Consider the following 72,089-nt stretch of genomic DNA (forward strand, 5'->3'; position numbering starts at 1 on the left):
GCTCCACTGTCACAATCAGGACCCAGTGACTGTAGGTTTGGACTCCCTGTGGAAGGAGAGAGGCAGGCTGGGTTTGTCCTCACTGTTGATGTTACAGGCCTCAGACTTAGTCTGAGTCGGCCTGAAGTAATAAAGAGAAACGGACACAAAAGTTAGCGCCATAAAAATATGGTTTATATTTAGGTGCAGGAGCTCCACAATACTGTTGAGTTAATATTCTATAAAGAGGAACATGAGCTCAAACAGTAGACATTTGAGGTGACGGTACTCAGCTCTGGTGAGCTGCTGTCCAAGTCAAGCACTGATCTCATTTCAATAGATCAGGTAGGTATGCATTGACAACAGTAATTCATCCAAATTAAATTATTTAAATTAGGCTGCACAACATAATGCACTTAACCTACAGTAGACTTCACAAATTCACATAAATGCACAAAACCATATAGTACGAGGTTACGGTTTGCGAGTCTCTCTCTGATGCACCCGCACTGAAGTCCGTTGACGCAGACTGAGTGGGCGCAGCCATTTACCAGCTCATGAATTTTACACAAAACCAATAACATGCTAAACATTAACTCTAAAATCTCAAATAAATGTATTTGTTATTAAATTACCTTGAGGAAATGATGAACACCCATTCAGACAAACCCAAAGCTTCTAGCTGTGTGACTTTTAAAATAGTTGATCACAATCACTCGGTTTCACACAAAAATAAAACATCAAACCTTTACCAAGCGTGATAATACCTTAACGGATTTGTTACCTAGCATGGTATGACATGTTCTTTCGATTGTAGAAAGTTGAAAGCCTGCTATTACATTCCTGTAGTAATACAGCAACAGACTGCAAAGTTTCAGCGCTTTCTTTATACTGAAGAATGGTGCGTGCCTGCCTGGAACTTCCTGTTCCCCCACTACCACAGTGCATCCACAGGTAGAACAATGAGACAGATATTTCACCAGATGTATAAATGTGAAGCATCCACGCTTAGCGTTTCCACTCACTACCAAATATGGTTGTACAATGTGTTTCTCCTCACACAAATGATGTAGAATTTAATAGAATCCGTTTACAAAAGGCCACATTTTTCCAGGACTCCAGGCTACAATAAATGTACTCCATGTGTGCAACTTCTGCAAGCGGCTCCACACCACTGCTCTATGCCAGTACGCTAAAGCCATGATAATGCATGCAATGCTTTATTATAAAGGTATTTTATTTAATGTGTTCTGGTACCTCAGAGACCCCCAGGTCACCACCTCTTGGGTTCACTTCTGGTTCCAGCACCTCCCAATTTACAAATTAAGCACTGGAGAAGTGGGTAGCTGCCGCTGCCTCCTCCGGGACGCATCTCCTTTACATAGAATTCGTGAGGATATTGATTTTGGCCTGTGGAATGTTGTCCCTCTCATCTTCAAAGGCTGTGTGAAATTCCAGGATACAGGAGGGAACTGGAACAAGCTGTCGTATACGTCAATCCCAAATATGCTCAAAGGTTGACATGTCTGAGTATGCAGGTCATGGAAGAATTTTCAATTGTGTACAGATCCTTGTGATATGGGGCTGTGTGTTGTCATGCTGAAACATGAGGTGATGGCGGCGGATGAATGGCAGAACAATGGGCCTCAAGATCTTGTCATGGGATCTCTGTGCATTCAAATTGCCATCGTTAAATGCAATTGTGTTGGTATTCTGTAGCTTATGCCTGCCCATACCATAACCCTGATACCACCATGGGGAACTCTGTTCACAACATTGACATCAGCAAACCACACAACCAACGCCATACACGGTGCTCTGCAGATGAGGCTGGTTGGGCATACTGCCAAATTCTCTAAAACAATGTTGGAGGCGGTTTATGGTAGAGAAATTAACATTAAATTATCTGGCAACAGCTCTGGTGGAAATTCCTGCAGTCAGCTTGCCAATTGCATGCCCCCTCAAAACTTGAGACATCTGGGGCATTGTGTTGTGTGACAAAACAGCACATTTTAGAGTGGCATTTTTGTATTTATAAGGGATTCCCATTAGCTGCTGCCAAGGCAGCACCTACTCAGCTACTCTTGTCCTGCACCTGTGTAATGATGATCATGCTATTTAATCAGCTTATTGATATGCCACTTAATTCTTCTTAATTAGAAACCAAGTTAAGTTGCTAGCTAGCATTAAACTTATCTTATAAAAAACAATCAATCAATCAATCATAACCACCAGTTAACTACACATGGTTGATGATATTACTAGTTTATCTAGCGTGTCCTGCGCTGCATATAATCGATGCGGTGCGTATCGTTGCTCCGTTGTGTACCTAACCATAAACATCAATGCCTTTCTTAAAATCAATACACAGAAGTATATATTTTTAAACCTGCATATTTAGCTAAAAGAAGTCCAGGTTAGCAGGCAATATTAACCAGGTGAAATTGTGTCACTTCTCTTGCGTTCATTGCACGCAGAGTCAGTGTATATGCAACAGTTTGGGCTGCCTAATTTGCCATATTTGTACGTAATTATGACATAACATTGAAGGTTGTGCAATGTAACAGGAATATTTAGACTTATGGATGCCACCCATTAGATAAAATACGGAACGGTTCCGTATTTCACTGAAAGAATAAACGTCTTGTTTTCGAGATGATAGTTTCCGGATTCGACCATATTAATGACCTAAGACTCGTATTTCTGTGCGTTATTATGTTATAACTACGTCTATGATTTGATAGAGCAGTCTGACTGAGCGGTGGTAGGCAGCAGCAGGCTAGTAAGCATTCATTCAAACAGCACTTTCCTGCGTTTTGCAAGAAGCTCTTCGCTGTGCTTCAAGCCAATCAACTCCCGAGATTAGGCTGGTGTAACCGATGTGAAATGGTTATTCCCCTTGCTCTGCATGGGTAACGCTGCTTCGAGGGTGGCTGTTGTCGTTGTGTTCCTGGTTCGAGCCCAGGTAGGAGCGAGGAGAGGGATGGAAGCTATACTGTTACACTGGCAATACTAAAGAACATCCAATAGTCAAAGGTTAATGAAATACAAATGGTAGAGAGAGAAATAGTCCTATAATTCCTATAATAACTACAACCTAAAACTTCTTACATGGGAATATTGAAGACTCATGTTAAAAGGAACCACCAGCTTTCATATGTTCTCATGTTCTGAGCAAGGAACTTAAACGTTAGCTTTTTTACATGGCACATATTGCACTTTTACTTTCTTCTCCAACACGTTGCTTTTGCATTATTTAAACCAAATTGAACATGTTTCATTATTTATTTGAGGCTAAATTGATTTTATTGATGTATTATATTAAGTTAAAATAAGTGTTCATTCAGTATTGTTGTAATTGTCATTATTACAAAAAAAAAAAAAAAATAGGCCGACTAATCGGTATCGGCTTTTTTTGGCCCTCCAATAATCGGTATCGGTGTTGAAAAATCATAATCGGTCGACCTCTAATCTAGGCATCTCACTCCTACACACTGCTACAACAGGCCCATTAACCCGTAGACACTGTAGTATTTACGGAAACAAAAGCGCTCACGGGATAACTGACACTTCCTACCATGACCTTATCTGGCAGAGACTCTGCATCAAAACTCCACATGACAATGTTTTCTCTCACCTAAAGACGGGCATCACAGACACCTGGAATCTTCCATTTCAACTGCTCCTCCTTAACACTTAAACCTAATCCCATTATCACTCCTTTCAATGCCGCCCTGTTCCGGAGAGCAATTCCAGTCACAATTATTGTCCCCAATCGTGAAATCCGGAGCGCCCGCTCCCTCTGGATATATGAGAAATCATTATGAGTCCACTCCAAGTTACCTTCACCAACTCAACTTCCCTCTACCCTCAGCTCCTTCTCGGGGGTCATCACTGCACTGGCCATCGCAGTTAATTCATCGTCTTGTCAAGTTCACTTCCCTCCTGTTGCTCATCTAAAGGCTCTGTGTGATCCTCCATTCCATATTCACTCAAAACATATTCCACTTCTCTCCTTATTTTCTGGTCCACCATCTTCTTCATCAGATCTTCCAGAAGGCTTGTACGATCCCCCACTGCAATCCTCCATTCCACTTTTTTTCTTGTCCTCCATTTTACCACATGTCTCTGCTCATCCACACCACACTAGCTTCGGGTAGCTGCATACCAATGGAGTACCACAGTATGAATCATAATACCCATAAAACCTAGCAGTCAAACAGGGAAATGGTTCCAATCATTTTCCCACCATTCATTTTTCCCCATAGAGGATTTTAGAAACACTTAAAATAAGGGCTGTGTTTCATGTAGGCATACCCTGGCGTGACGTTTTGATAAGCGTGTAAATCTCTCTAGGACAGGATGACTTTTATCAATATATTCACCTGTACTTACCAACCACAAAAATGGCCGAGAGTAATGGAGTAATGGCAGAGAGAAGGCAGGAGACACTTTGTTTTGTTTAGCATCGCTTAGGTAAGACTGCTCCCTTTAATGGATCAGTCGTCCACCAGGCTACACTCTACGATTAGGGAGAGGTGGGAGAGGAAGAGTTGGGTGTCTCGGTTAGGGAGAACAGTAGAATGTGGTTCAGTGTTTTACTGTTAGGATAGATTTGTTTGTTTGTTCCAACAGATCTTTACATATTTTTCTCACTACAAAATATTTCTGCGTTCCTTCGGGTTACTAAACATATTTTAGATATGTTTTAATTACACTCTTATTTTTTATTATTTTTTAATTTTTATCCCATTTTCTCCCCAATTTTCGTGGTATCCAATCGCTAGTAATTACTACCTTGTCTCATCGCTACAACTCCCGTACGGGCTCGGGAGAGACGAAGGTCGAAAGCCATGCGTCCTCCGAAGCACAACCCAACCAGCCGTACTGCTTCTTTAACACAGCGCGCCTCCAACCCGGAAGCCAGCCGCACCAATGTGTCGGAGGAAACACCGTGTACCTGGCCCCCTTGGTTGGCTATCCCTAGGATATCCCTACCGGCCAAACCCTCCCTACCCCGGACGACGCTATGCCAATTGTGCGTCGCCCCACGGACCTCCCGGTCGCGGCCGGCTGCGACAGAGCCTGGGCGCGAACCCAGAGACTCTGGTGGCGCAGTTAGCACTGCGATGCAGTGCTCTAGACCACTGCGCCACCCGGGAGGCCCCTTAATTACACTCTTGATCCTCCTCTAGATCGCTCCTCTGGTTAGACACTTCCCACTCGCAGAATAGAAAGAAATTACAGCATTTCATTAAGGACTTAAATCTATGTGAACCTTGGAGGACTCAGAACCCAAGTAAAAGGCAGTATTCATGTTACTCGTCAACATTTAAATCATATTCTCCTATAGACTACTTTTTAGTTTCTTGCTCATTGCTTCCCAATGTAGCAGGAAGTGGATGTGACAGTATTGTTCTGAGTGACTGTTCCCCGGTGTCATTATTCTATAGGGATACAAAACTAGTAAAAGGATCCTCTAGATGGTGTTTGCGTCCCAGATGGTTACAGGACCCAGACTTCTTACATTACGTTGGAGTGTATATAAATGTTTATTTTACACTGAACACTGACCAAACGACAGCGAGTACCAGATGGGAGGCTTTCAAAGCAAATATTATGGGGCAAATTATACATTTTACAACTCTGAATCTCCTCAGAACGAATCAGTTCTTGATGTTCCCTCTATTTCAGAAGACACTAAATTGGATGGTGTTGAAATATCTGATGCTATTTTCAATATGAAGGGAGGTAAAGAGGCAGGTCCAGATGGGCTCCCAATAGATATTTAGAAGATATTTAAGGACAAACTTCTTGGTCCACTTCTGGATATGTACAGTGTATGATATCCTCTAGAGCTTAGATACAGACAATAAACACCCACCTAATGAGAACATATTTTGTACTCTTGTTAATTAAGCCCCACAAATTTGACCCCAATACCCCAGACCTGTGTGTTAAATGTGACACACATTTAGGCACCTTGTATCATTGCCTGGGGGAATGTGCTGAGATACAAACGTTTTGGAGCTCAGTACTGCGCTATATCTCTGAGATGACCTCTACCCCAATACCACTAATCCCTAAACTATGCCTCCTAAATCTTTACCCAGAGAATCTCTCTTTACATAGGAGAGAAAAGAAAATGGTTGACCTCTGTCTATTACAAGCTAGACGTTCAATTGCTCTCCACTGGAAGTATGTCAGTTGGCCCTCACTTGGTCATTGGTAAAAATAATTAACATCAAGTCTAACTATTGAAAATTGTACTTATATAGTGAAAAAGAAAGCCCAAGAGTTTCATAATATTTGGAATCTGTTTTGTGAGTTTTTGCAAACCAGTGATATTGTAGAGGCATTGGAACTGTAAATCCTCTATTTTTATTGCCTCTTTTTCTTAGAGGTATCTGCATTATCTGCGACTGCATATTACACTTTTTATTTGGACATGTTTTGGTTTCCTTCCCCAGATCTGTGCCTCGACATAATCATCATCGACATGGAGCTCTACAGACAATTCCTTCGACCAAATGGCTTGGTTTTTACTCTGACATGCACTGTCAAATGTGGGACCTTATATAGACATGTGTGTACCTTTCTAAATCATGTCCAATAAATGTAATTTCACTCCAGATAGCCCAGTGAATAAAACAAATGCTGGCAATACTGGTGTCAAACCATGCAAGTGTCAGTAGCATGAAATAACATCTACAGCTTAATTTTAACAGTTCATCATGAAACAGTTCTACTGCAACTTTTCATACACAGTGGGAAGTTGTAATGAACAACAAACTTAGTTAGACAGAACCTGTTCTTACCATGAGAAACAGATTTCCCAATCGTCTCCTCCTCTTCTTCATCTTTAATGTTGACATTCAGCTCCAGTGTTTGACTGCAGTCTTCCAGCTTCACTGATGCCATCTCTGGATCCTGCAGTGCAAACTGGGCTCCACTGTCACAATCAGGACCCAGTGACTGTAGGTTTCGACTCAGCGTGGAAGGAGAAAGGCAGGCTGGGTTTGTCCTCACTGTGGATGTTACCGGCCTCAGACTTAATCTGAGTCGGTCTGTAGTAATAAAGACAAACGGACACAAAAGTTAGTCTTGACAGTTCAGGCACTTTATTTATTCTCAAAAAATATTGTTTATATTTAGGTGCAGGAGCGCCACAATACTGTTGAGCTAATTTTCTATAAGAGGAACATGAGCTCAAACAGTAGACATTTGAGGTGCCGGTACTCAGCTCCGGTGAGCTCCTGTCCAAGTCAAGCACTGATCTCATTTCAATAGATCTGGTAGCTAAACATTGACAAAACATTAATTAATTCACATTAGACAAAGTATAGACTTTAAATTAGACTACACAATTTAAATGCACTTAATCTATAGTAGATTTCCTGAATTCGCATAAATGCACAAATGACTCAAAAAAACATTTAGTACAAGGTTGCAGTATGTTTTAGGCAGCACTATGTACTATTTTCCTGAATAACCTTGTCTTCACTGTATTATTTCACATCAAAACCAATAGTATGTCTGTTCACACCATAGTAACATTTATAGATAAAGATAGAAACAACTGAATGTGCCTGAATATTAGTACACATGTAGAAAACTGATAATCATTACATTCAGCTTCAAAACAGTAGTGCAACCGTGAAATAGTCTCTCTCTGTTGTACTCTCACTGCCTGGACTTTTTTTAAAATTTGTATTCACAGGAATGTCCCTGTATTGATGTGTAATATTGTTATTATTGTTGCAATAAAAAATTAAAAAAAGTCCGTTGACGCAAACCGAGTGGCGCCGCCATTTTACCAGCTCGTGAATTTTACACAAAACCAATAACTTGCCAAACGAATTCAGAAATCTCAAGTAAATATATTCTTTAGAAAGTTTAAACGTGCTATTACATAACTGTAGTAATAAATAGAAACAGACACGAAGGTTATCTTCTAGACTGCACCGTTCTGGCGCTTTCTTTATACTGAAGAATGGTGCGCGCCTGCCCGGAACTTCCTGTTCTTCCACTAACACCGTCCGTGCATTCTGGGATCCTTGGGAAGGCCCTACCCCATTACATGAGAAGGGGTCGTAGCCTCCTGCAGGACACATCTCATTTGCATAGAGTTGATCAAGATGTTGATTGTGTAATGCTATTTCTAGAATGTTTTCTGGTCTGTGGAGCAACCAGACACTGGACTTGACACATTTATGAAATTGATTATTCCAGTTACTAATAAGCACGCACCTATTAAGGAAATGACTGTAAAAGCTTTTAAATCTCCTTGGATTGATGAGGAATTGAAAAATTGTATGGGTTGAGAGGGATGAGGCAAAAGGTATGGCAAATAAGTCTGGCAGCCCAACTGATTGGCAAATGTACTGCAAATTAAGAAATCATGTGACTAAACTAAATAAAAATAAACTAAACTATGAAACAACGAGAAATTATATAAAGAATGATAATAAAAAGCTTTGGAGCACATTAAACAAAATTCGGAGAAAAAAAAAGCCAACTCGGCTCCTTCATACATTGAATCAGATGGCTCATTTATCACAAAACCCACTGGTATTGCCAAGATAAACAAACTTAGGGATGACATGCCAGCAACAAACGCTGACACTACACATATATCCAAGTATATCTGACCAAATTATGAAAGACAAGAAATGTACTTTTGAATTCCGTAGAGATGAAAAAAAGTATTGTTGTCTTTCAACAATGAGAAGCCACCGGGGTCTGACAATCTAGGGGCAGCAGGTAGCCTAGTGGTTAGAGCTTTGGGACAGTAACTGGAAGGTTGCTGGATCAAATCCCTGAGCTGATAAGGTAAAAAATCTGTTGTTCTGAACGGGGCAGTTAACCTACAATGACCCCAATAGGCTGTGATTGTAAATAAGAATTTGTTCTTAACTGACTTGCCTCATCAAATAAAGGTTTTAAAAAATTGAGATGGAAAATGACTGAGGATAATAGCAGATGATATTGCCACATCTTCAATTTAAGCCTACTAGAAAGGCCTGGAGGGAAGCTAAAGTCATTCTGCTACCAAAGAATAGTAAAGCCCCCTTTATTGGCTCAAATAGCCGACCAATCAGCCTGTCAACAAACTTCTGGAAAAAATTATGTTTGAGAAGTACACTCGACACTCAACACTTACACTTACAGAGAAATTTATGATAAAATGATTGTGGGGGCTGTCTTGTTAGACTTCAGTGCAGCTTTTGACATTATCGATCATAGTCTGCTGCTGGAAAAACGTATGTGGCTCAACTATGTCTCGATATGAATAATGTGGAAATTGAGCAAGTTGAGGTGACTAAACTGCTTGGAGTAACCCTGGGTTGTAAACTGTGATGGTCAAAACATATTGATACAACAGTAGCTAAGATGGGGAGAAGTCTGTCCATAATAAAGCGCTGCTCTGCCTTCTTAACAACACTATCAACAAGGCAGGTCCCTAGTTTTATCACACCTAGACTACTGTTCAGTAGTGTGGTCAGGTGACACAAAGAGGGACTTGGGAAAATTGCAGTTGGCTCAGAACAGGGCAGCACGGCTGGCCCTTAAAAGTACACGGAGAGCTAACATTAATGACATGCATGTCAATCTCTCACGGCTGAAAGTGGAAGAGAGATTGACTTCATTATTACTTGTTTTTTTAAGAGCTGTTGACAAGCTGAATGTACCGAGCTGTCTGTTTAAAATACAAGCACATAGCTCGGAAACCCATGCATACCCCACAAGACATGCCACCAGAGGTCTCTTCACAGTCCCCAAGTCCAGAACAGACTATGGCAGGTGCACAGTACTACATAGAGTCATGACTACATGGAACTCTATTCCACATCAGGTAACTGATGCCAGCAGTAGAATCAGATTTAAAAAGCAGGTAGAAATACCACCTTATGGAACAACGGGGACTGTGAAGAGACACACACAAAGGTACAGACACATGCATACGCACACATTGTGATATTGTTGCATGGTGGTATTGAACATTTTGTGTTTTGGAGATGTGGTGGTGTAGGGATGTTATATGATGTACTGTTTGATCTTTAGAAAATTCAGTACAAACATAGTTCACTGTTTTATCTGTTGTTTTATATGCCATGTGGATGCTTTAGTGTGTTTGGATCCCAGGAAGAGTAACTAATGGGGATCCCTAATAAATACACAAATACAAACCACTCCAGGAATCTTCCGCTTATACCACCTTTATATAACACCTTTATTAAACTCCAGCTATAACACCTTTTATACCACATTTATTAAACTCCAGATATAACACCTACAGTATTATTAATATCACCTCCCCTGTCTGATATCTAAACTTTCTCTATGCCCCAAAATCTAAAGGTAGAAATGTCATTAAAATGTACTGCGACTGGATAATCCCTGTCGTTTCTCCTGATTTAACTTTTACGTTCACTAATTCTCTGTTTGAGAGAGCGGGAGGTTTTACCGACATAGCAGAGCCCACATGGATATTTAATAATGTAAATAACATGGCTGGTGGAACACGTAATAATATCATTTATTTGGATTTTCACCCTCCAGACATTAGTTCCTAAAGGACTTAATGATGAAATGCCTATGTATGTTATGTTGTGAATTTGAACATGAATTTTGTGCCTATTTAAGATTACTCTGATGTTTTTCGTACGATGTACCCAAGGATTAATGAAAACTTGCTATGTCCTCATTGTGGTTTTACAGACGTGTTTAAAGCGTCTTATTTATACACCTTTGTAGTGTTTGTGAAATGCATATTGTTATATTTGGTAGCACTTATTTGTTTTTCCTTTGCCTCCAACCCCTTTCGATGTGTGGAACGGATGTGGGTGGGGCTAGGTCTACATAAGGGTGCTAATTTCCAAAAATTCACAAAAGCTCTGACGAAGGCCGTGAGGCCGATATGTAAGCTTATTAAATATCAGTGATACTATCAAGAGCAGTGTGTGGTTTCCTTTTTCCTTCATACCACCTTTATCAAACTCCAGAAAAACACCTTTTATACCACCTTTATATAACACCTTTATTCAACTCCAGATATAACACATTGTACACCACCTTTATATACCACCTTTATTAAACTCCATATATAACACCTTTATTAAACTCCAGCTATAACACCTTTTATACCACCTTTATATAACACTTTTACTATGTCAGGGGTTGAATTTCCTGTAAAACAACATTTGTGGTATATGTCCTGGCCATGTAGTTATTATTTTGGAAAGTATAATACTCCGAATAGCTCCTGCCACAGACGAACAATTGGATTGAGATCTGGTGACTCGGCAGGCCACTGCAGTAAGCTGAATTCACTGTAATGTTCTTGGAACCATTCCTGGACAAGCCTTGTGGCATAATCCTGCTGAAAATAATCTATTTGCAGCTGGATACACTGCTGCCATGAAGGGATGCACCTGATTGGCAATATTGTTTAGATATCCTGTGGTATTCAAACGTTGCTCCACTTTTATCAAGGGGCCCAGTGTGTGGCATGAAAACACACTCCACACCATCACCACCAGCCTGCAAAGATGACACGAGGCATGATGCATGTACTCATGATTTCCTCCATACCCTAGTCCTCCCATTAGCATGAAACAGCAGGAACAGAGATTCATCAGACCAGGAAATGTTTTTCAAATTCTCCAGTGTCCAGTCTTTTCATTTCTTAGCCCACTGCAACTGCAGTCTTGTTTTCTGCTGAAAGCTAATGGGGATCCATAATAAATCCATAATAAAAACTACATTAAGGATTATAGTTTTCACCTGGGTTCACCTGGTCAGTCTATGTCATGGAAAGAGCAGGCGTCCTACCAGCTCATTCCCACGGGAAACTGCAGAGGGAAGCAGTACCATCCAGTCAACCATCAGACTCCATTGTGAGACGCCTCACAGAGGATATTCAACCCTAAGGGCAAATCCAAGGTCATCTCAATATCTTTACAGTAGAAGCTAACAAAACACACCAAAAACTGACAAGATGCACAATGATCAGTAAAGAGAGGCTAACATTCTATAACACTCCCTTTCCTCTGCATGGTTCTCTCACAGTGAGAAACAATAGGATTACAATAGTGTTCTACACTTTCTTCATTTGATCCAATTCAACGTTGCCAATTAGTTTATGAGATAATGAAGTGGAGTGTCTAATCTCAGCTGGTCTAGGACAACTGATGAGGCTTCTCTCCTTTATGTATACATTGGTGTCTTTAAATGGCCCAATCTGTAGAATCTCTTCTCACAGTCAGAGCAGTGATAAGGCTTCTCTCCTATGTGTGTTGTCATGACTTTGCCCTCTTTGGGTACAGCAAGCCCCATCCCCCTCCCTGCCCCCTACAACTAGGCTGCTGTGGTCAGAGAGAGGTCGTAAATTCCTGGAGGAGATTATCTCCTCATGGCCACAGTATAGAGAGGGAGTTTTCATAGAAGAGAACAAAGGAATTTCTTCCACCTCACAGAACTTGAGGTCCGAACAACATATATGTTCTGGAGAAGGTATAAAAGATTGGTGAAGAATCCAGCTACGAACTGGTCCGTTTGTTACAACTTGGGGAAGGTCATGGGAGACGGTGCGGCCACATTACCATAACGCTGTTTATATAATAGCCTCAGATATGAGGTTTACATCTAATTGTTGTATAGGATGAATGAGTGAGGATGATACTGTTTGTAAAATTGTGTAATGTGATTTTGGACTGTTTAATGAAGGAAACTCCAATTCCCTTTTGAGTTTTTATTTTTATTAAATTTTTTTTTTTTTTATCCCATTTTCTCCCCAATTTTTCGTGGTATCCAATCGCTAGTAATTACTACCTTGTCTCATCGCTACAACTCCCGTACGGGCTCGGGAGAGACGAAGGTCGAAAGCCATGCGTCCTCCGAAGCACAACCCAACCAGCCGTACTGCTTCTTAACACAGCGCGCCTCCAACCCGGAAGCCAGCCGCACCAATGTGTCGGAGGAAACACCGTGTACCTGGCCCCCTTGGCTGGCGCGCACTGCGCCCGGCCCGCCACAGGAGTCGCTGGAGCGCGATGAGACAAGGATATCCCTACCGGCCAAACCCTCCCTAACCCGGACGACGCTAGGTCCTCTGATTTAGTTAAACTCAAAAGGGAATTGGGCCTCCCGGGTGGCGCAGTGGTCTAGGGCACTGCATCGCAGTGCTAACTGCGCCACCCGGGAGGCCCAATTCCCTTTTGAGTTTAACTAAATCAGAGGACCGCCCATGAGCCCAGTTAGGGACAGGCCCTTTTCTGCAACTCCCGAATAAAACCCCCACCGTGAGAATTTCTCACCAGACCATGTTTCTCTCAATCACGAGAGGACAAAGGTTGCAGACCAGCTTACCTCGATAACGAGAGGGCCAAGGTTTGAGTAGATGGCTGAATCTTTTAACCATACCACGTGGTTAAACTCTTAGACTATCGATACCGACAGAATAAGAACAAGTCTTTGATATTAATTACTAGTCTGCAGCTAGGAATTCGGTATCATTGAACACAAAGACCGACAACCGCTGAAACATCTATCCATAACGACATGAACGAATGTCCCTCTGAACTATCCATTCTAACCACGACAGAGAGGGCGGACAGACTCTCCAACAAAAACAAACTTTTCAACAGAGATCCCGACGACACACTGAGCGTAAATATGTATATTGATTGCAATTGTTCCCGAAAGAGTGAGCGTTCATGTGCAAAGGATTAGCATTTCAATTGTTATAATTATCAACTGTGTGTTGTCATCTCAGTCGACCCCCACTTCCCTTTTGTCCACCAAGCCGCGATGCCGGTTTATCCCACTAGGGAAACTCCGTTATCATTTCCTTGTCACTATCTACTGTTTCTTTATGCATTTCTGTGAATTACTTAGTTAGTAAATAAATGATTTAAGACAATTGATGTATGGATGACTCAGTGAAGACTGGGTTCGTGCAGATAACCAACAATTAACGACATTTGGAATGAGACTAACGTGAGGTAAAATAAAGAAGAATTCATTCATCAGAAGACTATTGAGCAGATATGAAAATATCTGAAAAGTTATATTAGGAAAATTCGAACTTTGTAATCTGAATATTTTCCTTGGTGCCCCGACTTCCTAGTTAATTACAGTTACATGATTAATCAGTTTAATCGCGTAATAATAATTACAGAGAGTCATTTGATAAAGATTCATCTTCAGTTTAATGATGCCAAAGACACGACAGTGTTCTCTGATGACATTTTAGCTCATCTGTTGTTTTAAAACATTTTCCACAGTCAGATCAGTGGTCCTTTATGTTTACCTTGGTGTCTTTTTAAGGTGCCCAGTCGAGAAAAACTCTTTCCACAGTCAGAGCAGGAGTAAGGCTTCTCTCCTGTGTGTATCCGTTCATGCACTCTCTGATGAACGATCAGAACCTTTAATGTTGTGAAATTCTTCCCACAGTCAGTACAGGAATACAGATTCTCTCCTGTGTATATTTTTTGGTGTATTTTTAGCTTTGATAGAAATGGGAAAATCTCTTCACAATGTGGGCAGTGATGAGACCTCTTAGCTCTATGACCTTCCTGCTGTTGCTCTCTGGATGTAGAGAATGTGTCAACATGGTTTCCTGTGTGAACAACATCAGAAGAACTAGTCAGTGTGTGACATACAGTACCAGTCTAACGTTTACTCATTCAAGGGTTTTTCTTAATTTTTACCATTTTCTACATTGTAGAATAAGTGAAGACATCAAAACTATGAAATAACACATGGAATCATGTAGTAACCAAAAAAAGTGTTAAACAAATCAAAATATATTTTAGATTCTTCAAAGTAGCCACCCTTTGCCTTGATGACAGCTTTTCACACTTGGCATTCTCTCAACCAGCTTCACCTGGAAGGATTTTTCAACAGTCTTGAAGGAGCTCCCACATATGCTGAGCACTTGTTGGCTGCTTTTCCTTCACTCTGCGGTCCAACTCATCCCAAACCATCTCAATTGGGTTGAGGTCGGGGGATTGTGCCAGGTCATCTGATGCAGAACTCCATCACTCTCATTCTAAGTCAAATAGCCCATACACAGCCTGGATGGGTGTTTTGGGTCATTGTCCTGTTGAAAAACAAATGAGTCCCACTAAGCCCATACCAGATGGGATGGCATATCACTGCAGACTAATGTGGTAACCATGCTGGTTAAGTGTGCGTTGAATTCTAAATAAATCACTGAGTGTTACCAGCAAAGCACCCCACCATCACACCTCCATGCTTCACAGTGGGAACCACACATGCAGAGATCATCCATTCACTTACTCTGCGTCTCATAAAGACAAAGCGGTTGGAACCAAAAATCTCAGATTTGGACTAATCACACGAAATTACAGATTTCCCCCGGTCTAATGTCCATTGCTTGTGTTTTTTGGTCCAAGCAAGTCTCTTCTTATTGGTGTCCTTTAGTAGTGGTTTATTTGCATCAATTCGACCATGAAGGCCTGATTCACGCAGTCTCCTCTGAACAGTTGATGTTGATGTGTATGTTACTTGAACTCTGAAGCATTTATTTGGGATGAAATTTCTAAGGCTGGTAACTCTAATGAACTTCTCCTCTGCAGCAGAAGTAACTCTTGATCTTCCTTTCCTGTGGCAGTCCTCGTGAGAGCCAGTTTCATCATAGCGCTTGATGGTTTTTGCAACTGCGCTTGAAGAAACTTTCAAAGTTCTATAAAATGTTCCGCATTGATTGACCTTCATGTCTTAAAGTAATGGAGTGTCATTTCTCTTTGTTTATTTGAGCTGTTCTTGCCATATGGCCTTGCTCTTTTACCAAATAGGGCTATCTTCGGTATACCACCCCTACCTCTCCACAACACAACTGATTGGCTAAAACGCACTAAGGATAGAAATTCCACAAATTAACTTTTAACAAGGCACACCTGTTAATTGAAATGCACTCCAGGTGACATCCTCATGAAGCAGGTTGAGAGAATGCCAAGAGTGTGCAAAGCTGTTACCAAGGCAAAGGGTGGCTACTTTGAAGATTCTCACTTTTTTGGTTACTACATGATTACATATGTGTTACTTAAAGTTTGTTTTCACTTATATTACAATGTAGAAAATAGTAAAAATAAAGAAAACCCTGGAATAAGTAGGTGTCCAAATCTTTGACTGGTACTGTCCATGTCAATCAAATTTATTTTATAAACGCTTTTTACATCAGCAGTTGTCACAAAATGCTTTTCAGAAACGCAGCCTAAAACCCCAAAGAGCAACCTATGCAGATGTGGAAGCACAGTGGCCTAGAAAGCAGGAACCTTGGAAGAAACGCAGAGAGGAACCAGGCCCAAAGGGGTGGCCAGTCCTCTTCTGGCTGTACCGGGTAACATATGTATTCATATCAGTAGGCTGTACAATACAAAAGGGGAATAAAACTATTCTAAAAAGGGGAAAAAGTCATAAATGAGCCATATCCTCCACTCACTATCACCAGGGTTAGTAACGACACATACTCATTTCATAGAACTACATCACTGGCAGTTTGTCTACTTCACTTCTTTAGTCTATACTCTGATCACTCCTGATAGCTCAGTGAATAAAACAAATGCTGACAATACTGGTGTCAAACCACGCAAGTCTCAGTGGCATGAAATAAGATCTACCTTCTCATTGAAACAGTTCTACTGCAACTTTTCATACACAGTGGGAAGTTGGAACAAACAACACAATTAGATATATAGAACCTGCTCTTACCATGAGAAACACATTTCCCAATCTTCTCCTCCACTTCTTCATCTTTAATGATGACATTCAGCTCCAGTGTTTGACTGCAGTCTTCCAGCTTCACTGATGCCATCTCTGGATCCTGCAGTGCAAACTGGGCTCCACTGTCACAATCAGGACCCAGTGAATGAATGTAGGTTTGGACATAGTCTGGAATGAGAGAGGTCGGCTAGGTTTGTCCTCACTATTGATGTTACCGGCATCAGACTTTATTCTAGTCGTCCTGTAGTAACAATGAGAAACAGACACAAAAAGTTATTGTCTTGACATTTCTGGCACGTTCTTTGTTCTCTAAAAATATATTATATTTCTTCTTGTTCAATTATCTAATTCAGTACTTGACTTGGACTGAAATAGGTACCGGTACTGTTTATATTTAGGTGCAGGAGCTCCACAATACTGTTGAACTAATATTCTATAAGAGGAACATGAGCTCAAACAGTAGAAATTTGAGGTGCCGGTACTCAGCTCCGGAGAGTTCCTGTCCAAGTCTAGCACTGATCTCATTTCAAAAGATCTGGTAGCTAAGCATTGACAACAAAACATGACTTAATTCAAATTAGACAAAGTACCTGCTTTAAATTCGTCTACACAACGTAAGTGCACTTAAACTATAGTAGACTCCACAAATTCACATAAATGTCGAAATGATTCAAACATTCAATACAAGGTTGCAGTTTGTTTTAACCAGCACTATGTACTATTTTCCTGAATAACCTTGTCTTCGCTGTGTTATTTCAATCAAAAACCAATTGTATTTCCCGTTCACACCATAGTAACATTTATAAAGATAGAAACAACTGAATGTGTCTGAATATTACAACACATGATCATCATTACATTAAGCTTCAAAACTGTAGTGCGACCTGAAATTGTCTCTCTGCACCCGCACTGAAGCCCGTTGGAGCCAGACAGTGGACAGCGCCATTTTACCAGCTCGTCAATTTTACACAAAACCAATAACATGCTAAACGAACTCTGAAATCTCAAATAAATGTATTCTTTATTAAATGACCTTGAGGAAATGATGTACATCCATTCAGACAAACCCAAAGCTTCTAGCTATGTGACTTGTAAAATAGTTGATCACAATCTTCTGGTTTGAGTCAAAAATAAAACATCAAACCTTTACCAAACGTGATAATACCTTAACGGATGTTACCTAGCATGGTATGACATGTTCCTTCGATATTAGGAAGTTTAAACCTGCTATTACATACCTGTAGTAATAAATAGAAACGGACACAAAGGTCATCTTCTTAACATAACAGTTCTGGCGTTTCTTTATTCTGAAGAATGGTGCGTGCCTGTCTGGAACTTCCTGTTCCCCCACTACCACAGTGCAGCCACAGATTGAACAATGAGACAGATGTTTCACCGGATGTATAGATGTGAGGCATCCGCTTAGCGTTTCCACTGAGAGGAAGCCCACTGGCCGGCAGTGGGAGAAGATGGAACTAGATGGATTTTGGCCGACATTCTGCAAAATGTTTTATTCTGTGAAACACCTGATCTTAAGGGTCCAAGCAAAATACCAGCCTTAGTAAAGTTTAACATTTATTTTGAGGCCAAATTCTCAAAAACAACGTTGGAGTCCTTAAATTTCCCATGGTCTTTTAACTCCTGCTCCATTTTTGGTAGTTGGGCTTTTAGTTTCTCTATACTGTCACACCCTTGTTCTGCCATCCCATCCATGAACTCCTGTCTGGAGAACTCGCACTGTGTTGCAGCCCGGAACTTCTAGGCAATGAAGAGCACACTAATACTGGCCGGGTCCAGGCCCAGGTCGTCACAGGTAGAGAAAGGTAGAGAAATTCAGGTAGAGAAATTCACATTAAATATATCTGGCAACAGCTCTGGTGTAAATTCCTGCAGTCAGCTTGCCAATTGCATGCTCCCTCAAAACTTCAGACATCTGTGGCATTGTGTTGTGAAAAAAACAGGACATGAGTGGCATTTTCTTTTTTTTATCCCCTTTTCTCCCCAATTTTCATGGTATCCAATCGCTAGTAATTACTATCTTGTCTCATCGCTACAACTCCCGTACGGGCTCGGGAGAGACGAAGGTCGAAAGCCACGCGTCCTCCGAAGCACAACCCAACCAAGCCGCACTGCTTCTTAACACAGCTCGCCTCCAACCCGGAAGCCAGCCGCACCAATGTGTCGGAGGAAACACCGTGCACCTGGCCCCCTTGGTTAGCGCGCACTGCGCCCGGCCCGCCACAGGAGTCGCTGGAGCGCGATGAGACAAGGATATCCCTACCGGCCAAACCCTCCCTAACCCGGACGACGCTAGGCCAATTGTGCGTCGCCCCACGGACCTCCCGGTCGCGGCCGGCTGCGACAGAGCCTGGGCGCGAACCCAGAGACTCTGGTGGCGCAGCTAGCACTGCGATGCAGTGCCCTAGACCACTGCGCCACCCGGGAGACCCATGAGTGGCATTTTTTTATTTATTAGAGATCACCATAAGCTGCTGCCAAGCACCTACTCAGCTACTCTTGTCTCCAGCACAAGGTGCACCTGTGTAATGATAAGCATGCTATTTAATCAGCTTCTTGATATGCCACACCTGTCAGGTGGATGGATTATCTTGGCAAAGGACAAATGCTCACTAACAGGGATGTAAACAAATGTGTGCACAAAATTTGACAGAAATAAGTTTGTGTATCGGTAACATTTCTGGGATCTTTTATTTCACCTCATTAAACATGGGACCAATACTTTACATGTTGCATTTGTTTGTGCAGTGTAAACAGTATTGTTATTTTTTTTAAATCATTTTTTAAATTAACTATCAATAACGAAATGTATATTAAACTAAATCAGCCTGCTTTTCTGTTCTAATCAAATCAAAATCGGAAATGGCGCCACACCAAACTGGAAGTCTTCCGACTAGCTTGGAAAGACAGTACCGTGCAGTATCGAAGAGCCCTCTCTGCTGCTCGATCATCCTATTTTTCCAACTTAATTGAGGAAAATAAGAGATTATAACATATATTTATTTTTGATACTGTCGCAAAGCTAACTAAAAAGCAGCATTCCCCAAGTGAGGATGGCTTTCACTTCAGCAGTAATAAATTCATGAACTTCTTTGAGGAAAAGATCATGATCATTAGAAAGCAAATTACGGACTCCTCTTTAAATCTGCGTATTCCTCCAAAGCTCAGCTGTCCTGAGTCTGCACAACTCTGCCAGGACCTAGGATCAAGAGAGACACTTAAGTGTTTTAGTACTACGTCTCTTGACACAATGATGAAAATAATCATGGCCTCTAAACCTTCAAGCTGCATACTGGACCCTATTCCAACTAAACTACTTAAAGAGTTGCTTCATGTGCTTGGCCCACCTATGTTGAACATAATAGACGGCTCTCTATCCACCGGATGTGTACCAAACTCACTAAAAGTGGCAGTAATAAAGCCTCTATTGAAAAAGCCAAACCTTGACCCAGAAAATATAAAAAACTATCGGCCTATATCGAATCTTCCATTCCTCTCAAAAATTTTAGAAAAAGCTGTTGCGCAGCAACTCACTGCCTTCCTGAAGACAAACAATGTATACGAAATGCTTCAGTCTGGTTTTAGACCCCATCATAGCACTGAGACTGCACTTGTGAAGGTGGTAAATTACCTTTTAATGGCGTCAGACCGAGGCTCTGCATCTGTCCTCATGCTACTAGACCTTAGTGCTGCCTTTGATACCATCGATCACCACATTCTTTTGGAGAGATTGGAAACCCAAATTGGTCAACATGGACAAGTTCTGGCCTGGTTTAGATCTTATCTGTCGGAAAGATATCAGTTTGTCTCTGTGAATGGTTTGTCCTCTGACAAATCAACAGTACATTTCGGTGTTCCTCAAGGTGCCGTTTTAGGACCACTATTGTTTTCACTATATATTTTACCTCTTGGGGATGTCATTCGAAAACATAATGTTAACTTTCACTGCTATGCGGATGACACACAGCTGTACATTTCAATGAAACTTGGTGAAGCCCCAAAATTGCCCTCGCTAGAAGCCTGTGTTTCAGACATAAGGACGTGGATGGCTGAAAACCTTCTACTTTTAAACTTGGACAAAACAGAGATGCTTGTTCTAGGTCCCGAGAGATCTTCTGTTGAATCTGACAATAAATTTTGATGGTTGTAAAGTCGTCTCAAATAAAACTGAAGGACCTCGGCGTTACTCTGGACCCTGATCTCTCTTTTGACGAACATATCAAGACTGTTTCAAGGACAGCTTTTTTCCATCTATGTAACATTGCAAAAATCAGAAATTTTCTGTCCAAAAATGATGCAGAAAAATTAATCCATGCTTTTGTTACTTCTAGGTTAGACTACTGCAATGCTCTACTTTCCGGCTACCCGGATAAAGCACTAAATAAACTTCAGTTAGTGCTAAATACGGCTGCTAGAATCCTGACTAGAACCAAAATATTTGATCATATTACTCCAGTGCTAGCCTCCCTACACTGGCTTCCTGTTAAGGCAAGGGCTGATTTCAAGGTTTAACTGTTAACCTACAAAGCGTTACATGGGCTTGCTCCTACCTATCTTTCCGAGTTGGTCCTGCCGTACATACCTACACGTACGCTATGGTCACAAGACGCAGGCCTCCTAATTGTCCCTAGAATTTCTAAGCAAACAGCTGGAGGCAGGGCTTTCTCCTATAGATCTCCATTTTTATGGAATAGTCTGCCTACCCATGTGAGAGACGCAGACTTGGTCTCAACCTTTAAGTCTTTACTGAAGACTTATCTCATCAGTGGGTCATATGATTGAGTGTAGTCTGGCCCAGGAGTGTGAAGGTAAACGGAAAGGCTCTGGAGCAACGGACCGCCCTTGATGTCTCTGCCTGGCCGGTTCCCCTTTCTCCACTGGGATTCTCTGCCTCTAACCCTATTACAGGGGCTGAGTCACTGGCTTACTGGTGCTCTTTCATGCCGTCCCTAGGAGGGGTCATTTGAGTGGGTTGAGTCACTGACGTGATCTTCCTGTCTGGGTTGGCGCCCCCCCTTGGGTTGTGACGTGGCGGAGATCTTTGTGGGCTATACTCGGCCTTGTCTCAGGATGGTAAGTGGGGGCTGTGCTTTGGCAAAGTGGGTGGGGTTATATCCTTCCTGTTTGGCCCTGTCCGGGGGTATCGTCGGATGGGGCCACAGTGTCTCCTGACCCCTCCTGTCTCAGCCTCCAGTATTTATGCTGCAGTAGTTTGTGTCTGGGGGTTAGGGTCAGTTTGTTATATCTGGAGTACTTCTCCTGTCTTATCCGGTGTCCTGTGTGAATTTAAGTATGCTCTCTCTAATTCTCTCTTTCTCTCTCTCGGAGGACCTGAGCCCTAGGACCATGCCTCAGGATGACCTGGCATGATGACTCCTTGCTGTCCCCAGTCCACCTGGCCGTGCTGCTGCTCCAGTTTCAACTGTTCTGCCTGCGGCTATGGAACCCTGACCTGTTCACCGGACGTGCTACCTGTCCCAGACCTGCTGTTTTCAACTCTCTAGAGACCGCAGGAGCGGTAGAGATACTCTCAATGATCGGCTATGAAAAGCCAACTGACATTTACTCCTGAGGTGCTGACTTGCTGCACCTTCAATAACTACTGTGATTATTATTATTTGACCATGCTGGTCATTTATGAACATTTGAACATCTTGGCCGTGTTCTGTTATAATCTCCACCCGGCACAGCCAGAAGAGGACTGGCCACCCCTCATAGCCTGGTTCCTCTCCAGGTTTCTTCCTAGGTTTTGGCCTTTCTAGGGAGTTTTTCCTAGCCACCGTGCTACTACACCTGCATTGCTTGCTGTTTGACGTTTTAGGCTGGGTTTCTGTACAGCACTTTGAGATAGCAGCTGATGTACGAAGGGCTATATAAATAAATGTGATTTTAATTTGATAGAACTTTAAAACACTGGCAGTTTGTCTACTTCACTTCATTCGTCTACACTCCAGATAACCCAGTGAATAAAACAAATGCTGGCAATACTGGTGCCATCCAAGTCTCAGTAGCATGAAATAAGATCTACAATGTATTCGAAATGTATGTAGACCCCTTGATTTTTCCCACGTTTTGTTACATTACAGCCTTATTCTAATATTTATTAAATCGTTTTTTATTTTTTTATTCTCAATCTACAAACAATACCCCATAATGGCATCACAATACCCCATAATGACAAGGGCAAAAACAGGTTTTTAGAAATAACTGAAATATTACATTTACGTACGTATTCAGACCCTTTACACAATAGTTAGTTGAAGCACCTCTGGCAGGGGTTACAGCCTTGAGTCTTGTTGGGTATGAAGCTACAAGCTTGGCACACGTGTATTTGGGGAGTTTCTCCCATTCTCTGCAGATCCTCTCAAGCTCTGCCAGGTTGGATGGGGAGCGTCTCTGCAAAGCTATTTTCAGGTCTCTCCAGAGATGTTTGATCGGGATCAAGTCTGGGCTCTGGCTGGGCCACTCAATGACATTCAGAGACTTGTACCGAAGCCACTCCCACGTTGTCTTGGCTGTGTGCTTAGGGTTGTTGTCCTGTTGGAAGGTGAACCTTCACCCCAGTCTGAGGTCCCGAGCGCTCTCAAGTAGGTTTTCATCAAGGATCTCTCTATACTTTGCTACGTTCATCTTTCCCTTGATCCTGACTAGTCACCCAGTCCCTGCCGCTGAAAAACATCCCCACAGCATGCTGCCGCCACCACCATGCTTCACCGTAGGGATGGTGCAAGGTTTGCTCCAGACATGACGCTTGGCATTCAGGCCAAAGAGTTCAATCTTGGTTTCATCAGACCAGAGAATCTTGTTTCTCATGGTCAGAGTCCTTTAGGTGCCTTTTGGCAAACTCCAAGCGGACTGTGATGTGCCTTTTACTGAGGAGTGGCTTCCGTCTGGGCACTCTACAATAAAGGCATGATGAGTGGAGTGCTGCAGAGATAGTTGTCCTTCTGGAAGATTCTCATCTCCATAGAGGACCTCTGGAGCTCTGTCAGAGTGACCATCGGGTTCTTGGCCACCTCCCTGACCAAGGCCCTTCTCCCCCGATTGCTCAGTTTGCCTGGGCGGGCAGCTCTTCCATTGAAGAATGATGGAGGCCTCTGTGTTCTTGGGGACCTTTAATGCTGCCGAAATGTTTTGGTACCGGTCCCCAGATCTGTGCCGACACAACCCTGTCACGGAGCTCAACGGACAAATCCTTCAACCTCATGATTTGGTTTTTACTCTGACATGCACTGTCAACTGTGGGACCTTACATAGACAGGTGTGTGCCTGTCCAAATCATGTCCAATCAATTGATTTTACCACAGGTGGACTCCAATCAAGTTGTAGAAACATCTCAAGGATTATCTCACAGCAAAGGGTCTGAAAACTTATGGAAATAAGCAATTATAATATATATTTTTTTACATTTGCAAGAATTTCTAAAAACCTTTTTTGGCTTTGTCATTATGGGGTATTGTGTGTAGATTGACGAGGAAAAACATGTAATCAATTTTAGAAAAAGGCTGTAACATACCAAAATGGGAAAAATGGGAAGGGGTCTGACAGTGCCCTCGGAAAGTATTCAGACCCCTTGACTTTTTCCACATTTTGTTATGTTACAGCCTTATTCTAAAATTAAATTTAAAAAAATATCATCAGCAATCTACACACAATACCCCATAATGACAAAGCGAAAACAGGTTTAGACATTTTTGCAAATTTATAAACATTTAAAAAACAGAAAAACAAGACAGACTCAAAATTGAGTTCAGATGAATCCTGTTTCCATTGATCATCCTTGAGATGTTTCTACAACTTGATATATAAAACATATTAAATATACACTACCGTTCAAAAGTTTGGGGTCACTTAGAAATGTCCTTGTTTTGAAAGAAAAGCACATTGTTTGTCCATTAAAATAACATCAAATTGATCAGAAATACAGTGTGGACATTGTTATAGTTGTAAATGACTATTGTAGCTGGAAACGGCAGATATTTTATGGAATATCTACATAGGCGTACAGAGGCCCATTATCAGCAACCATCACTCCTGTGATCCAATGGCATGTTGTGTTAGCTAATCCAAGTTGATAATTTTAAAAGGCTAATTGATCATTAGAAACCCCTTTTGCAATTATGTTAGTACAGCTGAAAACTGTGGTGCTCATTAAATAAGCAATAAAACTGGCCTTTGCAACTCTGCCTAGAAGGCCAGCATCCCGGAGTCGCCTCTTCACTGTTGTTAGGATTTGTGTTTATTGCACTATAACCCAATGCTATATCACATGTGATTGAATATTAGCAACTGTTGGCCTGGGCGCCTGGGTGTCTGTGTGTGTGTGCTGGAAGTAACAGTTAGCCCCAGACAAGTGTGCTGGGAAGCTGTGGTTAGCCTTGAGCGAGAACAGTGTGCTCTGTATGCAGGTGCAAATAGCTCAGACAATGTTGCAGAGCTATCTGACCTCAGTCTCTGGGGTGAGGGAGCGTAATCTAAGCAGCAACAGTGCCGGGACACCAAAGAGCGCAAAGAGGCTGGGACTAGCCTGAGCGCCGGCGATAGGCTGAGCAGAGTTTAAACCACGCTCAGCCTCTACTGTGATAGGCCAACAGACGGGTTGGAACTAGTCTGTCACAGTATAAGAACAGCTGTTTACTTACATCCTGCCAGTTCTCTGTTCTGCCCTGCGAGGTGATACAGAGAGCCCGTATATACGAAAATTGCATTTACCATTTATCGCTTGAGTTTAATAAAAATACTTAAAGTATATTCGGTGACTCTGAATCACATTTTGTCCTGATACCAGATTTGAATTGATGCAAATCCCTTATACTGTTGACGTTGAGACTGGTGTTAAGTGACCCCAAACTTTTGAATTGAGCTCAGGTGTATCCTATTTCCATTGATCATCCTTGAGATGTTTCTACAACTTGATATATAAAATATTAAATATATATGTATGAGATATAAATCATCAGGATGTGGTAGTCTACTGGTTATGTTCATCACTTCTCCAATCGTTGTTGAGATCTGATATTCTGTGCAGGCCAAAACGAGACGTAGGCCTATATCATATTTCTCAAATCCTTTTCAGGCTAAATTCCAGCCGAACATGGAGAGAACAGTAATGCCTAACTACACTGAAAAAATATATAAATGCAACATGTAAAGTGTTGGTCCCATGTTTCATGAGCTGAAAAAAATATCTCTGAAATTTTCCAACAAGCATATTTCTCTCAAATTGTGTGCACAAATATGTTTACATCCCTGTTAGTGAGCATTTCCCCTTAACCAAGGTAATCCATCCACCTGACAGGTGTGGCATATCAAGAAGCTGATTAAACGGCATAATCATTACACAGTCGCACCTTGTGCTGGGTACAATAAAAGGACACTTTAAAATGTACAGTTTTGTCACAACACAACGCCACAGATGTCTCAAGTTTTGAGGGAGCGTGCAATTGGCATGCTGACTGCAGGAATGTCGACCAGAGCTGTTGCCAAAGAATTGAATGTTCAGTTCTCTACCATAAGCTGCCTCCAGCGTCGTATACAAGTATTTGGCAGTACGTCCAACCGGCCTCACAATCGTAGACCACGTGTGATAACATCAGCCCAGGACCTGAGGTGGGTCTGGCTGCCAAGTGGGTGGGCCTATGCCTTCCAAGGCCCACAATTGGCTGCACCCCTGCCCAGTCATGTGAAATCTACAGGTTAGGGCCTAATTCATTTCAATTGACTGATGTCCTTATTATATACTTATATATATTATTTTATTACATTTAACCTTTATTTAACTAGGCAAGTCAGTTAAGAACAAATTCTTATTTACAAGGACGGCCTACCGGGGAAGTGGGTTATCTGCCTTGATCAGGGGCAGAACGACAAATTTTTACCTTGTCAGCTCAGGGATTCGATCCAGCAACCTATCGGTTACTGGCCCAACGCTATAACCACCAGGTTACCTGCTGCCCCTTTTATGAACTGTAACTCAGAAAAATCGTTGAAATTGTTGCATGTTGCGTTTATATTTATGTACAATAAACATACAAGAAGCTGGTGAAGAGCTACAAAAGGAAGTAAATATCCCTAATAGACTGAAAGATGATGGAATTTCATCAAACTTATGAGCTCCTGAGTGGCGCAGCTGTCTAAGGCACTGCATCTCAGTGCTAGAGGCGTCACTACAGACACCCTGGTTAGATTCCAGGCTGTATCACAACTGGCCGTGATTGGGAGTCCCATAGGGCGGCACACAGTTGACCAAGTGTCGTCCGGGTTTGGCTGGTGTAGGCCGTCATTGTAAATAATAATTTGTTCTTAACTGACTTGCCTAGTTAAATAAAGGTTCATAATAATCATTGTGAGGCTCTCCATGAGCATTAGCTGCTACTTCACTCAATCCTGTTTTAAAAAGTCTCCCTGTGTGACATTCCTTGAGACCAACCAGAAATGTTTCCTTGGCCAAATATTCCCAGATTTTCATAAAATCAGCCAAACATGTTTTCTCGTTTCTGCATCACCAAATGTTGCGCGAGACAAAAGAGTAGGCTAGGTGAGCATCAATCACTAGTTCGGTGCAGCAGACTGCAGGGGTGTAGTGCTGCAAGAGTGATGAGCCGCCACAATGGTGTTTGTTTAGTAAAGGTAGATCAATGTCTTGGACGATCACCTAATGATTAATTAGTAGTCCACATAACCAAATATTATAGCATAATATTACTGTTAAAACAAAAACAACACCTCATTTCTTACGAGATTTTAGAATGGTTTGCTGAATTGTCCCAAACTCAACAGCGTGCGCCATTAGACAGAATGTGCTTTGATTAAAACAAAATACAGGAAGTCTATATAATTTAACACCATCTGCTCTAATTTGCTAACCAAACAGTAATTCAAGAAGATTTAAATGCATATTCCCATGAAATTGTTTGAGATCAAACGATTGGCATGCAGACACAGCTTGGGCATTTCACTGGTAAAACGCGAAGAATTATAATTCAATATTGACAATGATGATGCCATGGCCTATTTTGAAATGAGGTATGCCTAACTTGGTGATCTTGAGACAATGTGTGGGAAAAGGCAGGCGTTACAAGTTTTAAAATGTTTTGCTTCGCTGTGAAGTCTTGAGATGTTCAGGGATGTGTGATGTCAGAATTACAGAATTCAACCTAGCAATTGACTGGGTCATAACTTATGGAGGTCTAATTTATGAAGATAACTTATAGAGAGAACCTGCTCTTACCATGACTAACAGTTGTCCTAATCTTCTCCTCCTCTTCTTCATCTTTAATGTTGACATTCAGCTCCAGTGTTTGACTGCAGTCCTCCATCTTCACTGATGCCATCACTGGATCCTGCGGTGCAAACTGGGCTCCACTGTCACAATCAGGACACAGTGACTGTAGGTTTGGACTCAGTGTGGAAGGAGAGAGGCAGGCTGGGTTTGTCCTCACTGTTGATGTTACCGGCTTCAGACTTAATTCAAGTCGTCCTGTAGATATAATGAGAAACGGACACAAAAAGTTATTGTCTTGACAGTTCTGCCGCTTTCTTTATTATAACAAAATATATAAAAATGTTATTTTGTTAATTTCTCTCATTTCCATATATCAGGTAATTAATCATTGATAACAAAACATTAATTCACATGAGACAAAGTACACACTTTAAATTACACAACATAAGTGCACTTAATCTATAGTATATTTCCTACATTAAAATAATATTACTCTTAAACATTTAGTACAAGGTTGCAGTATGTTTTAGGCAGCACTATGTACTATTTTCCTGAATAATATTCACTGTATTATTTAGCGTTATGTTGGCCTTTGGCCGTCCCTATCTACCGTCCAACGGAGAGGGATGGAGGACAGAGATAGGGAGACAGGACAGAGATAGGGAGACAGGACAGAGATAGGGAGACAGGACAGAGAGAAAGAGAGAGGCCAGAGAGAGTGAGAGAACGAGAGCGAGCGAGAGATGGGGGCCAGAGAGAGAGATGGAGACCAGAGAGAGAAATGGAGGACAGAGAGAAAGAGAGACGCCAGAGAGAGAGTGATGAACTGACCTGCTGGGAGAGGTAGATATAGGGGGGAGTGTGGGGGGGGGGGGGGGGGGGTGTGTGTGTGTGTGTGTGTGTGTGTGTGTGTGTGTGTGTGTGTGTGTGTGTGTGTGATATGAACAATTAATCAAACTTAATCAAACAGTACCGACCACTCCCCCTCTTTTGTTTTGAGTGAGGCAGCTCCAAAAGGAAGGTGTTTCAGCCTAGAGAAATAATGAGAAATTATAGATAAAACGTATCGGTGCTCATCGGCCATTGGACATAAACATTACACACCTAGGTAGAGCAGTGGTTGTCTCTGTATTAGTATTATCTCTGTATTACCCACATTATAACACCTAGGTAGAGCAGTGGTTATCTCTGTATTAGTATTATCTCTGTATTACCCACATTAAAACACCTAGGTAGAGCAGTGGTTATCTCTGTATTAGTATTATCTCTGTATTACCCACATTATAACACCTAGGTAGAGCAGAGAGGACAGAGCATGTGGCTTTGCAACACACAGGTGTTTCATCTCCACACTGGGATGATTTTAACAGTGCAACGCCACACAGGCCTCATGCCTCTCAGGTAGGAGAGTACCAGAAATAAATGAATTAAAAACACAAAATAGTATGATATGTTATGTTTTTATGGTTACATAAGACAGATGGTTACTTAATAAATTGAATTTGGTGGTGCTGTACTGTAACAGTGAGCTGAGCCAGTTGAAACTATTGACGCCAGGGATATATTGTTGGTGACTGTGTGCTCCTGAAGTGCTGTGTCCCTGTGTGCTCCTTCATTAGTTTTGAGAGTCCCAGATTTATATTTACTATGTTACATCTAGTCTATGAGACGAGGCTGCACCTTAACCTACATTATAAACACGCAGATCAAGAGGTGTGTTTTCCCTTCAGCATCTGCATGTGGCATAAGCTCACCCACCTCACAGCATGAATCTAAAATAGTTAATAACTTTGGCTGTGAGTGATGGGAAAAAATCTGACTCTAAGGCAATTACTTGAATAATTCAATGGATGTCAAACGGCAGTCAAGCATCGATCACAATGTCACCAGAATAAGACCCTGGAAATGTATTGGAAAGGAGTATCAAGATAACCTTGCACTTTCACCAAGCTGTGAAGGTAATCCTGTTGTTTAATCTGTAATAAACTGCATGGTTTCCCGAGCGGTAGTGGGAGGACCACACACCGTATCATCGCGTGACTCCAAGTTTACTTCCATATCATGGTTATTATAGCAAGATTTGTACATAAAGCCGTTTACATCGGCATTTCTCGCATAATACATTTAAACGCCTACGGTGTGTCGTGGAAAATCATCTCAGAAATATAACACTCATAAGAACTTGTGAAATCAAATAGACTTTTTAATACAAAGTATATCAAAGCCGGAATGTCCCGCGGAACACACCCCGCTTCCCAGCCCCGGCCACAACATTTATACACAAATAGCATATGGGTCCACCCCATATGCAAATAAGCATACTTCCCCTAATTCTTCCTGCCATCATTATCTTTTTAGTTCAGGCTTCTTACTTGTTCACGCCCAATAACGCCCATATCTGCTTTCAGTTAGATTATAATAGTGGCCAGACCCATGCTTGTCTTAAAAATAATATATGTCCATCTATCCTATAGGCCTATGACTTAGCCCTGTATTTAACTCAGTGCCTCAGCATGTTCTCTGGTATGTGTCTTTATTGGAATTGGCAGACTATGTGTCTCTTCTATCATTAGCATCCAGTTGCCTTAGGCATATTTCTCTGGTATGTATGCTTATTGGAATTGTCAGACTATGTGTCTCTTCTATCATTAGCATCCAGTTGCCTTTAGGCACCCATGTGTCTGGTCAGTCTGTCAGCACAATGGAGAAAATAAGAGGGCCAGAACGTCCCTTAGTAGATTTCCATTACCACGGTCTCATGATCTATGTTAACATGTGGTTCGTTACTTTAATGTTCAGCTATCTTTTGTCTTTATATGTTATCCATGTATCTTATGTTACTACTACACTACTACAATCCCCCCTCTGGGGCTAATTAGCCACATAAATGATACAAATAAGACTTTGGGAAAGTAAATAAGAATACCTATGATAATCAAGAAAATACAAAAAATAAAAACAAAGTGAAGCATATAAACCAACTAGACCAAACATCTCCAATGTGAAATAGGAGTAAAAGATCCAATCAGAAACATTAAAGAAAACCTAACTAGACCAAACATCTCCAATTATCATAAGAGTAAAAGATCTAAGTAGAAACATTAAAGAAAACCTAACTAGACCAAACATCTCCAATTTTCATAAAAGTAAAAGATCAAATTTGGTATAAAAAATAAAAGATAATACAATGAATATAATAATAAATTGAATATGAGAAAATCAAAGACCTACATGCAGTTACAAAAGAAAATTGACACAACATCATTCTAAATTTAAGCATTTCAACATGATCCTCCCTCGCAGACACCTCTCTAATAAAGTGATATCAATGATACCAACCTTTGTTTAGAAGATTAAGGACATGGTCCGTAAACACTTGTAACCAGAATGCCCTCTGTCATCTAACATGTTCTTGAAATTAACCTAGTTTTTAGAAGGCATAACTAGCTTTAATTAAAGAAAACCATATATATTCATCAATATATATATCTAAAAATTCAAAGAAACATACAAAGAACACAAAGCTTTAGGCAAAATAAAAATGCTAAAACCCCATTATCTAGGAGCACAGCCCTCATCCTTACAAATAAGACAATCTCCTCTTTAACACTTGGCACAGGAAAAAAAAAGGTTCTGGGTGATGGTTATGACCATCCTCATGAATTTTTGTACACCACTTGCAATTGTAACGCGAATGACACTTTTTGAATTCCTTCGGTGTTATGGCTGTAAAAACATTCATATTTTCCTTTAACCACAGTACTTCTGTCTAATTGAGGTCCATTTGATTCAGTTCTAATGATATAAGCAGCACAATCATTATCTCCCAGCATGGTCTTATTCAACATAGTTTTACCCCTAGTGCTTACCCAGAGCAATCCTATATTCTATGTCACACAAGGGAATAGAATACTTTCTATTGGTACAATGGTCATTTTTCCAACTTACACAGTTTTTAAATGATGCTGGTTCAGAGACTATTAAAAGATCAGACAAAGTTGATTTTCTACACAAAATACAATTGTCCATTTTTTGTGTTTGTTTTCCATAGACTTAGCTCATTCGTATCACTCCTTCTTCACTACTTCTTCTCATGTGGTGTCCTTGAGTGGTTCTAATATATCTAATTCTGTCGCTTTTTCTATGTTCTTATCTTGAGGTAGATCATTAGAGTTTATCAGAAAGTTCCAAATGTCAGTAAAAAAAACCTCTCCTGACTCTGATGTCTCAGGTTGCTTTGTGGATACGGTGGTCTGCTTGGTAAGGGCAGTCGATGTCATCTTAGTGGTAGCTACTGTGGTCGTCACAGCAACCGCCACCCTTGTTGTTGTCACAGGTTCTTCCTGCTCAGGTGCAGGGGTAGGATCAATCTTAATGACCGTGGTGCTACTCCCTTTGGTCACTGTTGTTCTTGTTATTTCAACTATTAATTCTTCACCTTCAACTGGTTCAATCTGATTCATGATGAGCACCCTCTCGTCTTTTTCTTTGATTAATGTCAGGTCACATCCTTTCGGATCCCAAACGACTTGTCCCTTTGTTTGGTGATGTGTCCATCCACAGAGTGCCATCTCCGGTAAGGGTTTGATCCTTATGATTGAGATAGACTTCAGTTCTCCTGCTTCTGTTATAAGTTGAGGTGGAACAGAGATTCTAACCTTGTCAGTCTTTTTGGATTGTTCAGCTGATTCCTTTCTTCTCTTCCTGCTTCCACCATACATTTTGATTGTGCATTAGTCTGTTGTTTCTATACTAGCATTCACTGTTACTTCTTGTTATGTCAATGTCATTATTCTTTTGTTGTTCTAACATCAATTGTCTGTAAAGGAGGCCATTCAAAAGTTTAAAAGTCAATTGTGAGGAAATCCCCATTTTCTTCAGCTTGCGGGACTTTTCCTCCTCTTTCTTCACCTGAGGCTCCCTCCTCAGGCAGGACTTAGCTTCCATCTGGAAGGGTTTCAATTTAGGGAAGAAATGTTCTCATTCTGTTCCTTGTGAGGCCTCTCCTCCTCTTCTGGGTGCATTAGTCGGTGCACCTGTCACATTTTGGCTTTCACTTGATTTGCTGTTTTCTTGGCTCCTCCCTGGGGAATCATCATCCTCTGTGTCCTCATCTCTATATGGTTGTATCCTTCTCTCTGTTGGGACTCAGCTGCAGTGGTTCAGATGGTACCACGTCTGGCTTCCTTTCACTTGGACTGCTGTTTTTGTGGCTGTTGCCACCTCGTAGGGTCCTTCTCTCCTCGGCTGATCCCACTTCCTTCTGAACACTCAAACGTGGACTAGATCTCCTGGTGTCACTGGGAGAGGTCCTTCTGGTCCCCTTGGATCATCAGACGCAGAACCTCTCGTCCTGGTTCAGTTTCTGCCTACTTTCTGTGAGGCATTCATACTTAGAGACTTATGGTCTCTGTTCTATGATTGCACCATACATCCTCTTACTTCCATCACTCATCACACAACAAACAGACATTCCAGCTGAAGCTGGCGAACCCCTCTCCTTCTGGTTTCCTAAACATAAGACTTGGAAAACAACAGACAAAACATAACAGCATTGACAATGTTATGTGTTATGCATAAATATATTCATGCAAACTGAAATCTGAGACCATGACAATTCCCACTCTCTCTTTACCTGACTCTATGCCTCCAGGATACTTTTCTGCTGGACTCCACAAAAATAAAAGCCCTAAAAAGCTTCCTCATGCTTCCACCCAGTCTTCCCCTTTCGGCCCCAGGTTCTGAGAGGTGTTCCCAAATCATGTCATTTTTTACTTAGTTTCCCATCTGCTCCATTTCAACTGATAATCATGTGCATAACCTACAATTAACATTATCTCTTCTTGAATTAATTCAACACTGTATATGCTTTCATATCAATCCCTTTAACATGTTTGTTTAGAGTATAATATCCTATCATCCATTCTCTTTCACATGATGTATTAAAAATAAAACAAGTAGCCTCCAAACTCAACCCAGTATGTCTATAGTGGAATCTAATCTCTCTCTCTTTCTCTCTCTGATTCCACATCCTCTGTCATGGTGTTTTCAAGCTCACCCATTATTCAGCTGGACCTTACTTCTCGTGAGACTTATGCACCCACCAAAGAGAGACATGAAGATCTTTACCACTGTAGTGCTGTAAGAAGTATACCACCAGCCTGGTGTATCTTGATGTACACTCAGTCTCCAGAATGCAGCCCAAGCCTTTCCATTTCTGGCTGTTTTTTCCTGAGGACATACACACTAACACATGGGTTATTTCCTGACAACATCCTTAAGTCAATTTATATATCATTTATATCAGTATCAGTCCCCCCTTAGGAACATATACACAACCTTATGTTCCTCAAAACAAAAATAAATTGACCAAACGAGAAAAAGAGAAAAAAAAAAATATATATATATATATATATAATAATTACACATTTGCAATAAATTACCACTATTTGTAATGTAATTAAACCTGGAGAAAACGTCCATCTGTTTCATTCTATGCCCATGTTATTATTGGTCTCTTTCTTCTTCATTCTTGGGTATCATCGCACAACAGACTACCTTTTTATTCAATTAAACATTACATTTTATCATTACAATTCCAATGACATTATAAAACAAAAGAAACAAAAAACCTTATCTAAAATTCTGTAAGTTTTGTCAACCTCCTTGTCTCAGGATTAGTTTCCAGAGCTTCCCTAAGCCTATTAACGGTAAACAGTTCTATATCCAAATAACTAAACAGTTATTTTTTTTTAATACATTTTCCAACCCAATATTCAGGATAACAATCCTTAGTGTTTACTTTAACTCAAATTTGACCCTATCTATTCAATACACATCATCCCTTTAATAATTAACATTTATACTAAACACTTTTATTACCAGTACTATCTATTTTCCCAATAGCCCTTTTGTTTCAGTTTCTCTCATGAATGGCCTGATAATAAAAAGGTCAGTACCCCAATTCCTTTAAGTCATTATTCTCCCAACAAATATAATGTCATTTCAGCATGTCTTTTTTTAGATACAGTTCACAGGTCATCAGACACAGTTGTCCCTCACTATTCAGTCGGTTAGGGTGGGTTTGAGCTCCACACCCACTTGTGGTGATATTCTCTCCCATGCCTTAAAGCATTCTGACGTCACCTTTTATGATAATTCCCTTATTCTACTGGTGATCTCTCAGATGAATTACAGATGAGGTATTTATCAACAAAACCCTCACAGAGACCCACACTCCAATAAACCCTTTGGAGTAACTTTCATCACTTTTTATATGCAGAATGAACAAAACACATTTGTGTATTTACCCAAAGACCATAACCCCAAGGAACTGATAGTTTTACCTATGAACCCATGTTATATCAAAATTAAAATTAAAATAAACCTATTCGAATAACTTATTCAATTTAAGGGTACAACTCTTCATAATTTTCCCAGGGACATAATAGATTTTCAAAGTAATTATACAGTTTGAATAGAGTCTGGTGTCTTAAACATTTTATAAGTAAATCCCACCTGTTCCAACAATTTCTAGTAAAAGGTGATCAGTCTTTCACAGGAAATTCTTAGGATTCAGGGCATTTTGACACCATTAATATGTTTCCACTCCCCCTTTCTTTAGGAACAACTTAAATACATTTTTCAAAAACATGTCCATCCTTTTGCATACCCAATTTGAAACTGAATTGGAAAAAACCCTTCCAATAAATCTACTAATGCATATTCATTCCCAGTACATGGTGTACTTACTAGTGAACCATAAGCCAATAATCGCAAAGGGACTGGACTCACTCATCCAGAACTCCATGTTTTAGCCTTATCCAGATATTTTTATTTTTAAAGCGGCTGACTTTAATTAACTGCTTTCCACAGTAATGCAGTCTCCAATGACATTTTTGACCAGAGAAGATTAAAAACCCTTTTTTTTTTCTTATTCTTTCTGGAAAAGAAAGTGTACATATCGTTAATATTCACAATGTTACCTTTTAGTCAGCAAACCAATAATTTTACTTATCCATAGATTTTATTCTAAAGCGTCTTTAACAGTTCCAGAGAATTGTGGTATAGAATGTCTAACAATTAAAATTCCATCGGTACTCTACTATATGTCAAGTCAAACGTGATCTAATACTTCTCCTTGACCACATATAAACTGTAATCTCTATGAAACACTCATTGTTCGCTCAGAGACTATACACCGCCAAGTAAAAAATTCCATTCTCACTAACCTCAAACCAATTAGTTGTTTGTTATTTTGACAAGGATATAAACTCTTGTATAGCGGCATTTCCTGCTACCGCACTAAGTTCTAGTGTCACCTTACACTAATTTCCTCATACCCGATATACCTATATCCAGAACAGAGAGCTATTTTCTTATTGGTTCTTAGATCTTGTCAATAGTTCTGCTAATCACCCGCACGTCTGCGAGGACTAGAGGAACCACACACACAACCTCATCGCAATGTATTTTCTGATGATAGAATGTTGACATCAGAACGCCTGCAAATCGAGCTTCACATTTTGGTCCCATGCGACTGTGCCTCCCTTATTCTATTCATCCTGTTTATCAGGTAATAGTGTCCTTCTCTCTCTATTCTATGGAAACAATCATTTTGTTGTCATGCCACTATTTATTTATTTATTTTTCCTAAATACTCCCATGTATTATACACCTTTTATTTACTATTTTTCCGAGGTAGAGCTAATCTCCTTTCCAATTAATAATTCATTTGTCACATCACTTAATTTCTTTTATCGAAGCCTACTCTATACAGTACAGACATTATTTCTGAATACTACAGATGACTTAATATCTTATTCTAGTACAGTACTTCAAATATCACTGTGTTTTTCCCTTTACAGATATCATTATTTATTCATTTTATTCGTTTGGTTTGTTGTTACAGTTCTAATCAATTTTTAAGATTACATTTACATTACATTTAAGTCATTTAGCAGATGCTCTTATCCAGAGCGACTAACAAATTGGAAAGTTCATACATATTCATCCTGGTCCCCCCGTGGGAATTGAACCCTCAACCCTGGCGTTGCAAGCACCATGCTCTACCAACTGAGTCACACAGGTCCACTGCCCGCTCCGTTAAGATCTCTATCTAACGTCTTACTTTTACCTTTATTTATTTATTTTGTCTATACTTTCTTACCTCTTCTCTATATTCTTATTGTTTGATCCTATGGTCAATTTACTAGTGAGTCAAGCCTCCCCTGTTCTCCTGTTTTATCCTGGCCACTCCATTTTGCACCCCTCTCTGCCCTTCAGGCTATTTTTAGACCGTAGCTTCTGTAGACACAGAGTGATCGACGGCCTGTTTTTTCCTCTTCCTTTGTTACACCGTTCGTGAATCCTTAATCTGTCCTGAATTTCACTATTTATCACTATTTATCTTAACTAACCTAGATTCGTTTTTAACTTTATAGTACAATTTCAATTTATCGACGATTCTACTTTCTGTTTTGTTACCACACTGTTCTATTCATATTATACTATTCGGTTAACGCCTCTTTAATTATTTTTATTCATTATTTATTTTGACACCTTTTTAGTAATTTTACTATGGTCGCTTACTACTTTATCACATCAGTGTTTTTATCCTTGATTATAACTTATTTTACTTCGATGTTCCTTAATTTCGCTCCCTCTGCCTAACAGTAGTTGTGGCCATAGTGTTTGCAAGATTGTCCAAAGAAACTATCTCCAGCCCTGAACGCCATTCCTCAGTCCCTGTCCCTCCTGGCTAGCTCGCCAAATATGTCGTGGAAAATCATCTCAGAAATATAACACTCATAAGAACTTGTGAAATCAAATAGACTTTTTAATACAAAGTATATCAAAGCCGGAATGTCCCGCGGAACACACCCCGCTTCCCAGCCCCGGCCACAACATTTATACACAAATAGCATATGGGTCCACCCCATATGCAAATAAGCATACTTCCCCTAATTCTTCCTGCCATCATTATCTTTTTAGTTCAGGCTTCTTACTTGTTCACGCCCAATAACGCCCATATCTGCTTTCAGTTAGATTATAATAGTGGCCAGACCCATGCTTGTCTTAAAAATAATATATGTCCATCTATCCTATAGGCCTATGACTTAGCCCTGTATTTAACTCAGTGCCTCAGCATGTTCTCTGGTATGTGTCTTTATTGGAATTGGCAGACTATGTGTCTCTTCTATCATTAGCATCCAGTTGCCTTAGGCATATTTCTCTGGTATGTATGCTTATTGGAATTGTCAGACTATGTGTCTCTTCTATCATTAGCATCCAGTTGCCTTTAGGCACCCATGTGTCTGGTCAGTCTGTCAGCACAATGGAGAAAATAAGAGGGCCAGAACGTCCCTTAGTAGATTTCCATTACCACGGTCTCATGATCTATGTTAACATGTGGTTCGTTACTTTAATGTTCAGCTATCTTTTGTCTTTATATGTTATCCATGTATCTTATGTTACTACTACACTACTACAGGTGGTAGGCTTGATCACCGACGACGACGAGACAGCCTATAGGGAGTAGGTCAGAGACCTGGCAGTGTGGTGTTAGGACAACAACCTCTCCCTCAACATGGGCAAAACTAAGGAGCTTATCAAGGACTAAAAGAAACAGAGGGCCGAACACGCCCCCCATTCACCTTGACGGGGATGTAGTGGAGCGGGTCGAGAGCGTCGAGTTCCTCAGTGTCCACGTCACTAAGGACCTATCATGGTCCAAACACACCAACAGTCGTGAAGAGGGCAACGCCCCTTCCCCCTCAGGAGAATGACAAGTTTAGGCATGGGCCCTCTGAACACTGGCTCTATGCACAGCCACTACTCTACCCACACAAACTACACTGACACTCAACAGACAGACACACATATGCATATTGACACCACACACACACAGATTATTATATCCTGATTGTCTAGTCACTTTCACCCCTAGCTACATCCTGTATTACCACAATTAACCCTGCAGATTCATCCTGTATTACCTCAATTAACCATGCAGATTCATCCTGTATTACCTCAATTAACCCTGCAGATTCATCCTGTATTACCACAATTAACCCTGCAGATTCATCCTGTATTACCACAATTAACCCTGCAGATTCATCCTGTATTACCACAATTAACCCCGCAGATTCATCCTGTATTACCTCAATTAACCCTGCAGATTCATCCTGTATTACCTCAATTAACCCTGCAGATTCATCCTGTATTACCTCAATTAACCCTGCAGATTCATCCTGTATTACCTCAATTAACCCTGCAGATTCATCCTGTATTACCACAATTAACCCTGCAGATTCATCCTGTATTACCTCAATTAACCCTGCAGATTCATCCTGTATTACCTCAATTAACCCTGCAGATTCATCCTGTATTACATCAATTAACCCTGCAGATTCATCCTGTATTACCTCAATTAACCCTGCAGATTCATCCTGTATTACCACAATTAACCCTGCAGATTCATCCTGTATTACCTCAATTAACCCTGCAGATTCATCCTGTATTACCTCAATTAACCCTGCAGATTCATCCTGTATTACCTCAATTAACCCTGCAGATTCATCCTGTATTACCTCAATTAACCCTGCAGATTCATCATGTATTACCTCAATTAACCCTGTGGATTCATCATGTATTACCACAATTAACCCTGCAGATTCATCCTGTATTACCTCAATTAACCCTGCAGATTCATCCTGTATTACCTCAATTAACCCTGCGGATTCATCCTGTATTACCTCAATTAACACTGCAGATTCATCCTGTATTACCACAATTAACACTGCAGATTCATCCTGTATTACCACAATTAACCCTGCAGATTCATCCTGTATTACCTCAATTAACCCTGCAGATTCATCCTGTATTACCACAATTAACCCTGCAGATTCATCCTGTATTACCTCAATTAACCCTGCAGATTCATCCTGTATTACCTCAATTAACCCTGCAGATTCATCCTGTATTACCTCAATTAACCCTGCAGATTCATCCTGTACTACCACAATTAACACTGCAGATTCATCCTGTATTACCACAATTAACCCTGCAGATTCATCCTGTATTACCTCAATTAACCCTGCAGATTCATCCTGTATTACCTCAATTAACCCTGCAGATTCATCCTGTATTACCTCAATTAACCCTGCAGATTCATCCTGTATTACCACAATTAACCCTGCAGATTCATCCTGTATTACCTCAATTAACCCTGCAGATTCATCCTGTATTACCTCAATTAACACTGCAGATTCATCCTGTATTACCTCAATTAACCCTGTAGATTCATCCTGTATTACCTCAATTAACCCTGCAGATTCATCCTGTATTACCTCAATTAACCCTGCAGATTCATCCTGTATTACCTCAATTAACCCTGCAGATTCATCCTGTATTACCTCAATTAACCCTGCAGATTCATCCTGTATTACCACAATTAACCCTGCAGATTCATCCTGTATTACCTCAATTAACCCTGCAGATTCATCCTGTATTACCTCAATTAACCCTGCAGATTCATCCTGTATTACATCAATTAACCCTGCAGATTCATCCTGTATTACCTCAATTAACCCTGCAGATTCATCCTGTATTACCACAATTAACCCTGCAGATTCATCCTGTATTACCTCAATTAACCCTGCAGATTCATCCTGTATTACCTCAATTAACCCTGCAGATTCATCCTGTATTACCTCAATTAACCCTGCAGATTCATCCTGTATTACCTCAATTAACCCTGCAGATTCATCATGTATTACCTCAATTAACCCTGTGGATTCATCATGTATTACCACAATTAACCCTGCAGATTCATCCTGTATTACCTCAATTAACCCTGCAGATTCATCCTGTATTACCTCAATTAACCCTGCGGATTCATCCTGTATTACCTCAATTAACACTGCAGATTCATCCTGTATTACCACAATTAACACTGCAGATTCATCCTGTATTACCACAATTAACCCTGCAGATTCATCCTGTATTACCTCAATTAACCCTGCAGATTCATCCTGTATTACCACAATTAACCCTGCAGATTCATCCTGTATTACCTCAATTAACCCTGCAGATTCATCCTGTATTACCTCAATTAACCCTGCAGATTCATCCTGTATTACCTCAATTAACCCTGCAGATTCATCCTGTACTACCACAATTAACACTGCAGATTCATCCTGTATTACCACAATTAACCCTGCAGATTCATCCTGTATTACCTCAATTAACCCTGCAGATTCATCCTGTATTACCACAATTAACCCTGCAGATTCATCCTGTATTACCTCAATTAACCCTGCAGATTCATCCTGTATTACCTCAATTAACACTGCAGATTCATCCTGTATTACCTCAATTAACCCTGTAGATTCATCCTGTATTACCTCAATTAACCCTGCAGATTCATCCTGTATTACCTCAATTAACCCTGCAGATTCATCCTGTATTACCTCAATTAACCCTGCAGATTCATCCTGTATTACCTCAATTAACCCTGCAGATTCATCCTGTATTACCTCAATTAACCCTGCAGATTCATCCTGTATTACCTCAATTAACCCTGCAGATTCATCCTGTATTACCTCAATTAACCCTGCAGATTCATCATGTATTACCACAATTAACCCTGCAGATTCATCATGTATTACCTCAATTAACCCTGCAGATTCATCCTGTAATACCTCAATTAACCCTGCAGATTCATCCTGTATTACCACAATTAACCCTGCAGATTCATCCTGTATTACCTCAATTAACCCTGCAGATTCATCCTGTATTACCACAATTAACCCTGCAGATTCATCCTGTATTACCTCAATTAACCCTGCAGATTCATCCTGTATTACCTCAATTAACCCTGCAGATTCATCCTGTATTACCTCAATTAACCCTGCAGATTCATCATGTATTACCTCAATTAACCCTGCAGATTCATCCTGTATTACCTCAATTAACCCTGCAGATTCATCCTGTATTACCTCAATTAACCCTGCAGATTCATCCTGTATTACCTCAATTAACCCTGCAGATTCATCCTGTATTACCTCAATTAACCCTGCAGATTCATCCTGTATTACCACAATTAACCCTGCAGATTCATCCTGTATTACCTCAATTAACCCTGCAGATTCATCCTGTATTACCTCAATTAACCCTGCAGATTCATCCTGTATTACCTCAATTAACCCTGCAGATTCATCCTGTATTACCTCAATTAACCCTGCAGATTCATCCTGTATTACCTCAATTAACCCTGCAGATTCATCCTGTATTACCTCAATTAACCCTGCAGATTCATCCTGTATTACCTCAATTAACCCTGCAGATTCATCCTGTATTACCTCAATTAACCCTGCAGATTCATCCTGTATTACCACAATTAACCCTGCAGATTCATCATGTATTACCACAATTAACCCTGCAGATTCATCCTGTATTACCTCAATTAACCCTGCAGATTCATCCTGTATTACCACAATTAACCCTGCAGATTCATCCTGTATTACCTCAATTAACCCTGCAGATTCATCCTGTATTACCTCAATTAACCCTGCAGATTCATCCTGTATTACCTCAATTAACCCTGCAGATTCATCCTGTATTACCTCAATTAACCCTGCAGATTCATCCTGTATTACCACAATTAACCCTGCAGATTCATCCTGTATTACCTCAATTAACCCTGCAGATTCATCCTGTATTACCACAATTAACCCTGCAGATTCATCATGTATTACCACAATTAACCCTGCAGATTCATCCTGTATTACCTCAATTAACCCTGCAGATTCATCCTGTATTACCACAATTAACCCTGCAGATTCATCCTGTATTACCTCAATTAACCCTGCAGATTCATCCTGTATTACCTCAATTAACCCTGCAGATTCATCCTGTATTACCTCAATTAACCCTGCAGATTCATCCTGTATTACTTTTATTTTACCTTTACTTAACCAGGTAGGCAAGTTGAGAACAAGTTCTCATTTACAATTGCGACCTGGCCAAGATAAAGCAAAGCAGTTCGACACATACAACAACACAGAGTTACACATTAATTAACCCTGCACATTGATCCTGTATTACCACAATTAACCCTGCACATTGATCCTGTATTACCACCCTGCACATTGATCCTGTATAACCACCCTGCAAATTGATCCTGTATTACCACCCTGCACATTGATCCTGTATTACCACCCTGCACATTGACTCGGTACTGGTACTCCTATTGCGACTATTACTTTCTTTAGAAAATATTTCCCTTTATTTAATAACTATGTATTATTGGAAGCAAGAGTTTCACTGTAAAGTCTACCAGTTGTTATATTTATTAACTGTGTATTATTGAAAGGAAGCGTCTCACTGTAAAGTCTACACATTGTATTTGGCGCATGTGACCAATACAATGTAATTTAGCTCGCAAAAAAACATTTGTATTTACCATTTACACCATAGTAACAAAAATAGATAACATAGAAACAACTGAATGTCTGAATATTACTACACATGTAGAAAACTGATTATCATTACATTCAGCGTCAAAACAGTGGAGCAACCGTGAAATTGTCTCTCTGATGCAACCTCACTGTCTGCACTGAAGTCCATTGACTCAGAGTTGCCGCCGCCATTTTATCAGCTCGTAAAAAAACATTACAAAACAATAACATGTATAACGAACTCAGAAATCTCAAATACATGGATTCTTTATGAATTTATCTTGACGAAATAATGTATTTTCATTCACTCAGACAAACCCAGTCTCTAACGATGTGACTTATCACGTTCTTCACTCACTCGGTTTGAAACAACAAAAACGTCATAAAACCTTTACCAAACGTGACAATACCTTGACGGATTTACTACCTAACATGTTATGACATGTTCTTTCGATATTATAAAGTGTAAACGTGCTATTACATACCTGTAGTAATACATTTGAAACGGACACAAAAGCCATCGTCTTCATAGCACAGTTCTAGTGCTCCTTCTTCTTCTGAGGTTTTAACGGCGGTTGGCATCCGATGCATGTTGCATTACCGCCACCTACTAGACTGGAGTACAACTCGTTAATACTTCGCTTGGAAAAATAAACAAATACGCAACTATCTACACTCACAAATATACCACCCTACTCCACTATTTAAATCTATTTAGTGCTATCTCAGGCCAACAACCTGAAAGGATGGGACACCACCACTTAACACACCCTGTAACTCTTTTGATGTCAAGTCTCGCACACACAAATACCTCTCTGCAGCTGCCACCAGAACCTCAGTTTTCTGCGACCTACATTCCATCCCTTCAGTACAGTTGATAACCATTGCTATAAATGACAAAAATCCAATCTTACTGAAAAATATATCACTTGTTGGTTTAACACCTCTGTACTGGTACAAATCTACTACTCACACCGCTCCTCTCAGAATACCTTCCCCTTGACCCATCTTCCTCTACTTTCTTCACTGCCTCAGCATATGACAACTTCTGCACTACACTAACCCTGGAAACCTCAACCTGCCTCTCTCGCACGGGACATTTCTGATCCCCAGCCCCATGGGCACCCCTACAATTAACACATACCACTACTTTCCCCAATGCTACACATTCCTTTGTCTCATGCCCTTCTGCACACTTCTCACACCCAGGAACCTCCCTCCAAAACACTGCTGCCACATGCCCATAAGCTTGGCACCTGTAACAACGTAATGTATTCAGCACAAAAGCTCGTACAGGATACTTATATATCCTAACGTCACTTTTAGTGCTAGTTCTTCTTCAATGTTTTATGGCAGACTTCAACTATTGGTGTATTGCTGCCAACTAGAGTTGAATAAAAAATCTAAATATCAGGCCTCCCGGGTGGTGCAGTGGTCTAAGGCACTGCATTGCAGTCCTAGCTGTGCCACTAGAGATCCTGGTTCGAGTCCAGGCTCTGTCACAGCCGGCCATGACTGGGAGACCCATGGGGCGGCGCACAATTGGCCCAGTGTCGTCAGGGGAGGGTTTGGCTGGCAGGGATGTTTACATTTACATTTAAGTCATTTAGCAGACGCTATTATCCAGAGCGACTTACAAATTGGTGCATTCACCTTATGATATCCAGTGGAACAACCACTTTACAACAGTGCATCTGCATCTGGGATGTTCTTTTCCCATCGTGACTTCTGTGGCGGGCCGGAAGCAGTGCACGCTGTGTACGGTGTTGCGTCTGACACATTGGTGCGGCAGTGTGCCTAGGTTGGGTTGTTTTATGGAGGATGCAATCTCCCTACCTTTCGACCTTACGGGAGTTGCAGCGATGGGACAAGACTGTAACTACCAATTGGATACCACGTAAAGGGGTAAAAAATAAAATGCTCAAAATATCCATTGCGGGAAAGGGGGGGAATGCAATACATAAAAAATACTAAAACTCCCTACCTCACTCCTTCAGTAATAATCCAAATCACATCCCAACATAGGCTCAGGTGCCTGTGTGAATGGAACATTCATCGACAAGATTCCTTGTAATGCCTCTGTTGTTACATGACCTAAAGTATGTGGACACTTGCTCATCAAACATCTCATTCCCAAATCATGGGCATTAATATGGAGTTGGTCCCTCTTTTGCTGCTATAACAGCCTCCACTCTTCTGGGAAGGCTTTCCACTAGATGTAGGAACATTGCTGCTGGGACTTCCTTCCATTCAGCCACAAGAGCATTAGTAAGATCGGGCACTGATGTTGGGCGATTAGGCCTGGCTCGCAGTTGCCATTCCAATTCATCCCAAAGGGGTTCGATGGGGTTGAGTTCAGGGCTCTGTGCATGCCATTCAAGTTCTTCCACATCGATCTCGAAAAACCATTTCTGTATGGACCTCGCTTTGTGCACGGGGCATTGTCATGCTGAAACAGGAAAGGGCCTTCCCCAAACTGTTGCCACAGAATCGTCTAGAATGTCATTGTATGCTGTAGAAATAAGATTTCCCTTCACTGGAACTAAGGGGCCCGAACCATGAAAAACAGCTCCAGACCATTATGCGTCCTCCACCAAACATTACAGTTGACACTATGCATTCGGGCAGTTAGCGATCCGCCAAACCCAGATTCATCCATCGGACTGCCAAATGATGAAGCCTGGTTGCTCACTCCAGAGAACGCCAATGGCGGCGGGCTTTACACCACTCCAGCCGACGCTTGGCAATGGACATGGTGATCTTAGGCTTGTGTGCGGTTGCTCGGCTATGGAAACTCATTTCATGAAGCTTTTGAAGAACAGTTCTGACGTTGCTTCCAGAGGCAGTTTGGAACTCGGTTGTGAGTGTTGCAACCGAGGACAGACAATTTTTTTGTGTGATTTTTTTCGTATTTTTTTTGTTTTTTTATAGTTAATTTAAAAAAAAAAAAAGTTATCCCCTTTTCTCCCCAATTTTCGTGGTATCCAATCGCTAGTAATTACTATCTTGTCTCATCGCTACAACTCCCGTACGGGCTCAGGAGAGACGAAGGTCGAAAGCCATGAGTCCTCCGAAACACAACCCAACCAAGCCGCACTGCTTCTTAACACAGCGCGCCTCCAACCCGGAAGCCAGCCGCACCAATGTGTCGGAGGAAACACCGTGCACCCACCCCCCTCGGTTAGCGTGCACTGCGCCCGGCCCGCCACAGGAGTCGCTGGAGCGCGATGAGACAAGGATATCCCTACCGGCCAAACCCTCCCTAACCCGGACGACGCTAAGCCAATTGTGCGTCGCCCCACGGACCTCCCGGTCGCGGCCGGCTGCGACAGAGCCTGGGCGCGAACCCAGAGACTCTGGTGGCGCAGCTAGCGCTGCGATGCAGTGCTCTAGACCACTGCGCCACCCGGGAGGCCGACAGGCGATTTTTACACGCTACGCGCTTTAGCACTTGGCAATCCCATTCTGTGAGCTTGTGTGGCCTATCACTTCGCAGCTGAGCCCTTGTTGATCCTAGACGTTTCCACTTCACAATAACAGCACTTACAGTTGCTGTATGACAGATATACTGTAACTTAGGATGGAAACACATTCTAGCTGTAAATCTTCCATTCAATAGGATGTTAATACAATATAAAGAACGATAAAACTGTTTTTGTTAAGATAGGAATTTGATTTTGGTTTTCTGATGAGATAAAGGTTTTTCATGTCCGTTGCACATTAACTAAGCCACGCCCCTAATGAGGTCAGAAGAGCGTATCAGTGTGATGGAACTGCCTTTCCGACCAGAGCGCTTAAAAGGATTCGCTAAGAATTTTTTTAATTTTTAAATTTTTATACTTGCAGAGAAGCCGCTCAATAACTACATCATACCAGTCATCCAACAGATTCCCATTCAGAGCGACACACAGATGCATCCAGGGTCAATGCCCTGCTCAAGGGCATGTTGACCGATCTACCACCAGGCCAAAAAATGTGAACTCAAACCCTCCAAGATCCTCCCACAGTTCCCCAATAGCTGTCCCTCAACCATTCGATAAACACCTCCCACAGTTCCCCCTAAGGAAGAAAAAATTAAATAAAAAATTGTATTAATTCCATTCCCCACCCCCAAAAACACCCCAATGCACCAACAACCAAGAGAATAAACTGAAGAGAAAAAAGGAAAAGACAGAAGAAAACAGGAAACAACAATGCAAAAACTTTAACAAAATAACACATTTAAAACCTTTAAGTGTTGGATTTCTAATCCTCTAATGTTGTTATTGTATCTGATTTTAATAGCTAGCATTTCGATGGCCATAACGAATAGATAAGGTGACAGCGGACACCCTTGTTTAACTCCTCTTGACAATTCAAAACTCTCTGAGAAGTAGCCATTATTTACTATTTTAAACCTGGGGGTGCTATACACTATTTTGACCCATTTTATAAGAAAATTACCGAAATGGAAAAAATCCAGACATTTAAAAATAAAATCCAGTCTTACTTTATCAAATTCCTTTTCAAAATCAGCTATAAATACCATTCCTGGCTTCTTATATGTTTCATGATGTTCTATTATGTCTAGTAGTTGTTGTATATTATCTCCAATGCATGTAAAAAACCTGTCTGATCAGGATGAACAATACCTGGTAAAACCCTTTTAATTCTGAGTGCTATGCATTTTGCTAGTGTTTTTGCCACAGCATTGAAGTGTAAGGGACCTCCAGTTTTTTAGATAGACTGGGTCTTTATATTTGCCATCTGGGTCTTGTTTTAATAATAGAGAAATCAGACCTTCCAACTGAGTACCTGACAGACTACCATTTCTATAGGAGTAGTTAAAACAATCTAACAATGGCGCTTTTAGTATATCAAAAAATACTTGATATACCTCTACCGGTATGCCATCAAGCCCTGGGTTTTTTCCAGACTGAAAGGATTTAATAGCCTCAAAAAGTTTTTCCTCTGTAATTTGGCCTTTGCACTGATCTTTCTGTACATTTTTTAGTTTTCCATTTTTTTATATTATTTATAAAGAATTCCTTACCATAATCTTCATTCAGTGGGAAAGGATGAGATGGAAAAGAGAACATCTGCCTAAAATAATTAGCTTCCTCTTTTAAAATATCATTCGGAGAATCATAGATGACTCCGTCTTCAGTAACGAGTTTCTGCAAATTATTTTTGTTAGCGTTCCTGTATTGGAGATTCAGGAAAAATTGTGCATTTTTCTCCATATTCCATTTCTGTAATTTTTGTAATAGATTACATTAGATCGTTCTTGAATAAGTTCCTTAAGTTTTTTATGTTTTTCCTCTAACTTATTTTGTATCTCTGTAGTATCATTTTTATTGCTATCTACCTGTACTATTAGTTCATGGATTTCCCTTGTTAGTCTTGGCTCTTTAGCCATAAACTGCTTTTTTATTATTGATGAATATTGAATTGAATGACCCCTTAAGGTACATTTAAAGGTATACCAAACAGCAAACGGATTTGCTGAACCTATATTATACTGGGAAAAAATCAGTTATAAATTATTTTGTCTTAGTTAAAAATAAGTTGTCCTCCAGTAAACTTTGATTAAATTTCCAATATCCACGTCCACGTGGAAAACCTATAAGAGTTATGTTATTGCCAATTAGATGATGATCTGATTGCATTCTGTCTCCTATTAAAACTTTTTAAAACTTTGATGCAAGAGAGAAAGAGACAAGAAAGTAGTCAAGATGACTAGCTTGATTAAGCCTCCTCCATGTATATCTCACTAGGTCGGGGTATTAAGCCTCCTCCATGTATATCTCACTAGGTCGGGGTATTAAACCTCCTCCATGTATATCTCACTAGGTCAGGGTATTAAACCTCCTCCATGTATATCTCACTAGGTCAGGATATTAAGTCTCCTCCATGTATATCTCACTAGGTCAGGGTATTAAGCCTCCTCCATGTATATCTCACTAGGTCGGGGTATTAAACCTCCTCCATGTATATCTCACTAGGTCAGGGTATTAAACCTCCTCCATGTATATCTCACTAGGTCGGGGTATTAAGTCTCCTCCATGTATATCTCACTAGGTTGGGGTATTAAGTCTCCTCCGATGTATATCTCACTAGGTCGGGGTATTAAACCTCCTCCATGTATATCTCACTAGGTCAGGGTATTAAGCCTCCTCCATGTATATCTCACTAGGTCAGGGTATTAAACCTCCTCCATGTATATCTCACTAGGTCGGGGTTTTTTAGTCCCCAAATATCCACTATTTCTAATGTGTCCATAATATTTCTGATTTCCTTAAGGGCACGGTGATGATAGTTTGTCGTGATTAGCTTTACGGTCCATTGAGGTACTTAACACTGTGTTATAGTCTCCTACCATAATGATTAGATCCTTTGTTGCCTGTAAGTTCAATAAATTGGTATAAATGTTTTCGAAGAAGTGTGGATCATCCTGATTTGGACCATATAAATTAATGAGCCAAATCTCTTTTTTGTCCACTTTCATATTCAAAAGGATCCACCTTCCTTGAGAATCATTCCTGATTATTTGCACATTCAGATCGAAATGATTGTTAATTAATATCATCACACCCTTCCCCCATTCCTTTTCCCACACAACTTCATCTAAGGATGTAGAGTGAGTTTCCTGTTAACAGTATATGTTATATTCCTTTTCCCACACAACTTCATCTAAGGATGTAGAGTGAGTTTCCTGTTAACAGTATATGTTATATTCCTTTTCCCACACAACTTCATCTAAGGATGTAGAGTGAGTTTCCTGTTAACAGTATATGTTATATTCCTTTCCCACACAACTTCATCTAAGGATGTAGAGTGAGTTTCCTGTTAACAGTATATGTTATATTCCTTTTCTTTTAGCCATGTAAAGACTGATCTTTTTTTATAACCTGCTAAACCATTACAATTATAACTGGCTATACTTATTTCACCCCTTACTGTAACTAGATACTATTCTCAGTCAAAATTGACCATAATTAGTGCTTGTAAAGTTACTGCCATCAGAAGTATTATGAAGGTCAAAACTAGAGCTTTCAAATGTCTGATAATTAGAATTCAAGAAATAGGTTCTAGCAATATTTGTTTTATTCCCTTGCCTGTTTGCCTGTGAGCCAATGCCACAGATGTTAGAAAATTGAGACAAGATATTATGTGTGTGGCAAATCTGAGTAGGTTGATGTGTATGATATTGGATGGGATATAGTGAGAGTGTGTACGATGTCTGTATAAGAGTAAGACTATAATCAGTGATGTCCAAATAAATAATAACTCTGCCAATTTGCATGGGTGAGTGTCTATGTGTGTAACATGTAGTGCATATAGCCTTGATATTCATGATGATAATTGTAATCCATATCGTATCACCATCATAGTTGCATCATAATTACCTCTCTGGGATAGCGGGACGCTTGCGTCCCACCTGGCCAATAGCCAGGGAAAATGTAGAGCGCCAGATTCAAAAAAATTATATAAAATCAAACTTTCATTAAATCACACATAAAAGATACCAAATTAAAGCTACACTCGTTGTGAATTCAGCCAACATGTCAGATTTCAAAAAGGCTTTTCGGCGAAAGCATAAGATGCTATTATCTGATGATAGCACAATGTCAACAAAGAGAGTGTAGCCTATTTCAACCATGCCTGCGCTACTCAAAACGCAGATATAAAATATAAAACATGCATTAACTTTGACGAGATTCTTTTGTTGGCACTCCAATATGTCCCATAAACATCACAAATGGTCCTTTTGTTCGATTAATTCCGTCCATATATATCCAAATTGTCAATTTATTTGGCGCCGTTGTACCAGAAAAAAACAGCTTCCAATTTGCGCAAGGTCACGACAAAATATCTAAAAAATTACCTCGAAACTTTGCCAAAACATTTCAAAGTACTTTTGTAATACAACTAAGGTATTTGTAAACGTTAATAATCAATCAAATCTGTTTTCAATACAGGAGATCAACAAACTGACGCTACTTTGCTAGTCTTGCGCAACTCTCAAACAGTACACAAGACGTTACTCTACTTCCTGGTGGCCTTCTTCTTCTTCATTTCACAAATGAATAACCTCAACCTATATTCCAAGACTGGTGACATCCAGTGGAAGCAGTAGGAACTGAGAATAGAGTGATTATAAATCTGGCCTGCCCATAAAATCTCATTGAACAGACAGTGACTTTTAAAAAAAATGGTTAGTCCTCAGGGTTTTGCCTGCTACATAAGTTCTGTTATACTTACAGATATGAATCAGACCGTATTAGAAACTTCAGAGTGTTTTCTATCCAAATCTACTAATAATATGCATATCTTATATTCTGGGGATGAGTAGAACGAAGTTGAAATTGGGCACGCTATTTTTCCCTAAGTGAAAACTCTGCCCCCTATCCTAGAGAAGTTTTAACATAATTGAAAAATATAACCCAGCATTTCCATAGCAGTTGACGTTTCACATGATCATGAAAGAGACCTTGCATTACTCTAGAGACGACTTCACTACAGTACAAATGTTTTCCATACAATTTGTTATTATTCCCCAATGCCCCTATTCTGATATCTTCCCCTTGCTTGTTGTAAACATATATAAACGTGTAGACAAATACATAAAAAAGATAGACAAACAATAAACACATTAAATTATAAAACAGTTCTCAAGAGAGAGAAAGGGAGAGAAGAGATGAGAAAAGAGAGAGAGAGAGAGAGAGGAGAGTGAGATCAGGTGTGTGTGTGTGTATGTATAAGTCCGTATGTGTAAGCAAGCATGTAATTTAGTATGTGTGTGTTCATATCCACTTCATAATGTTCAGACAATTTTACAGTTCCCATACCTTCTATTTTTTTCTCGTAACCTGAAGTCCCTGTAGAATTTAGTACAGCCACGGTGTTATGGAGCTGTCTCGGAATAGCTGTCCATCTATAAAGAGTTGGTCCACAATGATAAAGGCACGCCTACCATCCTTCCTTTGTTGTCTTTGTACCGGATACAGTCTCTTACGACGTTCCTTTATCTCCCTTAGAAATTGGTCATTGAGACCGAATTTGGTCCCTTTAAACTCCCTTCCTCTGCTTTTGATCAGCTCCTTTTCTTGGTAGTGTTCAAATTTTGCGATGATCGGTCGGGGACCATTGGTCTTGTCGCTCCGAGCTCCAAGTCTGTGTACTCGGTGGAAAGCCACCTTGTTTACAGACTCTATAGGAAGTTTCAAGGCTGATTGCATAAATTCTCTGATCGCGCCCTCTGGATTATTGGATGCGTCCTCAGGAATCCCAGAAAAAAATAGATTTTCACGCATGTCTAGTAGCGACTCCTTCATCACCCTGTTTTCCCTGAGTAGACAATCCATGTTGGAATCGTGGATTTTTACCTTGGCTGTGAGTGTCTTGTTTTTTCTTTGGAGCGTGAGAATTACACTCTGGCTGATCTCCAAACTCCCCCTCAGCCCTGCTAAGTAAATCATCCGTGTCTGTAGATGAATCTGTTGTTCTTTTTTTTGTCGGGTTAAAGTTATTTTGTGAGGTGGTCGGATCTTTCCATGAAGGAGTATGTTGTTCCTCCATAGCGTAAAGCTGTCGATACTCGTCGATTTCCCTCAGGATCTCCTGCAACCAGTTGTTTTACAAAAAGATAACAATGAGTCTTTCCCACGACGACGACAGGTGTCTGTAGTACAGCCAGCTAGCACTCACTGAATCCACGCAAAACAAAGGAACACAAACTTGCAGTCCCAGCCGTAAAGGCTAACCGCGTCGTGGAATCCTTAGCAACAAAACGTTTGTTCGGATTAAAATCGATTTAATGAAAATGTTTTAATGTAAACAACGAACCGAGTGTAGACGGCAGGGTAGCGTAGTGGTTAGAGCGTTGGACTAGTAACCGAAAGGTTGCAAGATCGAATCCCCGAGCTGACAAGGTAAAAGTCTGTTGTTCTGCCCCTGAACAAGGCAGTTAACCCACTAGGCCATCATTGAAAATAAGAATTTGTTCTTAACTGACTTGCCTAGTTAAATAAAGGTCAAATGTAAGTCGCTCTGGATAAGAGCGTCTGCTAAATGACTTAAATGTAAATGTAAATCAAGGGGGCAGGCTTCCAGTCTATAAGCATGCTTTCCACTGTGCTCAGAGGGCATTTTCCGTACTGCAGTTCAGCTGAAACACGGTCGATTTCCAATTGACGGCCCCATAGCGAAGTCTTTTTTTTTTTTTAAGACAATTTAGTTATCAAGTTTGTAAATAAAACATATTTTGAATTATTCAAGTAATTGCCTTAGAGTCTGATTTTTTCCCATCAATCACAGCCAAAGTTAACCATTTTAGAATCATGCTGTGAGGTGGGTGAGCTTATGCCACATGCAGATGCTGAAGGGAAAACACACCTCTTGATCTGCGTGTTTATAATGTAGGTTAAGGTGCAGCCTCGTCTCATAGACTAGATGTAACATAGTAAATATAAATCCGGGACTCTCAAAATAGTGTGATATATTACGTTTTTATGGTTACATAAGACAGATGGTTACTTAATAAATGGAACTTGGTGGTGCTGTACTGTAACAGCGAGCTGAGCCAGTTGAAACTATTGACGCCAGGGATATATTGTTGGTCACTGTGTGTTCCTTCATTAGTTTTGTGTTTTTCATTCATTTATTTCTGGTACTCTCCTACCTGAGAGGCATGAGGCCTGTGTGGCGTTGCACTGTTAAAATCATCCCAGTGTGGAGATGAAACACCTGTGTGTTGCAAAGCCACATGCTCTGTCCTCTCTGCTCTACCTAGGTGTTATAATGTGGGTAATACAGAGATAACCACTGATCTACCTAGGTGTTTTAATGTTGGTAATACTAATACAGAGAACCATTGAACATGCATTTTCCATTATGCCATTGTGTTTATCACTTCAGTTCCTTACATTTGTAGTTTAAACCATATACAGGGCATTGTACAAGACCCCTTGACTTTTTCCACATTTTGTTGCTTTACAGCCTTATTCGAACATTGATTAAATGCATTTTTTTTACCCCTCATCAATATACACACAATACCCCATAATGACAAAGCGAATTTATCAAATTTATTTATCAAATTTATAAAAATGAATACCTTATTTGCATAAGTATTCAGACCCTTTGCTCAGAATCAAAATTGAGCTCAAGTGCATCCTGTTTCCATTGATCATCCTTGAGATGTTTCTACAACTTGACTGGAGTCCACATGTGGTAAATTCAAATGATTGGACATGATTGGAAAAAGAACACACCTGTCTATATAAGGTCCCACAGTTGACAGTGCATGTCAGAGCAAAAAACAAGCAATGAGGTCGAAGAAATTGTCCGTCGAGCTTCGAGACAGGTTTGTGGCGAGGCACAGATCTGGGGAAGAATACCAACACATTTCTCAAATCTCTGTTGGCTGGGCTCCCCGCTTGTGCCGTCAAACTCTTGCCCCACGTTGGGCGCAAACCTTTTAAGGGCTCCTGAGTGGCGCAGCTGTCTAAGAAACTGCATCTCAGTGCAAAAGACATCACTACAGTCCCTGGTTCGAATCCAGGCTGAATCACATCCGGCTGTGATTGTGAGTCCCATAGGGAAGCGTACAATTGGCCCAGCATCGTCCGGGTTTGGCCAGGGTTGGCCGTCATAGTTAAGAACAAATTCTTATTTACAGACTTGACTAGTTAAATAATGATCAAATTTAAAATTTTTTTAAAGTGGGATGCATGCCAGCAAAGCCACTACACAACACAAAACTAAACAATACATTAATTGCACAATAACGGTGCCCACAAACTGTTACATAAAGCTGACCCAACAGCATAGTCCCAACAACTTACCACTGCTACACCTGGCTATCAACGGAGCCTTGTCTGGCAACGAAACAGTTCATTCAGCCTCATTTACTGCTTTAAAAAAAACATGGCTGACTTACTTAAACAAATGTGGTTTCTACTGACAATTGAGATGTACAAACTATGGCATAAGGGGATGTAAAGCGGATAAGAGAAAGTCTGTAATTTCGATTAAGACATTAATGAGCGAGCTACGACGGACGTAGTCAATATAACTATTTGTGCAGCCCTTTTGAAATGCAAAGCGACAGAATTCAGAACATGGACCGTTCTTACAGTGTTCTCCCTGTACGACAAGTCAGAACCGTAGGATAAATAAAAGGGCATACACGCAGACAATGAAAATTCTTACAATATTCAATGATTACATTTCTCAAAAACAGGTTATAGGCTACATGTGAACCACCAAGTCAGAACAGTAGGCAAAATGAAGAGGTGAAAATAGACCAAATTATTAGGGTGAGGCACATGGGCTACTAACATCTTACTACACAACATACACTTAGTATTACTTTCTTAGCTACAGTATACACATCTCCCTGGCATGTTACATCATTTATGCAACAGCATACAAGACATTTTTGGACTCACCTTGTTGTGCTGTGCTCACTTGAACAGGAAGGTGGCACGGCAGTCCTTCGTGGGCATATTTTATCATCAAAGTCTGGCATTCTCTGGATTTATGGTGCTTTCAAAACTGGGAACTCAAAGGTAAAAATAATGGAATCATGATGACGTCAGTGATCTTCAGGTCGTAGCTGTAGAAAGAGGCCCGAGTTCCCAATTTACAATTCCGAGTTGGATGAAAGTTCAAAACGTATTTTCCCAGTCGTAGCTCGTTTATCCCCGAGTTCCCAGTTGTCTTGAACTCACTCAAGTCAGATTTTGCAGTACCGAGTTAAGTTGTTTTGAGCGCGGCACAAATCAAGCTTCATTGACAGAATGGCCAATGTTGAACGTTTACAATTTTAAACTAGGAAAAGAGCCCCTTAATCTTAGACTTGGGACCAGACAGCCACTCCAATGAATAGCAGGCTAATGATTGCTTTGCAATGCTTGCAGTTAGCCACTGATTCCTTCCAAACCACTCATTGTTGAATTTGCCATTTCCAACTTGTTGTGTAATGTTTGTCCAATGGCCGATGAGCACCGATACGTTTTATCTATAATTTCTCATTATTTCTCTTCATATGACAAAGATTAAAAAGGATTTGCCAGAAGATTGTCAACTTGATTCATGATGATGACTGCTAGCTCAGATTTTGAAAGTAAGATGTTGACATGATCAGTCCAATCAAAGCAACTGTAGATATAACATGATTTGACGTTATTTTATCTGTGGACAATGACCTTGACTTGGCAGTGACGTATTGTCCCCATGAATGACAGAACACTCAGCCAATCACGGCACAACGCTCCGTATTTTCTGCTGGCTTGCCCAACCTCCACAGAAAGCACTGAGCTAGGCTGAAACACCTGCATTTTGGAGCTGCCTTACTCAAGAAAACAAAAAAGAGACCATGTTTGTATGCGGCTTAATTAACAACTCAATTATTATTATTATTTTTTTTACATTGGTTGCAAAAAAATGTCACACTTTTTTATCGCTAAAACTGTGGGGCTCAAAACAGGTGGCCCACCTGCCCTGAATGATGGGTCGCCACTGAACTTATCTAGAACACTGCAGTCCGTCTGGGTGTTTAACCTTCCCAAGTTCCCCCATGTTACCCTGCTCCTCCGTACATTCCACTGGCTTCCAGTCGAAGCTCACATCCACTACAAGACAATGGTGTTTACTTACGGTGCAGCAAGAGGAACTGCCCCATCTCTACCTTCAGGCTATGCTCCAACCCTGTATCCCAACCCGAGCACTCAGTTCTGCCACCTCTGGTCTCATGGCCATCCCACTGCTACAGGAAGTCAAACTCCCTCTCAGTCCAGTCTAAGCACTTCTCTGTCCTGGCACCCCAATGGTGGCACCAGCTTCCCTCTGATGGTAGGACAGCAGAGTCCCTGCCCATCTGCCCGAAACCCTACATCTTTAAAGAGTATCCCCCCAAAATAATAATAATAATAATAATAATGTGACACTGACTAATTGAGGAGAAATGTATTTACTGTGATATGTGGTTGTCTCACCTGGCTATCTTAAGATGAATGTACTTAATGTGCTGGTGACATCACAGGGTCAGAGAGAACTCCTGACTGTAGTCATACAAAAATACTCCAGGCACTCAGCCCATAAGAACCATTCATACTGTCAGATCTAATATGAAGAACTGAATACAACCATAAGAACCATTCATACTGTCAGATCTAATATGAAGAACTGAATACAACCATAAGAACAATTCATACTGTCAGATCTAATATGAAGAACTGAATACTAAAGAGAAGAAGAGGTTGACCAGTACATATTCATGTAACTTTATTTTTCATTGGCAGATCAATAAAGTTTGCTTCAATGCAGTTATCCAAACACATTCATGATCAGTAACTAAAATAACTCATCTAGTTTTAAAGACAATTAATAAACACATGTATTCATTTCATAAACTGTGTATCATTAAATAAAGTTGTAAAATAATCCCCACAAACTAGTGTTGAAAAGTGATCATCACACCAACTATATCTGATACATGTTAGGGGCGGCAGGCAGCCTAGTGGTTAGAGCGTTGGGCCAGTAACCGAAAGGTTGCTAGATCGAATCCCCGAGCTGGTAAGGTAAAAATCTGTCGTTCTGCCTCTGAACAAGGTAGTTAACCCACTGTTCCTAAGCCAGCATTGTAAGTAAGAATTTGTTCTTAACTGACTTGCCTAGTTAAGTAAAGGCTCAATAAAAAAAGTGTCTATTTACTCATTCCCACAGAATACTGCAGAGGGAACACCTGGTCTCAGAGCAAAACGTATTATATGGTACAAAAACATCCATGCCACTCATTTGTTAGGTCACATTACATTGGCCTACCAATATAAACTGAACTAGAAACTAAACATGTAAAGTGTTGGTTTCATGAACTGAAATAAAAAATTCCAGCAATGTTCCATATGCACAAAAAGCTAATGTCTCTCAAATGTTGTGCACAACTTTGTTTATATCCCTGTTAGTGAGCATTTCAGCCTTTGTCAAGATAATCCATCCACCTGACAGGTGTGGCATATCAAGATGCTGATAAAACAGCATTATCATTACACAGGTGCACCTTGTGCTGGGGGACAATAAAAGGCCACACAACACAATGTCACAGATGTCAAGTTTAGGGAATGTGCAATTCTCATGATGACTGCAGGAATGTCCACCAGAGCTGTTGCCAGAGAACTCAATATTTATTTCTTTACCATAAGTCACCTCTAACGTCCTTTTAGAGAATTTGGCAGTACATCCAACCGGCCTCACAACTGCAGATCACATGTAACCATGGCAGCCCAGGACCTCTTCACCTGCAGGATTGTCTAGGAGGGGGCTGAGTAGTATTTCTGTCTGTAATAAAGACCTTTTGTGGGGAAAAACTCATGCTAATTGGCTGGGCCTGGCTCCCAAGTGGGCCTATGCCCTCCCAAGTCCCACCCATGCCTGAGCCCCTGCCCAGTCATGTGAAATCCATAGATTAGGGCCTCATTTATTACAATTGACTGATTTCCTTATAAAAATGGTACATCTTTGAAATTGTTGCGTTTAGATTGTTGTTCAGTATAATACGACTTGTAGGACGTATCGTATGTTATGAATTACAGTTCGTATGTTATTTTACGCATTGCTATTCATACAATATGTTACGAACTTGTAATATGTATATGTTACTAATTCCAATTTGTTGTTGCTAACGTTAGCTAGGTTAGGGGTTTAAGGTAGAGTTAAATGGGTTTAGGGGAAAGATTAGCTAGCATGCTAAGTAGTTGCATGCTAAGCTAACATGCTGACATAGCTAAAAAGTAGTAAGAAGTTGCAAAGTTCCTAATTAGCTAAAATGCTAAAGTCCTCCTTGATGAGATTCAAACACGCAGCCTTTGGCTAGATGTTTGACTTACATGCGCACCCCTCCACAGAGCAGGAGTAAGGCTTCTCCCCTGTGTGTATACATTGGTGTGTTAAGTTGCTATGGTGAGAGAAACTCACCCAAAAGTCAGAGAAGACGTAAGCAGGCTTCTCTCATGCGCGTGCTCTCTGATCAACTATTAGCTCAGTTGCTGTTTTGAAGCATTTTACACATGCAGAGCAGGAGTATGGCTTCTCTCCTTCATGTATATGTTGGTGTTTTTAAGGTATCCAGTCGAGAGAAAGTCACCCACAGTCAGAACAGGAGGAAGGGCTTTTCTCCTGTATGTGTTCTCTGGTGAACTTTTAGCTCATTTGATGTTTTAAAACATTTTCCACAGTCAGAGCAGGAGTATGGCTTCTCCCCTGTATGTATACGTTCATGTGATTTTAAGTTGAAAAGTTGAGAGAAACTAGTTCCACAGTCAGGGCAGAAGAAAGGCTTCTCTCCTGTGTGTGTTCTCTGATGAACTTTTAGCTGAGTTGATGTTTTAAAACGTTTTCCACAGTCAGAGCAGATGTAAGGCTTCTCTCCTGTGTGTATACGTTGGTGTGTTTTTAAGGTGCCCAGACGAGAGAAACTCGCCCCACAGTCAGAGCAGGAGTATGGCTTCTCTCCTGTATGTATACGTTCATGTGTTTTTAAGTGGGAAAATTTTGAGAAACTAGTTCCACAGTCAGAGCAGTAATACGGCTTCTCTCCTGTGTGTGTTCTCTGATGAACTTTTAGCTCAGTGGATGTTTTGAAGCATTTTCCACAGTCAGAGCAGACGTAAGGCTTCTCTCCTGTGTGAGTCATCTGATGAACTTTTAGCTGAGTTGATGTTTTAAAACGTTTTCCACAGTCAGAGCAGACGTAAGGCTTCTCTCCGGTGTGTATAAGTTGGTGTGTTTTTAAGGTGCCCAGATGAGAGAAACTCGCCCCACAGTCAGAGCAGAAGAAAGGCTTCTCTCCTGTGTGAGTCCTCTGATGAATTTTCAGCTCATTTGATGTTTTAAAACATTTTCCACAGTCAGAGCAGTAATAAGGCTTCTCTCCTGTGTGTGTTCTCTGATGAACCTTTAGATGAGTTGATGTTGTGAAGCATTTTCCACAGTCAGAGCAGGAAAATGGCTTCTCCCCTGTATGTATACGTTCATGTGACTTTAAGTGGGAAAGTTGAGAGAAACTAGTTCCACAGTCAGGGCAGAAGAAAGGCTTCTCTCCTGTGTGTGTTCTCTGATGAACTTTTAGTTCATTTGATTTTTTAAAACATTTTCCACAGTCAGAGCAGGAATATGGCTTTGCTCCTGTGTGTATACGTTGGTGTGTTTTTAAGGTGCCCAGACGAGAGAAACTCGCCCCACAGTCAGAGCAGAAGAAAGGCTTCTCTCCTGTATGTATGCGTTCATGTGTTTTTAAGTGGGAAAATTTTGAGAAACTAGTTCCACAGTCAGAGCAGTAATACGGCTTCTCTCCTGTGTGTTTTCTCTGATGAATTTTTAGCTCAGTTGATGTTTTGAAGCATTTTCCACAGTCAGAGCAGACATAAGGCTTCTCTCCTGTGTGAGTCTTCTGATGAACTTTTAGCTCAGTTGATGTTTTGAAGCGTTTTCCACAGTCAGAGCAGACGTAAGGCTTCTCTCCGGTGTGTATAAGTTGGTGTGTTTTTAAGGTGCCCAGATGAGAGAAACTCGCCCCACAGTCAGAGCAGAAGAAAGGCTTCTCTCCTGTGTGTGTTCTCTGATGAACTTTTAGCTCATATAATGTTTTAAAACATTTCCCACAGTCAGAGCAGGAGTATGGCTTCTCCCCTGAATGTATACGTTCATGTGATTTTAAGTTGGAAAGTTGAGAGAAACTAGTTCCACAGTAAGAGCAGAAGAAAGGCTTCTCTCCTGTGTGTGTTCTCTGATGAACTTTTAGCTGAGAGTATGTTTTAAAACATTTTCCACAGTCAGAGCAGTAATAAGGCTTCTCTCCTGTGTGTGTTCTCTGATGAACTTTTAGCTCATATAATGTTTTAAAACATTTTCCACAGTCAGAGCAGGAGTGTGGCTTCTCCCCTTTATGTATACGTTCATGTGATTTTAAGTGGGAAAGATGAGAGAAACTAGTTCCACAGTCAGGGCAGAAGAAAGGCTTCTCTCCTGTGTGTGTTCTCTGATGAACTTTTAGCTCATTTGATGTTTTGAAGCATTTTCCACAGTCAGAGCAGTAATAAGGCTTCTCTCCTGTGTGTGTTCTCTGATGAACTTTTAGCTCAGTTGATGTTTTGAAGCATTTTCCACAGTCAGAGCAGGAGTAAGGCTTCTCTCCTGTGTGTATTTTTAGGTGTATTTTTAGCTTTGATAGAAATGGGAAAATCTCTTCACAGTGTGGGCAGTGATGAGACCTCTTAGCTCTCTGATCTTCCTGCTGTTGCTCTCTGGATGTAGAGAATGTCTCAACATGGTAACCTGTGTGAACATCAGAAGAACCAGTCAGTTGGTGTGATATACATGTTAATCAAATGTATTTTATGAAGCCCTTTTTACATCAGTAGTTGTCACAAAGTGCTTAACCTGTCTGGTACAAGTGGGACGCTAGCATCCCACCTCGACAACAGCCAGTGAAATTGCAGGGCGCCAAATTCAAAACAACAGAAATCCCATAATTAAAATTCCTCAAACATACAAGAATTTTACACCATGTTAAATATAAACTTCTTGTAAATCCAGCCACAGTGTCCGATTTCAAATAGGCTTTACGGCAAAAGCACACCAAACGATTATGTTAGGTCAGCACCTAGTCACAGAAAACCATACAGCAATTTTCCAGCCAAGGAGAGGTCTAATCACTAACCTTTGATGATCTTCATCAGATGGCACTCATAGGACTTCATGTTAAACAATAAATGTTTGTTTCGTTCGATAAAGTTAATCTTTATGTCCAAAAACCTCATTTGAAATTGGTGTGTTGTGTTCAGAAATGCATTGTCTCAAACAAAGTGAAAGTGCAGAGAGCCACATCAAATAACAGAAATACTCATCATAAACATTGATAAAAGATACAAGTGTTAAACATACGAATACCGATAAACTTCTCCTTAATGCAACCGCTGTGTCAGATTTCAAAAAGGCTTTACGGCGAAAGCACACTTTGCGATTACGTTAGTTCAGCGACTAGACACATAAACCCATACAGCCATTTTCCAACCAAGGAGAGTGTCACAAAAGTCAGAAATAGCATTAAAATTAATCACTTACCTTTGATGATCTTCATCTGGTGGCACTCCCAGGTCTCCATGTTAGACATCAAATGTTCGTTTTGTTCGATAAAGTTAATCTTTATGTCCAAATACCTCCGTTTTGTTCAGAAATCTAAAGGCACAATGCACGCTCTCAAAACCAAGACGAAAAGTCCAAAAGGTCCAATTAAAGATAGTAGAAACATGTCAAACGATGTTTAAAATCAATCCTCAGGTTGCTTTTGTCATAAATAATCAATAATATTTCAACCGGACAAAAGCTTCGTCAATGGAAAAAGGTAAACAAGAAATGCGCGCTCCCGATCATGTGCTTGGTTCATGGATGGAAATTTCCACTGTCCTCCCATTAAAGCGGTGTATCTCCCTAATTTTTCTGAGTAAAAGCCTGAAACAAAGCCTAAAGACTGGTCACATGTTGAGGAAGCCATAGAGATCGTGAACTGGGTCCTAAGTCTTTGTATGGTGGATAGGCTTTCAATGGAAAACCAGCCTTTAAAAAAAGAATAGTACTTCCTGGTTGGATTTTCCTCAGGTTTTCACCTGCCATATCAGGTCTGTTATAGTCAGACATTATTTTAACAGTTTTGGAAACTTTAGAGTGTTTTCTATCCACATCTACTAATTATATGCATATCCTAGCTTATGGGCCTGAGTAGCAGGCAGTTTAAATTGGGAACGCTTTTCATCCAAAATTCCAAATGCTGCCCCCTACCCCCTAAATCCCCAAAGAGCAAGCAATGCAGATGTAGAAGAACAGTGGCCGAAAGAAACTCCCTAGAAAGCAGGGACCTAGGAAGAAACCATGGTTCAGAGTGGTGACCAGTCCTCTTCTGGCCAAACCGGGTGACAGGTAGCCTAGTGGTTAGAGCAACCGAAAGGTTGCAAGATCGAATCCCCGAGCTGACAAGGTAAAAATCTGTCATTCTGCCCCTGAACAAGGCAGTTAACCCACTGTTCCTAGGCCGTCATTGAAAATAAGAATTTGTTCTTAACTGACTTGCTTAATTAACCTGTTTGGGCGCATGTCCAAACGCTAGTGGGACACCGACAACAACATCCGGTGAAATTGCAGAGTGCGAAATTCAAAATACAAAAATCGTAATATTAAACATTCATGACAATACAAGTGTCTTACATCATTTAAAAGCTTCTTGTTAATCCAACTGCGTTGTCAGATTTCAAAAAGGCTTTACAGAGAAAGCATACCATGCGATTATCTGAGGACAGCGCACCACGTCAAAATACTTTTTAAACCAGCACAGGCGTCACAATATCACAGACATCAATAAAACAAATCACTTACCTTTGAAAATCTTCCTCTGATTGCAATCCCAAGGGTCCCAGCTACACAAAGAATGGTCGTTTTGTTCAATAAAGTCCATCATATCCCAAAAATGTCAGTTTAGATGGCGCGCTTGATTCAGTAATTCACTCGTTCAACATGCACACAAACCAATCCAAAAAGTTACCGGTAAAGTTCGTCCAAACAAGTCAAACGATGTTTCTAATTAATCCTCAGGTATTCTAATATCTAAATAAACAATAATATTTAAGACGGAGAATAGTGTGTTCAATAGCGAAGATAAATAACGAAGAGCGCACTCTCGTTGATGCACGCAACATGACTACTTTTCTAATGGGGGACACCTTGGAAAAACTACAAATACCTGAAACCCATTCTAAAGACTGTTGACATCAAGCATTTAAAATACATGTGACCTCAAAAAATAAAAATTCCAGATGGATTTTCCTCAGGTTTTCACCTGCCATATCAGTTCTGTTATACTCACATACATTATTTTAACAGGTTTAGAAACTTCAGAGTGTTTTCTATCCAATGCTATCAAGTATATGCATATCCTAGCTTCTGGGCAGTTTACAGGCAGTTTACTTTGGGCACGTCAGTCATCCGAAATTCCGGACAATAACCAGTATGCTAAGGAAGTTAAATAAAGGTAATAAAAAAATAAAAAAAATACACTACCATTAGTGGTGAAATGAATGAATAAATTCTAAAGATTGGAGTCACTTACAAATGTCCTTGTTCTTGAAAGAACAGCACATTTTTTGTCCATTCAAATAATGTCAAATTGATCAGAAATACAGTGTAGACATTGTTAATGTTGTAAATGACTAATGTAGCTGGAAACGGCTGAAGATCTCGTACAACGCTGTGTAATATTCCCTTCAAAGAACAGCGCAAACAGTCTCTATCCAGAATAGTGTCTAGACTATTGTAGCTGGAAACGGCTGAAGATCTCGTACAACGCTGTGTAATATTCCCTTCAAAGAACAGCGCAAACAGTCTCTAACCAGAATAGTGTCTAGACTATTGCAGCTGGAAACGGCTGAAGATCTCGTACAACGATGTGTAATATTCCCTTCAAAGAACAGCGCAAACAGTCTCTATCCAGAATAGTGTCTAGAAGGCCAGCATCCCGGAGTCACCTCTTCACGGTTGACGTTGAGACTGTTGTTTTGCGTGTACTATTTAATGAAGGGGCCAGTTGAGACGTCTGTTTCTCAAACTAGACACTAATGTACTTGTCCTCTTGCCCAGTTGTGCACCGGGGCCTCCCACTCCTCTTTCTATTCTGGTTAAAGCCAGTTTGCGCTGTTCTGTGAAGGGAGTAGTACACAGCCTTGTACGAGATCTTCCGTTTCTTGGCAATTTCTCACATGGAATAGCCTTTATTTCTCAGAACAATAATAGACTGACGAGTTTCAGAAGAAAGGTCTTTGTTTCTGGCCATTTTGAGCCTGTAATCAAACCGACAAATGACCCAGATACTCAACTAGTCTAGTGGTTAGAGCGTTGGGCTCATAACCGAAAGGTTGCAAGTTCGAATAACCAAGCTGACAAGGTACAAATCTGTCGTTCTGCCCCTGTTCCTCGGCCATCATTGAAAATAAGAATTTGTTCTTAACTGACTTGCCTAGTTAAATTAGGCAAAATAAATAAAAAGAAGGCCAGTTTTATTGCTTCTTTAATCAGAACCACAGTTTTCAGCTGTGCTAAGATAATTGCAAAAGGGTTTTCTAATGATCAATTAGCCTTTTAAAATTATAACCTTGGAGTAGCTAACACAACATGCCATTGGATCACAGGAGTGATGGTTGATGATAATGGGCTTCTGTACACCTATGTAGATATTACTTCTTTTTTTTAAAAATCAGTTTCCAGCTACAATAGTCATTTACAACATTAACAATGTCTACACTGTATTAATGAGCAATTTGATGTTATTTTAAAGAATGTACTTTTCTTTCAAAAACAAGGACATTTCTAAGTGACCCTAGATTTTTCAACGGTAGTGTATGTATTAATTTCAGTAGGCTGTATGGGAATGGGGAAAAAACTATTCTAAAACTGGGTAGGAGTCAAAAACTAAAAAGAGGCAAAAGACGTGAAAATTATGAGCTATATCATCCTCCACTCACTATCACAAGAGTTAGTAACTATACAGACTCATTTCATATAACTTAAAAACACTGGCAGTTTGTCTACTTCACTTCCTTAGTCTACACTCTGAGCACTCCAGATAACCCAGTGAATAAAACAAATGCTGGCAATACTGGTGTCATCCATACAAGTCTTAGCAGCATGAAATAACATCTACAATGCATTCAAAATTATTCAGACCCCTTGACTTTTTCCACATTTTGTTACATTACAGCCTTATTCTAAAAATTATGAAATTGTTTTTTCTTCTTCTCAACAATCTACAAACAATACCCCATAATGACATCACAATACCCCATAATGACAAGGGCAAAAACAGTTTTTTAGAAATAACTGAAATATTACATTTACGTAAGTATTCAGACACTTTACACAATAGTTAGTTGAAGCACCTCTGGCAGTGATTACAGCCTTGAGTCTTGTTGGGTATGAAGCTACAAGCTTGGCACACTTGTATTCAGGGAGTTTCTCCCATTCTTCTCTGCAGATCCTCTCAAGCTCTGCCAGGTTGGATAGTGAGCGTCTCTGCAAAGCTATTTTCAGGTCTCTCCAGAGATGTTTGATCGGGTTCAAGTCCGGGCTCTGGCTGGGCCACTCAATGACATTCAGAGACTTGTACCGAAGCCACTCCCACGTTGTCTTGGCTGTGTGCTTAGGGTCGGTGTCCTGTTGGAAGGTGAACCTTCACCCCAGTCTGAGGTCCTGAGCACTCTCAAGTAGGATTTCATCATGGATCTCTCTATACTTTGCTACGTTCATCTGTCTCTTGATCCTGACTAGTCACCCAGTCCCTGCCGCTGAAAAAACATCCCCACAGCATGCTGCTGCCACCACCATGCTTCACTGTAGGGATAGTGCCAGGTTTGCTCCAGACATGACGCTTGGCATTCAGGCCAAAGGTTTCATCAGACCAGAGAATCTTGTTTCTCATGGTCAGAGTCCTTTAGGTGCCTTTAGACAAACTCCAAGCGGACTGTCATGTGCCTTTTACTAGGCAGTGGCTTCCGTCTGGGCACTCTACAATAAAGGCATGATTAGTGGAGTCCTGCAGAGATGGTTGTCCTTCTGGAAGATTCTCTCATCTCCATAGAGGAACTCTGGAGCTCTGTCAGAGTGACCATAAGAGTGGCCCTTCTCCCCCGATTGCTCAGTTTGGCTGGGCGGCCAGCTCTAGGAAGAGTCTTGGTGGTTCCAATCTTCTTCCATTGAAGAATGATGGAGGCCTCTGTGTTCTTGGGGACCTTTAATGCTGCAGAAATGTTTTGGTACCGGTCCCCAGATCTGTGCCGACACAATCCTGTCACGGAGCTCTATGGACAAATCCTTCGACCTCGTGACTTGGTTTTTACTCTGACATGCACTGTCAACTGTGGGACCTTACATAGACAGGTGTGTGCCTGTCCAAATCATGTCCAATCAATTGAATTTGCCACAGGTGGACTCCAATCAAGTTGTAGAAACATCTCAAGGATCATCTCATAGCAAAAGGTCTGAAAACTTACCTAAATAAGCAATTATTATACACACTGCTCAAAAAAATAAAGGGAACACTAAAATAACACATCCTAGATCTGAATGAATGAAATGTTCTTTTTAAATACTTTTTTCTTTACATAGTTGAATGTGCTGACAACAAAATCACACAAAAATTATCAATGGAAATCAAATTTATCAACCCATGGAGGTCTGGATTTGGAGTCACACTCAAAATTAAAGTGGAAAACCACACTACAGGCTGATCCAACTTTGATGTAATGTCCTTAAAACACGTCAAAATGAGGCTCAGTAGTGTGTGTGGCCTCCACGTGCCTGTATGACCTCCCTACAACGCCTGGGCATGCTCCTGATGAGGTGGCGGATGGTCTCCTGAGGGATCTCCTCCCAGACCTGGACTAAAGCATCCGCCAACTCCTGGACAGTCTGTGGTGCAACGTGGCATTGGTGGATGGAGCGAGACATGTCCCAGATGTGCTCAATTCGATTCAGGTCTGGGGAACGGGCGGGCCAGTCCATAGCATCAATGCCGTCCTTTTGCAGGAACTGCTGACACTCCAGCCACATGAGGTCTAGCATTGTCTTGCATTAGGAGGAACCGAGGGCCAACCGCACCAGCATATGGTCTCACAAGGGGTCTGAGGATCTCATCTCGGTACCTAATGGCAGTCAGGCTCCCTCTGGCGAGCCCATGTAGGGCTGTGCGGCCCCCCAAAGAAATGCCACCCCACACCATGACTGACCCACCGCCAAACCGGTCATGCTGGAGGATGTTGCAGGCAGCAGAACGTTCTCCACGGCGTCTCCAGACTGTCATGTCTGTCACATGTGCTCAGTGTGAACCTGCTTTCATCTGTGAAGAGCACAGGGCGCCAGTGGCAAATTTGCCAATCTTGGTGTTCTCTGGCAAATGCCAAACTTACTGCACGGTGTTGGGCTGTAAGCACAACCCCCACCTGTGGACGTCAGGCCCTCATACCACCCTCATTGAGTCTGTTTCTGACCGTTTGAGCAGACACATGCACATTTGTGGCCTGCTGGAGGTCATTTTGCAGGGCTCTGGCAGTGCTCCTCCTTGCACAAAGGCGGAGGTAGCGGTCCTGCTGCTGGGTTGTTGCCCTCCTACGGCCTCCTCCACGTCTCCTGATGTACTGGCCTGTCTCCTGGTAGTGCCTCCATGCTCTGGACACTACGCTGACAGACACAGCAAACCTTCTTGCCACAGCTCGCATTGATATGCCATCCTGGATGAGCTGCACTACCTGAGCCACTTGTGTGGGTTGTAGACTCTGTCTCATGCTACCACTAGAGTGAAAGCACCGCCAGCATTCAAAAGTGACCAAAACATCAGCCAGGAAGCACAGGAACTGAGAAGTGGTCTGTGGTCACCACCTGCAGAATCACTCCTTTATTGGGGGTGTCTTGCTGATTGCCTATAATTTCCATCTGTTGTCTATTCCATTTGCACAACAGCATGTGAAATGTATTGTCAATCAGTGTTGCTTCCTAAGTGGACAGTTTGATTTCACAGAAGTGTGATTGACTTGGAGTTACATTGTGTTGTTTAAGTGTTCCCTTTATTTTTTTGAGCAGTGTATATATAGTTATATAATAAGGACATCAGTCAATTGAAATGAATTAGGCCCTAACCTGTAGATTTCACAAATGTGCAGTAATTCAAGAAGATTTAAATGCATATTCCCATGAAATTGATTGAGATCGAACGATTGGCATGCAGAAACAGCTTGGTCATTTCACTGGTAAAACGCAAAGAATTATAATTCAATATTGACAGTGATGATGCCATGGCCTATTTTGAAATGAGGTATGCCTAACTTGGTGATTGAGGGTATTAAACATTTTCAACCTTCTTGAGACAATGTGTGGGTAAAGGCAGGCGTTACAAGTTTTACAAAGTTTTGCTTCGCTGTGAAGTCTTGAGTTGTTCAGGGATGTGTGATGTCAGAATTACAGAATTCAACCTAGCAATAGACTGGGTCATAACTTATGGAGGTCTAATTTATGAAGATAACTTATAGAGAGAACCAGCTCTTACCATGACTAACAGTTGTCCTAATCTTCTCGTCCTCTTCTTCAACTTTAATGTTGACATTCAGCTCCAGTGTTTGACTGCAGTCCTCCAGCTTCACTGATGCCATCTCTGGATTCTGCGGTGCAAACTGGGCTCCACTGTCACAATCAGGACCCAGTGACTGTAGGTTTCTACTCAGTGTGGAAGGAGAGAGGCAGGCTGGGTTTGTGCTCACTGTTGATGTTACCGGCCTCAGACTTAATCTGAGTCGGCCTGTATTAATAAAGACAAACGGACACAAAATTTATTTTCTTGACAGTTCTGGCACTTTATTCTGTATAATTATTTTCTATTTTTTCTTGTTCAATTATCTCATTTCAGCATCCTTGACAAAACATTCATTCACATTAGACAAAGTACACATTTTAAATTGCACAACATAAGTGCACTTAATCTATAGATTTCCTAAATTCACATAAATGCATAAATGACTCAAAAACCATTTAGTACAAGATTGCAGTATGATTTAGGCAGCACTATGTACCATTTTATGAATAACCTTGTCTTCACTGTATTATTTCACTCACAAAAAACAATTGTATTTCCCATTCACACCATAGTAAGAATAATCAGGGATCGTACAGTGGCAAGTCAAATTCAAGAACTTAAGTACTTTTTCAAGCACTAATATTTATTTACTTTAAGCCTCGTGTGAAAACCCTGAATTATAGATAAATATAGAAACAACTGAATGTGTCTGAATATTAGTACACATGTAAAGGACTGATAATCATTACATTCAGCTTCAAAACTGTAGAGCAACTGAAATGTTCTCTCTCTGATGAGGCACTACCTGCACTGAAGTCCGTTGATGCAGACCTCCTATGGTATCATGGTGGTCCGCAAACAAACGTTTAAGGTCCATGTCTGTCTAATTCTGTACTAAGAAAATAAACCAAGAAATCCCTATTAACTTCTACCACACCCTCCCCTTCCACAAAAACCCTCCCACACCCCCAATAAACTTTATCAGTATAACCCTTTCTGCGTTTGCAAACATTGGGGTCTATATCATGCTGAGACAATCCACCCCCAGGTTATCCAGCTTATCAAAAACCATACCGACAGTAACATCTGTTACCCCCAACAACTCTGCTGCAGTTTACAAGATAACTTTAAACCTGGTATTTCTGCTTTACACAAACCAAGTGTTGATAACCTTACCAATGAAAGCTATGAAGTACATATTATTCAATATTAAAGTATCCTTTGTCACAGCGCATTTATGGGAGCAAGATTTCTGAACAGCCCTCGAAACCATGTCAGGACTAGTAGAAAGACCAGTTCTGACAGTAGGTCCTCTTACTACGGGACCAGCCATGGAAGCTCCATCAGTCTGACAGTTGGTCCTCTTACTACGGGACCAGCCATGGAAGCTCCATTTAGCATAAGCTCCAGGATCATGGCTTCTGAGCTTCGTCCCATTATGATTTTCCATTTGAAGAATCTTCCCTTGCTGAACCTGACTAGCACAAGATATTAACAATCAACCATTTTCAATGTTTTATTTCACCTTTATTTAACCAGGTAGGCTAGTTCAGAACAAGTTCTCATTTACACGGATGCGGCCCAGTTTAACTTCACCTCTTTTTATGGCCTTGGTTAATCAGATAGGGTGTAAATGAGGCCCTGTGGTCTCCTCAAACACCATCCCAACTTTCCACTGTGACACATTATTACTCTAGCTCCCTACCTTGGGCCTCTTTAGAGTTTCTATACTACATGCACCTCTGCTTCCAGTATCATTATCTCTGTTCTTCCTATGTTTTTCCACTACAGACCATTCACATTCTAGGCCCTCATCCTCCCGCTCCATATCAGAAATGTCCCCCACATTGATCGCATTCTAGCACAGCTGTTGCTTCTCAAACTCTCTCTCCATTTCCATTGTTTATTCCTCACTCCATTGAGGGCCGAGTCTCCGCGGTTTTAATTTTTTTCTCCATTTCAATTAAAATCTAGACAATCAGATGAGCGGAGTTCCTTTCTAATTAGTGACCTTAATTAATTAATCAAGTACAAGGGTGGCGCGAAAACCCGCAGACACTTGGTCCTCCATGGAATGAGTTTAATACGTGCTCCGATTCATCCGCATTAATCCACGCCATTCCATGCAGTTGGCCTCTCTCTCCAAATGGTGAAGGATAACTTCAGTTAGCTTCCCTCTATTTTGACACTCCATCACACAGCCTCATGTCGCCATTTCATCACGAGCAAACTCCTAGAAAGACGACCCAAACCGTTGAAGCCGCCATTTGCCTAGACTCGTCCGAATCACCCTGATCTCGCGAACTTAGATTAACGAAACAGTGTATGTAAACTCGCGAGATCAGGATGGTTCGGACGAGGCTATTTCCCAGCTCATAAACAACATTTTACACAAAACCAAGAACTCAAATAAGTGGAATCTTTATGAAATTACTTGACGAAATTATGTACATACACTCAGACAAACCCAAAGTCTAGCTAAGTGACTTGTAAAATCGTTTTTAATCAC

At 40.8% G+C, this 72,089-nt stretch overlaps 2 long non-coding RNA genes across 2 annotated transcripts; both read right to left on the reverse strand.

Moving 5' to 3' along the window:
- Positions 1–16,774: 16,774 nt before the first annotated feature.
- Positions 16,775–43,934, reverse strand: LOC120033105. The gene is made up of 4 exons (XR_005473928.1): positions 43,920–43,934; positions 28,951–29,004; positions 27,980–28,228; positions 16,775–16,972 (listed from the first exon to the last, which is right to left on the reverse strand). It is a non-coding gene; the product is annotated as an uncharacterized LOC120033105 (long non-coding RNA).
- A 17,692-nt stretch (positions 43,935–61,626) lies between these two features.
- Positions 61,627–69,678, reverse strand: LOC120033106. The gene is made up of 2 exons (XR_005473929.1): positions 69,557–69,678; positions 61,627–61,752 (listed from the first exon to the last, which is right to left on the reverse strand). It is a non-coding gene; the product is annotated as an uncharacterized LOC120033106 (long non-coding RNA).
- Positions 69,679–72,089: the final 2,411 nt, after the last annotated feature.

The sequence above is a fragment of the Salvelinus namaycush genome, chromosome 40 (assembly GCF_016432855.1).
Source record: "Salvelinus namaycush isolate Seneca chromosome 40, SaNama_1.0, whole genome shotgun sequence".
NCBI lineage: Eukaryota > Metazoa > Chordata > Actinopteri > Salmoniformes > Salmonidae > Salvelinus > Salvelinus namaycush.